Genomic DNA, 72,089 nt, shown 5'->3' with positions numbered 1-72,089 from the left:
CGCAAATGTTAAGCTAACCACATATTCCAGACAGAAAATTCCTGTGTTAGGACAGTGCAGCCTTCTTGCAACATACAAGGGACAAACGAAACTTGTGTCATTTTCCGTTCTTCGTTCTTCTACTGCAGTGAACTTGTTTGGTTTAGACTTATTTCAGTTGTTTAACACGTCTATTGTAAATCAGGTCCTATCAGTGAATCAAACTGTGCCTTCAGACAGTGTTTCTCGTCTATGTGACGAATTTGCAGACATTTTTGCACCGGGCTTAGGTTGCGCTAAAAACTATGAAGCACATTTGGAACTGAAAGTAAACGCGCAACCGAAATTTTTCAGAGCGCGCAATGTTCCCCACGCATTGCGTGATGAGGTCGCAAGAACGTTAAACGATCTCGAATCACAAGGTGTAATTGAACGTGTGCAAGCTTCTCTCTGGGCCTCACCCTTAGTAATTTTGCCAAAACCTTCCGGAAAATTGAGACTTTGCGTGGACTTCAAGGCCACGGTGAATCCACAACTAGTGACTGCTACTTATCCCTTGCCCCGCCCGGAAGATCTTTTTGCTAAACTGTGCCCGGGAAAATATTTTTCAAAGTTGCACCTGGCCGATGCGTACTTGCAAATACCGGTGGACGACGAATCCCAGCGCGTATTGGTGGTTAACACGCATCTTGGGTTGTACAGGTTCAAACGACTGCCGTTCGGGTGTGCATCCGCCCCTGCATTGTTTCAGCAATATTTACAAACTATTTGTGCGTCGGTCCCTACTGCAGCAAACTATCTGGACGATATAGTGATCTCCGGACAGACAGAAGAAGATCATCTTGCGAACCTACGAACATTATTTCAGGTCTTGCGACAAAATGGTCTTCGCTTGAGGAAGGACAAATGTGTGTTTTTTGCTCGTGACTTACCATACCTGGGACATGTGTACATAGGCAGACAACTATACAGACCATCACACAGTAATTTCAAACTACATCAGGATCCCCTGCAAGTACTATTACAGCGAGGAGGGAGGTGAGAAAACTTGGATTTCATGGTCGAGCGGCTGCTCATAAGCCACACATCACGCCGGTAAATGCCAAACGCCGCCTTGCTTGGTGTAAGGAGCGGAAACATTGGACTATTGAACAGTGAAAAAACTTTGTGTGGAATGACGAATGACGGTACACAATGTGGCGATCCGATGGCTGGGTGTGAGTATGCTGAATGCCCAGTGAACGTCATCTGCCAACATCTGTAGTGCCAACAGTAAAATTCAAAGGCGGTGGTGTTTTTCATGGAGGGGGCTTGCACCCCTTCTTGTTTTGCGTGGCACTATTACAGCACATGCCTACATTGATGTTTTAAGCTCCTTCTTGCTCGCCACTGTTGAAGAGCAATTCGAGGATGGCGATTGCATCTTTCAACACGGTCGAGCATCTGTTCATAATGCACGGCCTGTGGCGGAGTGGTTACACGACAACATCCCTGTAATGGACTAGCCTGCACAGAGTCCTGACCTGAATCAAACAGAACACCTTTGGAATGTTTAAGAACGCCGACTTCGTTCCAGGCCTCATCGACCAGGCATCGATATCTCTCCTCAGTGCAGCACTCCGCGAAGAATGGGCGGCCACTCCCGAAGAAACCTTCCAGCACCTGATTGAATGTATGCCTGCGAGAGTGGAAGCTGTCATCAAGGGTAAGGGTGGGCCAACACCATATTGAATTCCAGCATTACCGGTGTAGGGCGCCACGTACTTGTAAGTCATTTTCATCCGGGTGTCCGGACACTTTTCATCACACAACGTACCTGCGTGCGAGGAGACTTAAAGCGGAAGTGGCCTGCCGACAGACGACACAGTTCCTGCTGGTCCAGCAGTGCAGGCGAGTAAACAGTGGAAATGCTTACACGACCACGCTGTCTAGGACGAGGGTGTTTAAACGCAATAGCCGAGTCTGGCCGATTTCCTTATCAGTCTTAGAATATTTCTTGGATTATTTTGCGAAAAGTTTCAGCTTCAAAATTAATAGTCATTATATCATTGTACTCGTCTCTTCAAGCGCTTTCGAATGCTGCTAAAAAAGTATATAATCGTATTTAAAAAATCTTTCAATCACCAGAATAAGTGCCCGCAAACCACTGCCCACCGTCAGGGGAACAGAGTCCACAAATGTATGCCCCATTACACTAGATGTAAGCAAACCCGTAACCCACGTACGGTCGTGTGTTTATTATCACGGCTGTCATACAAAGTGCTCAAAACGTTGATCTCGACCATTGCTCTTAAATGATTTTCGAGAAACAGTACTGCACGTTGAGTTACATGTGGAGTTAGTGGCAGCATAGGCCCGTGTTACAAGCCATTTCGTGTCTTTGGGAGTCATCGGTGTTTCCTAATGGAACACTTGTATTAATTTTCGCCGCGTATGAAGACATGGTAGTGTTAAGTTTGGCGAGTGAGCAGACCATTTCGCGTTTCCTGAACGACCGTTCCAGTGCCCTCCAAGTGTTCTCTCCAGAGGCTCTGCCGTGACGCGTGCGGAACGAGAGTGACGTCAGCCACTGACTGCCTTACAGTCATGGAAATAAATATTCATACAGTAGGTGGTGACAAACTAGGATGGTGTGTTGCGATAGTAAATCACCCACAGCGCCGATACGAATAAGTACGATGATGTAGCGTCAGATAACCATGTTCTTGGTAATGAAGCTTCTCGTATGCCATAAATCTATTCTGGGAAAATAAACAAACGGCTGACGCAGCCCCGGAGTGCATGCCACAGTTGTGTAGTCGTGTGGCAGCCGTGAAGCAACAGCACGTCGGACTTGGGTACCGTGGAAAAGCAGAATGGCCGCAATGGGAAGGAAACGACCATTGAGGAACGAAACATCGTTGTCTCCCAATATCTTCAACACAAGTCGTATGCCGTAATTGCGAACATCATAGAACGAAGCCAGAACGACTGTGCAATCTATCATTAAGCGATATAAGGACAGACATGTAGTAATAAACAGTGAACGACACGGTCGTCCACAGAAGCTTACAACAAGAGAGACCAGAATTCTACTAAGAATTATCAAGAAAAATCCGAAAACGACAGCGTCGGCACTATCCGCATATGTACGTGACTACTTCCGAAAGGACATCATTCCAAGGGCAGTACGTACCATTCTCAATCGTTCGGGCATCAGAGCCAGGGTCCCGAGACGAAAGCCCTATATCAGCAAAAAGAACAGGAAGTGGCGAATGGAATTCGTGAAACAGCATTTATCCAAGACAGAAGACTTCTGAAATATTGTATTGCTTAGTAATGAAAGCAAATTTAATATCGTGCACAATTATGGTAGGGTCTTGGTCTGGAGAAGACCGAATACAGACCTCGACCGAAACAACATTTAACCCACAGTGAAGCACGGAGGTGGTGGAGTGATGGGCTGTATGCCAGCCTCCAGAGTCGGAAAGTTAGTGTTTGTGGAAGGTACCATGGGCAGATTTGTGTATATAAACATTCTCGAACAGAACTTACAACAGAGTGTTGACGCCTTGGGTCTTCCTAGGAATTATTACTTCCAGTAGGACAATGATCTCAAACATACGGCGCAAATTGTCCCGCTGTGGTTGCTCTACAACACTCCACACACTCTTAAAACACCAGTTCAGAGTCCGGACCTGAATCCCATCGAACACTTGTGGAGTGAGTTGGAAACACGAGTGAGAAAACACGACATCCGTAGTAAGGCCTCTTTGAAAGAGGCTCTCCTTCGAGAATGGAAAGGTATCGCGTCGGAAACTACAAGATAATTGGTCAATTCCATGCCACGGAGGTTGCGAGAAGTAATACATCGGAAAGGTATGCATACGAAGTATTAAACATGTTCTGGCTTTGTTAGAAGTCTCATTTTCTGTTGGTGTGTCAATACCTAATTTCCAGCGCAGTAGAGAACTTGGCGGACGTTTTTGTATTTTGTTTTGTAAAGGCTTGTTCATTCTCGTTCTATATACCAGCATAGCTGCATTGGCGACTGGCCATTGTGTTCAGTGATATCCAATTAGTGTTTTTGGTTTCGTATTGTCAATAAAGGCAGTTTACTTTTCCACGCTCCAGTGTGTGAATACTTATTTCCATACTGTATATTCGGACGAAGTCGATGATGTCGAGTAGACGCGGAGCCGTTGTAAGGAAGGTCTGTCACGGTTCGGAGCCTGGGAAAGTGCTTGTCGCAGTCCTTCTTTCTTTGTCAATAATATGCCAGGTTTACTAAAGCACCGTTCGCTAGGTGCGTTTGTTACTGGAACACATAAAATGTGCTTTGTAACTGCAACCATCCCTGGCAGATATTTTTCACATCTGTTCGCCGACTTCAAGATGTGATCTTCATCTCTGACGTGTATTAAACTATAGAGGTATTCTTCATCCGCAGCGTGGAATCTGTTGTCCCAGTTCTTGAAACGATCTCTCTCTCTCCCTCTCTCTCTCTCTCTCTCTCTCTCTCTCTTTCTCTACGTGTCGATGACACTGTACTTTCCGGTTGTATGTTAATAAACAACAGAGAGGAAAGTGATATAAAACTATTTAAAGATACACCCGCTACAAAGGTATTTCACTTGGATAAAGTGTTGTGCGAACTTTCGTCTGGCTATAGTACAATATGCACCAGCTGTACATGAACGATTACTGTTGATAGTAATTACAACCTTCTTACTTAGAAAACTCAAGGCTCTATTTTTAATCACTTGTTCCACTTATTAAAAAACACATTCCTGTTAGCATATATTAACTTTGCTAGTTAATCACAAATCCAACCTCTCTCATATGATGATGAAACAGTACTTGTAGCTGCACCAATGTAACTCACCTCACTTATATTGATTGACGCAGCAGGTTGTTGTCAAACTAAAGCAGAACTACTTAGATTGTAGGTTCGTTTCAGCTATCTACTTCACCTGTGTCGTCTTTAAATGGTTTCAGAAAATCCACAGCTCATTATTATGATCCTGTAACCCGTGAGATGAATTGTTTTCCGTCATTACAACAGCAACTTCCTTGTATCGAGTGTTAACGCCCTAGCATAGTGTATAAGTTGTTCCAGTGTGTACTGACCTCTTGTTCCGAATATTATTCCAAGATAAGGAGAGAGCACTTTTCTTCTTGTACCGCACAACAGATTTTGCAATATTTATTGTTGCTGCAATCTTCGGGGAGTCATTTAACAAGAAGCTTCATCGAAAGTGTTAATACAATGAACACCACGTTTTTTTTCACTTGGTAATAAAAGGGTCGCAGATGAAAAATTATGCAACATGTCCGGCGAAATGTTCCAGTCAGCCATACTCACTCTTCGTCCTTTTTTAACATTTACACTCATCTTCTTCATTTTGCAAATTAAACAATATTCACAAGGTTCCAATACGCATTTATGTTAAGTGCTGTAAACGTCAAACAACGGATCTGGTTTTGTGAATCAGTCCACATATCAATTCCTTCAGCACATGTTTTTTTTTAAAGAACTTCCTAAATTTTAGAAGGCCTTGTGCTGTTTCAACATGTATCAACCTGTTATTTGACATGTCTGTTTATGGTAGGGCGACGTAGCATGACATCTGAAACGCTTACTTCTCCATAATGTGCCTCTAATTCGTCATGTAGGCCGCGGTGGCAGAGCGGTTCTAGGCGCTACTGTCAGGAACCGCGCGACTGCTACGGTCGCAGGTTCGAATCCTGCCTCGGGCATGGATGTGTGTGATGTCCTTAGGTTTGTTAGGTAAAAGTAGTTCTAAGTTCTAGGAGACTAATGACCACAGATTTTAAGTCCCATAGTGCTCAGAGCCATTTGAGCCATAATTCGTCATGGCCTAGTTCTAGGAAACCTTCACCACAAACAGCATCAACAGTTTTCCTGTCTTTGGCACATACTGCGAGACATTTACTGTTACAATTTGTTTTATTATTTCCTGTGCTCCTGAAAGAGCTGTACCAGTATGGGCGTCCTTATAACTGGACTTAAATTTACTCCTACAGCCAGCAGAAACATATTCCATAGTTCGCTTTCTAGACCCTCCTCTTTCTACAGTGTCTATGCACTGGTCTCGGTCTTACTGTCCTTACCTAGGACTCGTTCAAGGCTTCTATGGCCGGCCAAAGTACTCGTGTACGTAGGCTACCCAGTTAGGCTCGACGCGTCTCGCATTTTGCGATCGCTTACTCGGTCACGCAGGTCTCCCTCTACTGCCGTGTATCTCTGGAAATGTGTTCGTCGAATCTGCGACACGCTGAATCGCTGTGGTATTGCGTTCAAAATATGTACCAACGTGCTGGTAATTAAGTGGCCCTAACGCACGTGCGTGGGCTTCAATGAATGTAAAAGTGCTCTGAGTACGGTGCCGCGTCACGTTTTAACATAACTGTCACTTAATAAAACCCAGGTTTCCGACACAATTGCAGTGGCTTCCTCCTGCCTTCATGAAGCGACAGCTTATAGAAAAAGCTGCATGTTAACATGCAGCGATATGGAAATTTCTGCAGCCTTGCTTTGGATACCACTGTACTATGGTCTCGAAGAAATCGAGTATGTGGATCTGCTAATGACGGAAATAACGGGTCCTTGATTTTCTCCGGTGTCAGTGCAACCAACCATGTACTTAAAAGCCACCAGTACACTAATGTACAACCTGTACAGTGCCTTGTCCTCTTTTCCAGATGGGCGTCGTTCATTGACTGGACATCATACGGCTTGGGAAATCGTAAGGGTGTATCTCTAAAACTTGCTCAGTTACCTCCATAGCAACTCAGCATCGTAAGTTGTTTTAAATCACATATACGTTCGTGTGAGTGCAATGGTGATCAGCAAGTAACTTCATGCGAGAGACATAATAACAATATTGCCAATTTCCTTCATTTGTAGTACAGAAAAACATACAAAACAGACATAGACTTATAAGAGATTGTAAACTACAGATGAAATTATCAGCAACTCCTTGTATGCTTAGAAATTTGTACGAAAAATCTGATGTACTACTGTGTAATATGGAGCTAACTCCATAATACGTACACCAAAAGCCAATAAAATTAAACTTTCTGCAAACAAAGTAATTAATGGAACTTTATTTGCTAGCTATTAGTGTACAAACTTCGTCATCAAACAACAGATAACTGTTACTCCAGCCTGTATCGCATCACTCTTACCGCAACGTCAATAATAAAAAAGAATAAAATGTCGAATGGTTCAAAAAATGGCTCTGAGCACTATGGGACTTAACATCGATGGTCATCAGTCCCCTAGAACTTAGAACTACTTAAACCTAACTAACCTAAGGACATCACACAACACCCAGTCATCGCGAGGCAGAGAAAATCCCTGACCCCGCCGGGAATCGAACCCGGGAACCCGGGCGCGGGAAGCGAGAACGCTACCGCACGACCACGAGCTGCGGACTGTCGAATGCTCTCTGCATACCAGAAAGGACCATTAGAAATGGTCACGTACTGAGACAACTCAGTTGTTTGAATGCACTTTCCTCTTGATGATGGTGATACGTTACCTTTCTTACAATTTTATTTTTGTTACTGAGGATGCCGTAATTGTGATACCATACAGGCAGCTGTAACAAGTATGTGTTGCATGATAAGGATTCTTTCGATCGAAGCTGTCTAATATCACTTGGGATGAATCTCAAAAGCTTGTGACAGTAATAATCTATGCCATAGTTACAGTAATAATCCAAAGACTTTATGCACGCGATATTTGAATCTTTGTCAGCCTTCTGTCTCCAATCGCTTCATTATGAAAGTAAAACAATCTACACAGAAATCACCACTATCTCTTTTGCGGTAAAAGATTTTGGATGTCTAATGGCTGGTATCTATGTCGAATGTTAATGTGCAGTACACCAAGGAATTACTCGGTTTGGTCGGTGATCTAGATAAATTAATCATCATAATTATCATCACATTGACCAGATTCAATGGATGCTATTATATATGTCTTCCTCTATTTCACGGTGGTTATAGCAAGTATTAGTGTGGTGTATTAGTTGTGTGCGTATCTGACGATAAAACCAATAGAGACATTGAACGCCTATTCCTTTACTGTTCATCTGCTTACAGTTACCAACCTGCATAAGGGTTACTTTTGTTGACGACTTCATGGACGTCCGCAGCTCGTGGTCATTCGGTAGCGTTCTCGCTTCCCACGCACGGGTTCCCGGGTTCGATTCCCGGCGGGGTCAGGGATTTTCTCTGCCTCGTGATGAGTCAGTGTTGTGTGCTGTCCTTAGGTTAATTAGGTTTAAGTAGTTTTAAGTTCTAGGGGACTGGTGACCTAAGATGTTAAGTCCCATAGTGCTCAGAGCCATTTGAACCATTTGAACTCCTTGGACACTGAAGTGGCTGGTAATAGTTCAGTTGGTTAGAACGCCCTGAGTAAGCCGGGCTCAGCTGTAGCCAAAAAACTACGCACGTGGACTTGGCGTTCAGAACACACTAAATGAACCACGGTTACAAAGTGGTAAATTATACATGTTCAGAACGGCCGTACTGTAGCTTCACTACAGTCACTAGAAAATACAAGTTCTTAGACATTTGTTGACCTAGTTCTGATAGCTTTGGCCTGTAGCGGAGCGAACGAGATGTATTGGCCCTGCAACGGTTTTGTGACGTCACGCTAGTCGGCTGGTCCGCCACACTTGGCGAACACTCGGCTGCGTGCAGGGCACACGGGTAATCAGTATTTAATTGGAACGATATCCACTAAAGTTCTTAATTTTGTCGTGTGCTAAACAGAGCGTACATGTATTTAAACACGCAGTCAAGAATTATTAAACTCGTGTGAAATAGTTACTCTCCCCCGGCCGTAGACGGCTGCTGGCCCTCGTACGACCTGCAGTGTCACGGGCTGCCTTTCTCGTGGACGCCGCGCGTAGGCACAGTTCTCAGGAGGCGGGAGTCCCTCCACTCCCCGACTGTTGACGAGGGTTGCGTCTCGGTGAGTGGGCAGCACGACGACTTTACTACTAAAGGAAATTCCTGGAAGTGGGCAGGATCCGACCTCTCCGCCTCTGGTGACACTATTTCAGGGTAGAAACGCGGCGGCAATTCCTTGGAACTCTCGGTCTCTTCCTACCATCTTACTGGCGCTTCGTGATATCGCTTTGCTGGGCAGTACCCCTGCGGTGGTCGATACTTCTTGCGCCGCTCTCGATACTCGACACACCGCAATTTTAATTTTAAACTACAACTTAATCATCGATATTTCATTTTTATCATTTGTCAGGTAACATGGAAAAATATTTACACTGCAACTGGTAGAAAATAAAAATTTGTTGTATGTTTCTAGCGGCAATGTTTGCGACTTCTGGTGTACCACGTGAGATATCTGTGTGTGTGTGTGTGTGTGTGTGTGTGTGTGTGTGTGCGCGTGTGTGTGTGTGTGTGTGTGTGTGCGTGTGTGTGTATGTGTGTGTCTAAGGCAGTTCAAATATCTTCTAGTGCTATGCCTCCACAACGGTTCTAAATCATGTCAGACACTAATAGAGGAAACTGGAGACTTCCACGAAAGTCGGAAGAGTGAATCAAAATTTAACATGTGATAGGGATGGCTGACTCGTGCTACAAGACTCGGGGGAAATTGTTATTCTGGTTGAGAAACTTATTGGAGCTGAAGCTTTTTGTGGTGATATTGACTATGAATATATTGCAATTTGTTATCAGACAAATCCCCCCATGAACCATGGACCTTGCCGTTGGTGCGGAGGCTTGCGGGCGTCAGCGATACAGATAGCCGTACCGCAGGAGCAACCACAACGGAGGGGTATCTGTTGAGAGGCCAGACAAACGTGTGGTTCAAGAAGAGGGGCAGCAGCCTTTTCAGTAGTTGCAGGGGCAACAGTCTGGATGATTAACTGATCTGGCCTTGCTGTGCTGGTACTGCGAACGGCTGAAAGCAAGGGGAAACTACAGCCGTAATTTTTCCCGATGGCATGCAGCTTTACTGTATGATTAAGTGATGATGGCGTCCTCTTGGGTAAAATATTCCGGAGGTAAAACAGTCCCGCGTTCGGATCTCCGGGCGGGGACTACTCGTTATCAGGAGAAAGAAAACTGGCGTTCTACGGATCGGAGCGTGGAATGTCAGATCCCTTAATCGGGCAGGTAGTTTAGAAAATTTAAAAAGGGAGACGGATATGTTAGATATAGTGGGAATTAGTGAAGTTCGGTGGGAGGAGAAACAAGACTTTTGATCAGATTAATACAGGGTTATAAATACAAAATGAAATAGGAGTAACGCAGGAGTAGGTTTAAAATACAAAAGTAGGAGCGCGGGTAAGCTACTACGAACAGCATATTGAAGGCATTATTGTAGCCAAGATAGACACCAAACCCACGCCTACCACAATAGTACAGCTTTATATACCAACTAGCTCCGCAGGTGACGAAGGGATGGAAGAAATGCATGATGAGATAAAAGAAATCATTCAGATAGTGAGGGGAGACGAAAATTTAATAGTCATGGGTGACTGGAATTCGGTAGTAGGAAAAGGGAGAGAAGGAAACGTAGTACGTGAATATGGATTGGGGGGAAGAAATGAAAGAGGAAGCCGCCCTGCTAGAATTTTGCACAGAGCACAACTTAATCATAGCTAACACTTGGTTCAAGAAACATAAAAGAAGGTTGTATAAATGGACGAAGCCTGGAGATACTGACAGGTTTCAGATAGATTATTTAATGGTATGACAGAGATTTAGGAACCAGGTTTTGAATTGTAAGGCAGATGTGGATTCTGACTACAATCTATTGGTTATGAACTACAGATTCAAACTGAAGAAACTGCAAAACGGTGGGAATTTAAGGAGATGGGACCTGGATAAACTGAAAGAACCAGGGGTTGTAGAGAGTTTCAGGGAGAGTATAAGGGAACAATTAACAGGAATGGGGGAAAGAAATACAGTAGAAGAAGAAAGGGTAGCTCTGAGGGATGAAGTAGTGAAGGCAGCAGACGATCAAGTAGGTAAAACGACGAGGGCTAATAGAAATCCTTGGGTAACAGAAGAAATATTGAACTTAATTGATGAAAGGAGAAAATATAAAAATGCAGTAAATGAAGCAGGCAAACAGGAATACAAACGTCTCAAAAATGAGATCGACAGAAGTGCAAAATGGCTAAGCATGGATGGCTAGAGGACAAATGTAAGGATGTAGAGGCTTGTCTCACCAGGGGTAAGATAGATACTGCCTACAGGAAAATTAAAGAGACCTTTGGAGAAAAGAGAACCACTTGTATGAATATCAAGAGCTCAGATGGAAAACCAGTTCTAAGCAAAGAACGGAAAGCAGAAAGGTGGAAGGAGTATATAGAGGGTCTATACAAGGGCGATGTACTTGCCGACAATAATATGGAAATGGAAGAGGATGTAAATGAAGATGAAATGGGAGATATGATATTGCGTGAAGAGTTTGACAGAGCACTGCAAGACCAGAGTCGAAACAAGGCTCCCGGAGTAGACAACATTCCATTAGAACTACTGACAGCCTTGGGAAAGGCAGTCCTGACAAAACTCTACCATCTGGTGAGCAAGATGTATGAGACAGGCGAAATACCCTCAGACTTCAAGAATAATATAATAATTCCAATCCCAAATGAAGCAGGTGTTGACAGATATGAAAATTACCGAACTATCAGTTTAAAAAGTCACGGCTGCAAAATACTAACACGAATTTTCTACAGACGAATGGAAAAACTAGTAGAAACCGACCGCGGTGAAGATCAGTTTGGATTCCGTAGAAATATTGGAACACCTGAGGCAATACTGACCCTACGTCTTATCTTAGAAGCTAGGTTAAGGAAAGGCAAACCTACGTTTCTAGCGTTTGTAGACTTAGAGAAAGCTTTTGACAATGTTGACTGGAATACTCTCTTTCAAATTCTGAAGGTGGCAGGGGTAAAATACAGGAAGCGAGAGGCTATTTACAATTTGTACAGAAAACAGATGGCAGTTATAAGAGTCGAGGGGCATGAAAGGGAAGCAGTGGTTGGGGAGGGAGTGAGACAGGTTGTAGCCTATCCCGGATGTTATTCAATCTGTATATTGAGCAAGCAGTATAGGAAACAAAAGAAAAGTTCGGAGTAGGTATTAAAATCTATGGAGAAGAAATAAAAACTTTGAGGTTCGCCGATGACATTGTAATTCTGTCAGAGACAGCAAAGGACTTGGAAGAGCAGTTGAACGGAATGGACAGTGTCTTGAAAGGAGTATATAAGATGAACATCAACAAAAGTAAAACGAGGATAATGGAATGTAGTCGAATTAAGTCGGGTGATGCTGAGGGAATTAGATTAGGAAATGAGTCACTTAAAGTAGTAGAGGAGTTTTGTATTTGGAGAGCAAAATAACTGATGATGGTAGAGAGGACGTAAAACGTAGACTGGCAATGCCAAGGAAAGCGTTTCTGAAGAAGAGACATTTGTTAACTTCGAGTATAGATTTAAGTGTCAGGAAGTCGTTTCTGAAAGTATTTGTATGGAGTGTAGCCATGTATGGAAGTGAAACATGGACGATAAATAGTTTGGACAAGAAGAGAATAGAAGCTTTCGAAATGTGGTGCTACAGAAGAATGCTGAAGATTATATGGGTAGATCACATAACTAATGAGGAGGTATTGAATAGAATTGGGGAGAAGAGGAGTTTGTGGCACAACTTGACCAGAAGAAGGGATCGGTTGGTAGGACATGTTCTGAGGCGTCAAGGGATCACCAATTTAGTACTGAAGGCGTGGAGGGTAAAAATCGTAGAGGGAGACCAAGAGATGAATGCGCTAAGCAGATTCAGAAGGATGTAGGCTGCAGTAGGTACTGGGAGATGAAGCAGCTTGCACAGGATAGAGTAGCATGGAGAGCTGCACCAAACCAGTCTCAGGACTGAAGACCACAACAACAACAAGAAAGACGATTGTAAGATTTTCTACCTGGGAACCACACCTGGGGAAATCTTTTCCATCAGAGGTCGCCAGGGAGAAGTAAAGCCTCCAAATGGCCTTATTAAGCTGCCATTTTGGCGTGCACATAGGACAATATAGCAGATGGACATGACTAGTTAACCACAAGAGTAAAAAATGAAAGAAGAAACTAGTCACTCTGTAACACACTAAAACCTTCAGCCTAAAAGTTAAGCTCAGTGTGCAGACACATGACAAAACTTTATAACCTTAGTCACACTCGTCTCCCCGTCAGCTAAAATATTGGCAGATCCCCACCAATATTTGTTTCTGCCCTCTTGCATCGCGATGTAAAATGCATTCCGTTAAAATTTGGCAGATAGAGATGTGCATACCACAAGCATCACAAAACGGGGAAATCCTCTTTGATCGAAGACCGTGGATGTCCCATTGAAGGTGAGTCATAACGAGGAAAGTGGAGGAGGAAAATGTGAAGGGGTGTCACCACAGCAACTGCCGAGTCCCGGCCTTCAAAGACACAAATCTACAGGGTGCAGAGGATGGAGGAGCCTGCTACATGACATTCACAGAGGCGTCGGCATTCTCATTCTGTCGATCTGTGGAGTCCAGAGCAGGAAAACGGTTCGTGGTGCACACCGACCGGCGACACGGAGATCGGCCGGGCGAGGGTATCACGTGGCGACACCGTTGAAGAGGATCTCCGGGTTGGCATAGGAGAAGACCGTTTGCCTTTGTTTGACTTCTTGGAGCCTTTCCGGTTGATAGAGGATGATGGCTGGCTGGAGGGACTTAGGAAGTCTTCACGAGAGTATTCCTTCTGTCCTTTCTGTCCTGCTAGTTGTGTAGCAGTGGACTTCGCCATTGGATGCGATGTTTGGTGGCTTGTTGCACAGCTGGACGTGGAGACAGCGACACTATCATGACACTGGGCGATTTCACAACCGCAGTGCTGAATTTGAAGTCGCATGTCTGCGTGGCCATGACTGTACTGTACTGTAGGTGCGAGATGGTAGAATGCAGGGTTTGCGACTAGACAACGACTTGCGAGCGGTCAGTTAAGCCACTCTTTCCTTTACCCGGATCTCCTGGATCGCCCACTCATCGAGATACACAGAGAAATCTCTAGAGGACGCTTTGGAGTTGATACAGCGTGCAGAATTAGGCGGGTAGTCGCCCTCATGTGCATCCCTACCACACGTTACACATTTGGCTCGGTGTCAAGACATTCTAGTGTGGTAGAAACGATGTCACTGGTAGCAGCGCATTGGGTTAGGAATGTATGGTCAGACTGTGATAATATCATAGCATGCTTTGATCTTGGATGGAAGTACCAGTCTATCAAAGATGAGAAAAAGATAGTGTGTGGGCACTAGGGATGCAGCTACCTTTTTCATCACCCAATGGACTGCTATGACACCCTGACCAGAGATTTGGATTGCTGCCTCGGTCAGACCATAGAGCATCCAAGCGTAAATCACACCATGGGAAGAATTCAGCGGTCTATGGGACTCATCATGAACAGGATAGCTATTAGAAGCGCACAAGGAGGAAGAAGAAAAAGAGGAGTCACAAACGCTGAAGCTGAGGAAGGACAGGAGAAAGTGGACGAAGAAAGGAGAAAAAGGAACGAAAAACAGTGGTGAGACTGTACTTATGTCAGCTACTGAAAATACGGAACAAAGTCACAAAGATAATCCAGACATGTTCAAGGGAGTAGAAAAAGAATAGCAAGAGGATAGACATGCAGAACGGAATGGAAGAGATGCCGCAAAGACTGGGGTCCCGTGGTAGCCAAGCACGAATCCGCCATGGAGCCCCCTGGGGGCTGGGCAGTCGGTACCAAATGGTAATACGCTTTCATATCTAGGTCGTTCAGTTGATGTAGCTGAACTCCATAGTCTATTGTGAGGTCATGTGTGAAGTCTTACTTATGGGGCACCTGTCGAGACTCATGGGAATCTACCCGCAAGAATATTCTGTGATTTGAAAAACACGAGGATTGTATGAATGTGTAATATGGAACTAAATTTAGCAGTGAACACATAGTGTGTTGTGGGGGATCACTCTGTTGTAGAAGTAATTCAAAAACCAAGATCGCTTAAACACTGTTTACTAGATGACCAGTTTCAACACACTGAAGGTGCCATCATCGGATCTGTGAAGATATAACATGACAGGTTTGAGTGTTTAAGCGATCTTGGCTTTTGAAATACTTCTGGAACTAAATTTTACTGCGTGATACCTACATGGAAGCTGCTGACATTAATTTGAATTATTTTCGAGAATGTAATTTCCTCATCAGAGCGTGCAGATAAATGAAATTATTGCGGAACTGTACCTAGTTGAGTTTCTGTCATCTTCTGCAGTCTGGGTAACTTATTAATCGATACATTCTGATAACCTCATTTAAGGAAATTCAATTTGTTATTAACAAATAATACACTTGATCGCAGTAAGTGACAAATTAATTAAAATAATTAATAATGTAAAGTTCATAAATGAAATTAAAATTAAAATTAAGGTAATACACTTGAGTTAGGGGATTGTAATTAAACTACATCATAAGAATCCTCTAGATTCAAAACATTTAAAAAGTAATTTTTAGGTTTCTGTATCTCTATAGGTAAAAACGAAGCCCTTACAGTATCATTTTGCTGTCTGTATTTCTGCCTGCCCGACTGTTAACACCCGCTTTCTCAGAAACGGGTAGAGGTATCAGTTCGAAGTTTATGTCATGTACTAGGTTCAACAGTCACTTGCCGGTGTGAAAAATGTAAGCCAAGTCAATGCAATCAAAAGACACGGCCATTTGTGTCACATATTTCGTATGCTTGCTCACTCACTCGTCGCTCCCCGTTGATCCAGAAACTCGAAATGTGACAAGACGCAAGGTTTCATCCGAAATTGGTTCATTTGTAATTAAGCCATATACAAATGTTTCTTGCCATTATTTGTCCGTCTGGCTGTCTTTTTCTCAGGGACAGGTAGAGGTATCTTGAAAAACCAAGTGATCGCAGGATCGAATCTCGCTAAGGCAACAGGCTTCTTCTGTCTTGATGTTTACATGGCCTTCAACTCTCGACCATGTGAAGAGTCGCCAGAAACAACAAATGGTTCTAATTATTCCACGCTAAACTGTAGGTGCCCTTTCCCCAGTTGGATAACAGGGGTAGGCTAAGAACACCGTCAGATTTTTTCTGCAATCAGTTCTAGTGAGTCTCGTAGTGCGACTCTGGTGAAGAGTGATACCACATCAAAACTAACCTTGATGTCCGAATCTGTGATGCGTAGTTGCTTGAGGCGTTGCAGGAAGTCTTCTGAGTTTTGGATGTGGTGAACACATTTCCCCACATACGGAGACAGCAGATTTTTCAGATACTTGACTGTTGCATACGTAGCTTCCCCAATATTACTGACAATAATGCGGAGAGGGACACCCTTATCGTGTATTTTAGGCAGACCATACAGTCTAGATGGCACTGGTGCTTTTGCACGAAGTTGTCTGATGATCTTCTCAGGCATCCCTGTCTCCTTCAGGAGAATCCTGGTCTTCTTGTCCACCTGGTCAGTGGGATCACACTCCAAAGTTCTATATCCTGGGTCCTCCAGAAGTTGACATAGTTTTTTAATGGGGTACCAGTTAAGTAGAGCCTGCGATCCTGCTCTGGAATTGCTGTAGAAACAATGGGGACAGCTGCAGCAGTCCACAAATAGAAGAACTGAAGACGTGGACATGGAGAACGATCCCCTTACAGAGTTCCAGGCGCGCCAGACCGAAGATGGAACGCCCAGCGTCGGGTCTGACGGGCGCCGACCACAGAGGGAACATGTAGAATCACAGCGGACCGAAAATGAAACTGCAACGCTCCAGCAGGTCACAGTGAGCAGGAGAGGACCACAGGGGAAATGCCTGGTACCACAGACGGGATTCCAAACGCACCAGGCCGAAAATGGAACACCCAGTAACGTTTCTGGCGGGCGCGAACCGCAAAGAGAACACCCACGATTGCAGCGGACGGAAAAGGGAAAGGCAATGCTCCAGAAGATCGCAACGAGCGGGCGCTGACCGCAGTGGGAGCGCCTGGTGATAGGGGAAGGGTACAGGTGTAAACACTGGACCAGGTCCACTCGAGGATTATTCTGAGGTCGCACCTGATGAAGGTAACGAGCTACGCTACCGAAATATCGTGCAAGTACGACATTGATATCTGGTAGAACACCCGACAACCGAAGATGTCATTTTCATTTATTTTTTTTAATTACCATGTTGACAGACATCCAGTGATATGATCTATGACCGAAATTGGTAGACGATATATAGGTTAGACAAAACAGCTGACAGTTAAAATGCATTTGCTAAAGCACTTAAAAGAAACTTTGAAGTAGGCCTACATGTTGTGTATTTGTTTAGACTGTATTTTCAGATTAACGATCCACACATTAGCATGTTACGCATCATGAAATTCAGTTCGTGAAGAATTTATATATTCCAAATAGTTTCAATGTATCACACATAACTTAAATTTATAGAACAGGAAATATTTACAAATGCTGCACTAAACATAACCTCGTGACTAACAAGAGAAGCAACTGTAGAAGTTGGGGCCGGCCGAAGTGGCCGTGCGGTTAAAGGCGCTGCAGTCTGGAACCGCAAGACCGCTACGGTCGCAGGTTCGAATCCTGCCTCGGGCATGGATGTTTGTGATGTCCTTAGGTTAGTTAGGTTTAACTGGTTCTAAGTTCTAGGGGACTAATGACCTCAGCAGTTGAGTCCCATAGTGCTCAGAGCCATTTGAACCATTTGTAGAAGTTGGCGAAAAGTGCTTATCGTGGTCTCTAGTGCACATTCGTTAATGTGATTCTAAGATCACTCACCTGAAAACACGGTGTTGTCCTAGGAACACTGCCCTCTGGCGACAGCACTCTCCCCTGCTGGGTGGGTCTGGGGAGGGGGACAACGGCCTGCCCTGCCGGCCGCCGCCGGCCTCTGCTAGATGTCTCCGCACAGTGGACTGCCACAGCCTGACAGTACGGCCCAATTACAGGGGGCGCGCTACCTCACTGGCACGTGTGCGCGGCCGCTAGTGGTAACCTCCACCACCGAATATCCTCCACACTCTCTCAGGCATTTATTCTCTTCACTTATACACAGCCTGCTGTCTTGTCGAAAGCAGACAGTTTGAGAACCGTGGCTGCATTATAATTGAAGATTTATGGCTTTAACACAACCAGCCCCAAGTATGGCTTAAAACAGTTTGTTTACATCAATCCATTGCCCATTTTGGATTTATCACAAACCTATCTTCGGATGCTTCTTATAATCTTCCTTACTTTCGTGCTGGAGTTTTGTACTCATCACCGGTTTGATGCATTGCAAATAAAAGCTTCGTTCACAATTCGGTAAATTTAGAAGAGATTTTTTTCTCTTTGTTCTACACTGAAACAATCATGACATGATTTTAAAGTTAATAAAACATTCAATGTGTTGAAAGCTGGCGTGGTGTATATTTCTGTGGGACGAACTTGTATTCTATTTGTGTTCTGAAATTTAAAGTTAACACATATTTGCACATGCATTATGTGAGTACTGTTTAATTCTCTGGAAGCTGATTTAACACTCATCATTCTACATATTATGGCAGCACACGTGCTCAGCATTTACAAAACGCAGCCCAGCTTCTCTAGAGTGACAAAAACAGTAGTTTCAAAGATGTTAGAGGGGTAAAGATGTTAAGTTACAGATACTGTATACATCTTTGCTAAAGTGATAAATTAATTTTAAAATTCAAAAAGAGAAGTAAAATTATGTACATTAAATTCTAATATGGTATTCTATTGAATGGGTAATATTGCGCACACATACATTTCTATAACCGACGAAGTATTTATAAATGTAGACCAGCGACGTAAAGCTAACGCGTGTAACAGATTGCGAACTGGTGAGATATCAGTGCATTGAAGAGAACCGCTGCTGGACGTGTGAATTAGATAACTGACACAGTGTACAGTGCAAAAGCACAATAAGACCTGTATTTTGCTACAGTGATTGAACTGACTTGGAACACCGAAGTTAAAGTTGCAGTCTACATTACAAATAGTATAATGTAAGAAATAAGTTATAATGTTTTAATATATTATACTATGAACGTGGTATAAAAGTGAATTTTACAGAAAAGGTATCTTAGTTAACATTATATTCATAGAAAATAGGTAAAATATTAAATGAAACACGAATGAAGATATTCTTTGTTCGTCTTGGACTAAGGTAATATGTTGGTTTAAAATTCTGGATGAATAAATAGTCATCTAGCACCGCCTTCCTGAATTATTTTCGGGAGATATGGCATACTTTTTCACCGCTTTTCATGTTTCATAAACATTAAAATATTTTATCATGATTAATTCTGTTAAGTATAAAAACAAAAAATCTGCTGTAAGTTTACCGAATTGTGAGCGATAAATGTTTTGTTATGTTGGTGCATCAGACCAGTAACAAATACAAAATAACGCCCCGACAGGAAAACAATAAAGTTTCTAAGAGCAATTTGAAGATGAATTTGTAATAAATTCGAAACCGGTATTGGTTTGATGTATATAAACTGGTGTAAAGCATAATTTTGGCTGGTTGTGATTTTAATTAACTTTATATACCGATATCTGTCCACGTTTTCTAATACCATATGAAACATACCTCTCTGCTGTCGTCTGTCTTACATCAGGTTTATGTCCGGACGCTCTCTACTACCCACTGCTTATTGCCATTTCCTTAACTCACTGCCAAGATTTTTTAATGTAATATAGATTGCGTACCCTCTTCTTTTTCTCTTTTCTTTTCATCTTTCAGTTACCTTCCTTTGCAAGTAGTTTCTTCTAAACATGTTTCGTTCCAGATGTTTCCACTAATTTCGCTAGCCTTCCATGTCCTCACATTCTCGTTTGTTACTTACTTCTCGGAGTACACCAACAAACTATCATGATCAGTCAACCGTCCATTCGTCTGACTACATGGCTTGCCGATCTCCGTCTCAGTCCCGTTGCTGTCACAATTCCGTTTTCCACTCCAGTCCGCTCCTGGAAACGTCTGCTTGTTTCCTGTTCCTACCCAACATGCGTGTAATCATCGGTAGCTCTGTTGCCATGAATTACTGCTTTTTTTTTCGACTATGGAGAAGAGAGCTTAATTTTGTTGGTGATCAGTAATCAAACAGGAGGTCGTACATTTGGGCAAACAAGTCTGCACAAATAAAACGCACAACGAATGATCTTTCCATTAGGAATCATCTACCCTTCATCCAAGACAAAAATGAGGCATAATTCAAACTTGCGTGAAATAACTATTGAAATATGCAAGCCGTCTTATCTACAAGGTGAACTCAATTACTTATTGTCAGCTTTTAAGAATAAGTAGTTTCGTTTCAAGAGGTCAGTAACTTACGGCCAGCCTTGAAGAGTAATGGTCACTCTGTCAACGCGATGCGACGAGTCCTACTCCAAGACAAGAGAATCCCAGAGACAATGAGGGACAGCTGCCTCCTATACTGCATTTTATAAAATTACGCAGCTTGAAGTCGAGCGCAGAATGGTTTTAAAACGAGAGAGCCGGTCAAACTGTCATGATGGTAGCAAGTCGTAAATGATTTTATTTCGTGCATTGCAGTTGCGCACTGTCGAGGACAATGTTTTTCCGCCAGCCTTATCCCGCACTCAGCTTAGATTTTCGACAGTAAATGAACAATATACTGAGCAATGGGATGACCGTTTAGCCTTCGCCTGTACATCAGTCAGATCATCGACCATTAAATGTCTGTCACTCACTTTTATATAGTTCTAGTACTTAAGAGGAGCTACAGTCACAAGACAACTGCCTCTTCCCGGAAAACCCAAGTCTCGATTCGCACGCTGACTATGGTAGACCAGTAAATGCGGATCTACCAAAAATTCATCAGCTACGGACTTATTTCACGAGTCGCGTCACCACAAAGGTCCCAAAGAAGCATCCGTGTGTGCCGGTGCAGGCAAGTTCGTAAGGAGTGGCAATTTTGCTCTTAATATTCGGTAAGGGCAGAAGTGTCATCTGAAATGTTTTGATGAACCATCTCGGCATCTACTCATGAGTAGAAGTAACTGCAGACTGCAACAAACTGCTAGTTACGCACATGGCGATGGCTTCACGAATGATTGCACGGTTCGTAGTCACACGTGCCAGAGCGTCGACGTACGATTAAATTAAATTAAAAAAAAACAACTAAAAAACATTCTGAAACGTCATGCCAACGTTTGCAGTGAAACAGGACTTTGAAAGCCATTGTCCGCATTCGCGGCAGTCAGTGGTAACGCAAGCTGCCAGTCGGTACATTATCCTCTGGTGGGCCAGCGTCTCCGACGTGACCGTACGGTATGCTGAACCATGCAGCGCCCCTGATCAACGTCATATACACTCATGTTCAGCAAAAACAGAACACCTCGAACGACTAGAGATAGGACGTTCATACTCACAGGGCACGTACATTCGTATGTTCTGCAGGAATAATTAGCATTTCAGTGACCTCGCTTCAGCACGGGTCCCGTTGCCTAGTTGGCCCAGCGCCCGCCACGTACCCGGTGAACCTGTCCTATGCGTGATGGTATCGACGCGTATAAGGCGCGAATGTCGTTCTGTAGTATAACCATCCGTGCTTCACTCACCTTGTTCCAAATTTCACCTGTGGCGGTCGGCACTGGGTCACAGTGGTGCTCCAGTCGTTTCACCATATCACACACGTTTCCGACTGACAAGTCTGGTGACCTGGCAGGACAGGTCAAAAGGCTGACATTCTGTAATACCAAGACGGCACGTGTCTGTGTAGAAATATGTGATAGCGCATTGTCTTCCTGAAAAATAGCTTCTGGGATTTTGTGCAGAAACTGTATGGCTGTGGGTCGCAGGACGTCATTCACGTAGGTCACACTCGTCACAGTGCCTTGGACACAGACCAACTGTGGTTTTTCGTTGTACCCAGTAGCACGCCATGTCACTAGGCTTTCGAGTTGGCGCGCTGTATTGTAATGTTATGTGTGCCTCACTGCTTTCTTTCTTTGATTAATTTGAGCCTGATTTTATTCTGAGAAGCTCAGTAATGTATGTAAATACCGAAAATGTAAATGTGGTTCAAAAAGTACTTGAAGTGAAGTGAAGCGCAGCTGGACAGCAAGAAACTCTTTAGCGCGCAATCCCCGTACCGATAGTATTAGAGAATCTTTCAGTACGGACTCTAAAAAAAGACAATTGACTTTATTAAAAAAAAAAGACTTACTCTGTATCTCGTGGAAAGAGGGCGTGTTGCTAGGCCGTCGCTCAGAACATATTGTTACATTTAATGAAAATTGATTTCTAGTGATAAAACCGAGTGAAGTAAGTGTAAGAGTTGCCAAACATTTATATAAACAAATTTTCTGGAAGTGAAGAATAGAAATATCTTTTTCTTAGAAAAGGAGGTGAACTTCATTGTCGTTGCCATCTATCAATCGACAGAATTGTAAGTGCACAAAGTTCACTAAAATACAGGAAAAGAAATGCATTTTCTATAGTTTTCATTTAATAAGTAACAACTTCTCATAATTTATTAATTACAGTAACTGGATTATGTTCTTGTACAGTAGTATGGTGCTGAACTCCACTGACCAATTTTGATACAACAGGACGTGTAGTTTGAAGGAAGTTTGTGTGTCAAGCAATCTCCTTTCTCACGAAAAGCAGATTGCTGCTTGATCTTACTTACAACAGTGGTCCCTTAGGTATGAAAAGCTACGAAAACTTGGGCTCAAAGCTATCCGCAATACGGCCAGGTAACTAACAGAGTCGTATTTTAAACCTTAAAGAACAATAGCCGGCCGGAGTGGCCGTGCGGTTCTAGGCGCTACAGTTTGGAAACGCGCGACTGCTACGGTCGCAGGTTCGAATCTTGCTTCGGGCATGGATGTGCGTGATGTTCTTAGGTTACTTAGGTTTAAGTAGTTCTAAGTTCTAGGGGACTGATGACAACAGCAGTCAAGTCCCATAGTGCCCAGAGCCATTTGAACCATTTTCTTAAAGAACAATAACTTCCTCCAAATTGCAATACGTCAACAACTGGTGCAGAAGCCGATCATTCAAGGAGGCAGCAACCAAAATTCAGGTCCCAGTTACGACTTAAAGTAAAAATCTCAATCAAAAATCAATCTCTCTCTCTACAAACACATATATAAATATTAATATTATTATCAAAAAAAGAAGTAATTTTACATTGGCGCCCGAACAGGGACGCGAAACGAAACTAAAAATATTTCATGCTGCTGTTCGAAAGACTTTGTAATTGTCTTGTATTTGTTAATACTCATTTGCTTAGCTGCTAAATAAAAATCGGAACGGATGATAAATGTTGCCGTGAAAAGAACATTTGGACTTTGAAAAATTCTTCAGCAGTTGCAGACACGCAAGAGTGACTACCTTTTTATTTCCGTTGAGAAGCTTCATTAATGCCCTCTCATGTAGCAAGCTTCTGTGTTTTTTCCATCAACCTATCCAAATCCAGTAGAAAATGCATGGAGGTATTTTGTAGGTAGACATTTAACAGCATTGTATAATTTCAGGTAGTGTTATAGTCAGTATTAGCTTAAAAGAAATAAAAATAATTTGTCTGCATCTCCATATTGCATAAACGGCGTTGGCATTCAGTTCTCTCTGATCAGTAGCATCCATCGTGTCATTTTGTGCGAGCGTAGGCAATTGTTTGGTATACGTCATCATTACGTCAGTGCATCCCAGAAGGCTTAGCAAAGCTATTGCGTAACTTTCTCGCGCAGGAATTTCATACAACCCCGTGCGCGAACCCAACAAACAATGGCAGAGAGCAGAACACATTCCGTTGTAGATGACAGTGAAAAAATGGTTGACACACAAAACCAACTTAGATCGCGAATCGTGCCGACCAGGAATGAACTACCACCTGATAAGCTAGATGAAATAAACACCACACACAGTACTGCAGTAGACGTATCGCCCAGCAACGTGCAGGAACTACATACCACTCAGATAATACAGACTTCAACATACAATGATGTTTCAAATTTAATCGAAGCCTTGTTTGCGCGCCTGGTGACACAAAGGGAACATGAGAAACAGCAGGAACGAACACAAAGGGAACAGGAAAGACGAGAATTTATCCATAGTTTAGATGATAAGTTCGAAGCGCAAACCAAAAGTTTTGACGAAATGCTTGATTCAAAGTTAGATTCTAAATTAGAAGCGCTAACGAAAAGCCTCGATGAAAAGTTAACAAACCTAGTAACAAAGACTGAACTTGATAGCATTGTAACAGCTGTGAAAGGTGACCTTGAGACTAAAGTAGTTACTACAGTTCTAGGTGCAAAACAAGAGGTAACCACTGAACTTCATCAGATGTTGATGTTAGAGACATGGAGTAATAAGAAACAGCAAGACATTGGTGATAGGATTCAGAAAAGGTATGACGAACTTGCAAAGCAGACGGAGGATAACGTAAATCATTATCAGAAGGACGTATATGAAGTAAAATTAGAACTCGAGCTAGTTGAAAAACAAGTTGTTACCTGTAAAGACACTTTACATACAATGAATGACAAAGTAAAACAGTTGACTGACAAATTCTCTCAGTTGGCTGTGAATGGAGAAAAAAAAGTGGAACAAAAGGAAAAAGACCAAATACAACACTTTAGTGAACAATGTACAGGCTGGTTAGCGGAGAAAGATGAAGTGATCGAAAACAAAATAAAAACCGAGTTACAGGGCACTGTTAAGGATGCCACTTTTAACATATTAGCGGCACCAGGTACCTCTGGAGATACTGTTTTAACAGAATAAGGTATCATCAGAAAAGTATTTACGACAGACTTGCCTGCTTGGAAAGAAGAGATTACTCAGAGTATACAAAGCTTGGAGCAACAATTTCAAAACAAAGACAGAGAAACATGTGACAGCAACCCACACTCTATGTTTTCACTCAGTGATATAAGTAGTGATGGTCCTGAGCAGCAAAACACAAAACATCAAAGCAGAGAATACTCACGACCCACAACACAAAAAATTCCAGTAAATGACTCTAATTCATTAGTGCAGTTAATGAATGACGAAAGCCTATTGAAACACAGAAAACTTTCAGTTATTTAATCCCGAAAAGAGAAACCTTCACCCGATCGTTTTTCTCCGATGATTTTCCAGAATTTTGCGCCTAGTTGGTCTGATAGGCAAAAGATACAGTTTGCACCCAAAATGGTCGACCGATGCCTTACTTACCGTGATTCTGAACAGGCATTTTTAGCCAAGTTTTGGAACGAAGGAGTTCAGAAAAGACTGAGGAAAGAGGTATATCAAGCTGAACCTTTCGATCCGAGAAATGGAGGCTTAAGGAAACATTTCGAAAAGTATTTCGGCAATACATCAATCTCAAGTAAGGATGGGATTGTGATCTTGAAGTCGAAATTGCCGGTGTCAATTCAAGAAAAATTAATGAACTTCAATGATGATGACGAAGAAACATTTATTTCCATATTAGACTCATTTGACCTTATACATGAGGAACAGAGATCAAGCAATAAGCAGAAATCGCGTAATAACAGGTGGAATTCCTCAAGTACGAGTAACCACAGTGGTACACATATTTCAGATAAAAAAGGGCATTTTAACGGGCACGATCAGTATTATGGCCAGCAGAATGGAAATGGACAATTTAAAGGTAATAAGAACTACTACAGAGCGAGATGTCACCCGAAAAAACAGGCAAACAATTTTAACTACGACAACAAGCCACCGCACACTGCGTATGCCAATGAATACGGCAACAAAAGTTGGTAGCGCGGATTCCCACAGCAAGCGCAAGAATGGAATCCTGGAGCGCGGAACGCGAACGTATACTACAAACATACAAACCTAAATAATACTCAGCGAAAATTCAAGCCGAATAAACAGCAATTTCAAACATCGGCTCCAAACAAACAACAAATGTATAAACGAGAATTTCAGACGCAATTTGAACCTCAGAACAGAGGAAATAACCAAATGCAGAGGAAACGGTACAAAACACCGGTATTTTTCACTCAAGCTCACAATCTTCCGACTTTAAATCCAGTAAATGAACCACCACAGTTTGATACCCGAGTAATTCACAACACTCAGTTTTATTCGCCGCAATCAACTGAAATGAGTGTACAGTCTGATAGGAATAACAATGGCTGTACCACCAAGTATTCAACACCGGAAAACTAATCACAGCATCTTATCACTCCCTACAAGGTGCTGTGCGGCAGGAAGAGAGTAACTACATTAATGACGAAGACCTGAATACAGCGCTAGTACTACGTTACAACGACAGTACTGACATTCGTGACGAGTTACTACACGAGAATAATGTAACCAACTTATACCGACAAGATGACCAAATTCAGGTGACAACCGAAATCACACTAGCAGGATATGTAGCTACGGCAATACTGGATACTGGTGCAAACGTAAATGCAATCTCACTATGTTTTTTCAAACCGATAACAGCCACACAAAAAATACCCACATTACCCGTACAAGGATGTTGCATTACAGGAGCTATTAGTTCACACACACAGAAAGTGCAGATGCAAGCTTTGATCCCTGTTATTACATAAACAGTAAAACGTGAATGTATTTTCCTGGTAGTAAAGAATATGTCAATACCCAGCTTGTTAGGTATTGAGTTTCTCAAACAGACGAAGGCCAAGATTGATTTCGCCGAAGGAACTTGCACTCTAAATGAACAAGTAATCACTATCAGACACACACGTGAGAAAGTACGTAATTATTACTCGGGAAACATTTTTAGAATACATAAACTTACTAGAAAAAGCGCACCAATACACAACGGCTGGAACAGTTCTGACTGCGACATACAAGGACCAGATGAAGTACATTACTTACCAGACAGAGACGAAATTACAACTAAAGCGGCAGAATCCACCAATTTGACAGATGAACAGAGACAAGAATTATTTCAAATCCTTTTTGACTTCAGATCTGTTTTATCGACGAGACCTGGAATAATTCGAGACTTTCAATTCCGAATGGAGGTTATACCCCATCTCACTTTCTGTCGCGCCTCCTATTCGATACCATTTTCGAGAAGGGAGGCTGTGAAAAGTAAAATTAGAAAAATGTTAGCGTGGAAGGTGATTGAACCATCCGATTCACCGTATAGTAGCCCTTTGCTAACTATATCCAAGACTGATAATACTGTACGATCAGTTCTTGACGCTAGGAATATAAACAAAATTATTGTACCAGTCAGAACTCGTCCTGAAGCCATAGACAAACACCTGTAGAAATTTTATGATGTGAGATATCTGACCAGCACTGACCTAAAATTGTTATATTGGCAGGTGTAACTACATAAAGAATCTAGAAAATATACTGTATTCATCTTTGCAAGACGTTCTTACCAATTCCGAGTTATGCCCTTTGGATTGAACGTTAGTTCAGGTGTATTCATATCCGCTTTGGATCATGTGTTAGGAGATGACTTAGTTGATCAAGTTACAATTTATGTTGACGGTCTCCTCAGTGCCACAAAATCTTGGGAAGAGCATCATCACCTTATACAGCGTATATTTCAGAAATTCAGAGAATTTGGAGTGACTGCAAATCTTCAAAAGTCCCGATTTACCCTACCAAAAGGCAGCTAAAAGGATTCCTTGTCATGTGCTCATTTATTCGAAAATTTTTGTCTAGACAGATTTTAAATAGTACACCTTTGTTATCATTGCTAAAGAAAAATGTCCATTGGAACTGGGACGACGATTGTTAACAAGCTTTTGATTCAATCAAGAATGCCTTGGTAAATAGTCCCATCTTACATCATCCTGATATGAACAAGGAATTTTTATCGCTTCAGATGCCTCTTGCCAGGGCATCGGTTCAGTCTTGTTTCAACTCGAGGAAAGGAATGAACAAAAAGAAATCCGAATTATCAGTTTTGCGAGCAGAGTCCTCACTGAAGCAGAACAATTTTACTCCGTGACAGAACTGGAAGCTCTTTCTATTGTTTGGGCATTCAAATGTTTTAATTATTATGTATATGGACGCAAGATAAAAGTTTTTCTGATCATCAAGCTTTAAGTTTTCTGTTGTCATGCAAACTATTTCATCCTCGATTGACACGTTGGTGTCTATTTCTTCAGAAGTACAACTTAAAATTGTACATATAAAGGGCAAAGACAATATAATAGCTGACACCTTATCGAGAATGCCAGGCGGATGTTCTAATACTAATGAATTAATTGAGCAAATGTCCAACTACAGAATTCTACCCATGAAGGATCCGATACATCGCAAGTACTTTTTGCAGCTATGCAAACAAATAGTCCCACTCCAAGATACCGATCCTAAGTGGAAGGCAGTAAAGCAGCTCATATCAGTTAATCCTCAACATTCTCTGTGCCAGTTTTACAAATTATTTAATAATGTGTTATTTCATCGCACATCACCGCAAAAGGAGAGTTGGTTAGTTTGTATTCCAATAGAATATGAAGAGCATTTATTATGGCATACCTGCATTGCATGGGGTCACTTTGGTTCTGAAAAGTGTAAGCGCAAGGTCGCACAATATTGTTATGTTCCAAGTCTTCATGCTAAAATACACAAGCTACTGCGAAACGGTGTGATTTGTCAAAAGGCCAAACCCTATAATTTATCCAATGCATTGCCTTTGAATCCAATTTTAACCATGAAACCCTTAGAGATCGTAGGAATTGATTTTGCCGGTCCGTATCCTCGTGGACGTGGAGGCTTACAGTATGTTGCGTGTATTCTTGATCTCTTCACAAAACATGTAAGACTATATGCAATGAATACAGCAAACACCAAGCAACTTATTAAGCGTATAGAAAGTGACTACTTTCCAAGATTTGGCATTCCTTAGAAAATGTTGTCAGATAATGGTCCCAACTTCGTTAGTAAACTTTGGAGATATTTTTTAAGCAACAACATACAACAGATCTTGATCTCGAAGTTTAGACTACAAAGCAACCCCTCAGAATGAGTTTTTAAAGAGCTGAATAGATTTATAAGAACATACGTACCTAACCATCATACAAAATGGGTCGATTACATTTCAGCCTTTGAAGAAATTGTAAATCACTTACCACACATTTCGACCGGATTTACTCCTTATGAGTTAATGATGCAGCGACCGGAAAGTAATGAATGGGCAACACCAATTCCCAAAATCCCTAATCAAGAAGCTGATTTTGAAGCCAAAGTAAGACAGGCATTACACAACCTCACCATCCAAGCACAACTCCGAAAGAAAGCATTTGATTCTAGGATTAAAAAAGTAGTAGAATACAAACAAGGTGAAAGAATTCTAATAAGACCGCATTTTAAGCCGTCTCTTTTACACAAGCGAAACAAGAAATGGAGAGAACTTTTTCGAGGCCCATACATTATACTCAGAAAACCGCATACGGGGTGTAATCTCATCGCCGATCCGATTACCGGCCGCGTAAAAGGCCTTTACCATCATGCCGACCTCAAAAAGTATCACTGTTCAACTTAAAATATATACAACACACATACACTGAAGATATACAGCAGAAAAAGAACATTAAGAAACTCATTGTGATAACGTGTTTACAAGAGACAAGTCATGACAAGTACAGTAAGTACACCTGAAATACTGATCTTCACAGTAACCTAAGGTGGAAATCGGAAGCATACGTATTGTTAATAGAAAAACGCCAAGCACGTCAGAAAATTTAAGGGAAGCTTCGTATCTGAATGACATTTAGATTTAGGTCATAGTTATAAGTTAATTTCAGATTACGCTGAGCTGAAGAGCCAGGTAGGTCTACAAAAGAAGAGGACGAGCCGACGCGCCGACTTCTTGTTAGTTATAAGGTGCCCAATGTTTGAGGAACGAAGTATCTCTAAGAATAACAATGGATAAATGCGCAGCGTAAAATTTTTCTTAGTTGTCTGAACAACAGAGACACGAATTCATCACAACAGATTAATACATACTTCACAGGAAATATTCGGGCTAACGTCAATTGAAAGAGTAAACATGAGTTTGACGATTCACTTTGGAGCAAGCGCTTAAAATGAGAATAAGTTAATGTGTTCAACTAAAAGTGATGTATACAATTCCATGAGATGCGCTTTAGAATAACAGTACAAGATGGTAAAACTTAGATCTATATAAGAATAGTGCGGTGATTCTGAAAAGCAACGCCCTTGAGATATGTGTGTAAGTTAGATGTTTTTGTGGGAGAATAAATCTAGGTAACACCCTCGCATTCGAGTTTTGACAGATGTTATCGCTGACTAGTACACGACTGAATGAGACACACTCGCATCGCTGAGAAAGCTTGCGAGGTGCAATTTTGGAGAGCAACATTTGAATGCAATGACTATATTCTTTTATTAAAATACCAGAAAGTATTCTTATGTGATTTGAATTTCTTGTGTTTAAATGCAATCTAATGTTTAAATTTTAAAAGAGAGATACTATTTCTGTAATGTCGTAAGCTTATCAGAAGTTAAATATGCAGTTTTGTTAATGAGTAACAGTATTGCTGAGTAACGGTAATTTTGCAAGGTTAATGAGAGGACAAGTTAGTAAGAGAGAACTGCAAATGAGACAGCATTATTTTGAGCTCAGAGAAAGTCATTCACGAACTGATATTAGTTAAAGAACAATCCATGACACAATGGTAGACTGATATGGAAAGAAAGCCAGGAACATTACGTTTATAAAGACGACATTAAAATGACAATGGTATCCGATAGTTGCACGGTAGTGTTGTTTCAATAAATGCATACGTGCAACGGATAAATTTAGTATTCACTGTTTAATACCGCAGTACCACGAATAATCGGCGAATTCTGCACATAACATTGCCTGTGACAAGTTTTAACCCCCGTGTGCTCAATCAGCTAAGTGGTGACAAGCGAATCGTTCAGTAGCATGATTTTGCGACAACTTGGGCTTACCTTTTGGAGCTCACTGTTTCTGCAGATATGACTCGATGTGTTTACAGTGTAGTGGATCCAATCGAGTTTTTACTTCACTAAGTCTTTATGAGCAACACATCACAGCGAAAGAAATTACGACCGTCACATGTAAGTAACCGCCAGTCGTCGAAGGCAAGGTCCGTAAAAAAAAAATGGTCTAAGGTGCGCGCGCAACTGGTCACGTGCACTCATCAGCAGCACGCCACTAGCCATGCGCAGCTACCTCCGCGCATCTGCCCTCGTGCTTAGCTCACGGGGTAGACGTCAACAAAATTTCCGAATGTCAAAAGATTGCCAGAGTATAAACAGTTCTACGAACGCTCAGGAGGAGCGCAAATGTAGACCAAATGACATTTTATTTCCCATGATGATACGAAAGAGACAGTTACTGTAGTCAAAACGGTAACTACAATATATGAAAGACTAGAAGCTGATCTCGATGCTTTCAAAAGTTCGGTGTAAGTAATAGCACAGCTCCAGAAATCCCATCCTTTGACCATAAAACCTTAGACAATTTTTTTAGCACTTAATTAATCCTGTGTATTTTCTGTTCCATGTACTATGTATTACGAGTATTATTGCGGGAGTTGAAGAAGATGACATCTTAGTCATGAACGCTTGATACACTGATGCATCATGACAGAAGAAACAGACTATGATATTACAGTCAGTGACAGTGCAGTGTATCGCCTCGCTGATTCATTTTTCTAAAGTACGATATGTACCAGACTTCTGCGTACAAACTCGAGTGAATAACACCTCGTTCAATATTGTAAATATTTTCTTGTTATTTCATGATTCTTAGCATACAACCAACAATAAGAACTCTGAACTATGAAATGAACTACTAATGAAAATGTCTTTGCCCGTGAGACGATAATTGCCATGTAAATAAGTTCTTTGTTTATCGATGTCTGCTTGACGAAAAGTTTTTCTGATTATTTTGATATATTATTTTCATTATGGTATATTACCTGTCAAATGTATTCATTCTCTTAGCTGTATTGTAAACAGCAGAAGTTAAGCACATGATATTGCTTAGGAAATTGAAACCTGACAGTTCATAAAAGAAACTGTCATGCTTCAATTGGAGGCAATGTAATGTGTTAAGTGCCTCACTGCTTTTTTTCTTTAACTAATTTGTGCCTGATTTTATTCTGAGAAGCTCAGTAATGAATGTAAATACCGAAAATGTAAATGTGATTCAAAAAGTACTTGAAGTGAAGTGAAGCGCAGCTGGACAGCAAGAAACTCTTTAACGCGCAATCCTCGCAACGATACTATTAGAGAATCTTTGAGTATGGAATCTAAACAAAAGAGAATTGATTTTATTAAAAAAAAGACTGTTACTCTGTATATTGTGGAAAGAGGTCGTGTTACTAGGCCGTCGCTCAGAACACATTGTTGCATTTAATGAAAATTGATATTCTAGTGATAAAACCGAGTGAGGTATGTGTGAGAATTGCCAAACAATTATATGTACAAATTTTCTGGAAGTGAAGAATAGAAATATCTTGTTTTTGGAAAAGGAGGTGACATTCATTGTCGTTGCCGTCTATGAATCGACAGAATTGTAAGTGTACAAAATTCACTAAAATATAGGAAAAGAAACGCATTCTCTATAGTTTTCATTCAATAAGTAACAACGTCTCACAATTTCTTAATTACAGTAATTGGATTATGTTCTTGTACAGTAGTATGGTGCTGAAATCCACTGACCAATTTTGATATAGCAGGACGTGTAGTTTGAAGGAAGTTTGTGTGTCAAGCAATCTCCTTTTCTCACGAAAATCAGATTGCTGTTTGATCTTACTTACTTACAGCAGTGGTTCCTTAGGTATGAAAAGCTATGAAAACTTGGGCTCGAAGCTATCCACAATACGGCCAAGAAACTAACACCGTCGTATTTTAAACTTTAAAGAACAATAACTTCCTCCAAATTGCAATACGTCAACAACTGGTGCAGAAGCTGATCATTCAAGGAGGCAGCAACCAAAATTCAGGTACCAGTTACGACTTAAAGTAAAAATCTCAATCAAAAATCAATCTCTCTCTCAACAAACACATATATAAATATTATTATAAAAAAGGAGTCATTTTACAGTATGTCTTGTCCGAATGCTGTCACTGTAACGCCGTTCCTGTCTGCTGCGAAATAAAATGCGGCTATCATTTTCAAACAAGCAGAATTTGATTCGTCAGCAAACACTAACTGATGCCATTCGTGTTCCCTGTGACGTCGTTCCACGCACCATCGCCTTCGAGCTTATTTTTGCACATTCGTCAGTGGTAGGCGGAGAAGTGGACGACACGCACGTAACACATGTCGTAATAAACGGTGACACTGTCTCCCATGACAGTGCACGATGTGCTACACTGTTCTACTGCCGTGCCAGAGCCGTGGAGGACGCAGGTCTGTCCTGCAGTGCCATTCGGATGAGGTGTAGATCTTCTCGGAGGTTGGTCTGGGTGGTGTGACCTGACGCATCTCACCGTGCTCCATGGCATTCCGTGAACCATTCTGTACGTACCCGTTGCACGGCCGAAACACTTCGTCCCACATGAGCAGCAGTTTGCCACATGGATGCATTACATTCTCTCATGCCAATAACGCTCCCTCTTTCAAACTCACTGATTGGACGTTACCGTTCGCTCATAAGAATGTGAGGCGTCCTGAACGTCTGCTCAAGTAAAACTAATCCGTTACCTTTGGTTTATAACGACAATGAGACCCGCAAGCACATTTTACCGGTAGTGGTGTTCGCTGTGATATCGATGTTGACCTCGAATTTAATGGGCCACACGGTTCAAATGCTACTAGGACATACTAATGTACATGTCCTGTGAATATGAATGACCTATCTCTAATTGTTCAATGTGTTTTACTGTTTGTGAGCATGAGTGTATTATGCGACATGTTGCCACGGCTTCCAGCAGATTGTCTTCCCGCACGTTAGTCCAGGTATATTGAACGTGCTGAAGAGCACCTACAGGAAGCCGTGACAACAGATAGAATAATATGTTACTGAATATTTACGCTGTGCAGATTGATATACCGTGAGGTAATGGTGTAGACCTGCCAAAGGATGCACAAAAATACAACTTAGTCCTGGTTTTCTTGTTATTAATGGACCGATGTGAAGCTCTCGTTGGTTGACTAAGTCAGAGTTTCGTATTGGTGTCATTCTGCATATCAAACCTTATTCTTCCAAAGTACGTCTGTTTTTACGTGCTTACATTTTGAGGTAATTAACGTTGTAAACGTGACTGAGCCAAAATATTCGACTAAATTGTTAAATTAGAAGACGTTTGTCCAGAAATTTGTATGGGAAAAACAACATTCGGTCGAAGTGAATCAGTTATTGACATATTGTCAAATTATATTTATCTGAGACGCACTCAAATTCTACAACATATTCAACAGGTGTTTCTGTCCGAAAATCACTGTGTTCATACGCTAAAAATGGAAATAAGGGAAAAACGTGTTTTTTTTTTTTTTTTTAAATTCCCGATTCTACTTGTGAGTTACCTAAAGTAGGCCTACAAGTAAAATACATGTGGTTCATATCCGCTGGTCATGGGATGCATTTAGTGAAGAATACGATCATTGCACGTGTTGTCGAACTAAACATAATCAGAAAGATCAAGGAAATATATTGGTGAGCTTTGATATCCTTGCTCTTTACGCTAGATGCTCACGTCCCAGATGTGGCAAATCCTGTAGTGTCTGTCCTTCTTGGCAACGGCAGTGGCAGTGGCAGAGCGTGGCCAGGTGCCCTCCTGCCGTAACCCGCTCTCCGGAGACGGAAACTGCCCACCCCATCGATCTACGTCGCGTCAGAGTGTGTGGACGCTTTCTGAATGCTTCCAAATCGTGTGACGGGCGATTCAAGGGCGCCGCCCCGTTGGTCAAGCAGTCGGGTGTGGGAAACCGAGTAGAAGCTACATGCAGGCTGGCTGGCACACGAGATTGCAGATGATGCTGTGGTGTATCGAGAGGTTGTAACAATGGAAAATTGTATTGAAATGCAGGAGGATCTGCAGTGAATTGACGCATGGTACAGGGAGTGCCAATTGAGTCTCAATGTAGACAGGTGTAATGTGCTGCGAATACATAGAAAGATAGTTCCCTTATCATTTAACTACAAAATAGCAAGTCACAACTGGAAGCAGTTAATTCCATAAATTATCTGGGAGTACGCATTAGGAGTGATTTAAAATGGAATGATCATATAAAGTTGATCGTCGGTAAAGCTGATGCCAGACTGAGATTCATTGGAAGAATCCTAAGGGAATGCAATCCGAAAACAAAGGAAGTAGGTTACAGTACTCTTGTTCGCCCACTGCTTGAATACTGCTCAACAGTGTGGGATCCGTACCAGATAGGATTAATAGAAGAGATAGAGAAGATCCAACGGAGAGCAGCGCGCTTCGTTACAGGATATAATGAATTATATAATGTTATTGGGAATGCAGCTTGCCGCTAACTTGGTGTAATGTCTCTCACACATAAACCTGTACAGTAAAATAGGGGCCTCCTGTTTTATCTTTAGGCTGATCCGCAATAAGACAGGCAAACAATTATACTAATGGAGGATTCTGAGTATTTTCTCTAATTTCATTCACTCTCTCTCTCTCTCTCTCTCTCTCTCTCTCTCTCTCTCTTTCCTCTGTACGATTTTAAATATAATATTTCATTACGTGAAATCAGCCCAATAGAATCTCTGGTGGAGCCCTTAGTCTTAACATTCAGCTGCTGGCTAGCTGTAAAAGATCTTTATATCTATTATTATTATTAAGCGCTGCATTCAGTTGGGAAAATCGATCGTTTGAACAATTCGTTCCTTTTACGACAGATTTCGAATTTCAGATGTGTACGAAGCCTTTTTGGACGATTTTATAAAGACTTGTCGATTGCAGGCTCTCTTCGTCACAACTGAAACTTCCCCACTAATTACAGGGCCAAGACAATCATCAATGATTCAGACAAAGAACTCATTCGTCATTCACTCTAGAATAAAAGGGTCACAAACTTTATTTCTGAGGAAAATTGTATATTCAATCCATCTCCATTACATGTTCCGTTTTCTGTTGATTCCAAGTCTTACTTAATTTGCATTTACAGTTTTTCCCTCTCTCTTCAAATAACCCGCTAGTGGCACAAACGTTAATAGCTCGCTTTAGCAAGAAGAAGAGCAAATATGTCTCTTTTAGAAACCCGACAATCTTCCAACAGATACTTCCGAAGCTGTCCTCGTTACCCGTCTATAATAACCATGGAGAATACATATATGTCTCTCATATGTCTCTCTGTTATTCCAAAGAATAAACGTGCTGGAAAATACCTTGGCGTCGACGAGCTGTCGGCGCATATATTACTAGAAAATCCGATCAGATGCTTTTCAAAAGCGAATAAATGTGGATGATTTGATTGACCATTATTAATTATTGCGGGTAGAGGGTAATTTTCCGTGGGGAGATTACAATGCCCCTCGCAGCGAGCGAAGTTTGTGAGCTCAATTTTGATTTACCGAACACACTTCGCGAGCTGTTTATTAGTGTGGATAACCCGGAAGTGATGATTGTCAATCCTCCGACTGAAAAAGAATATTATGTTTAAGACAGACGAAGAATAGAAATGTTGAAAACAGAAGAAATGAAGAGACAGGTACCGCGGCTGTATTGCTTTTACGTGCATCTAGGTGTTATGTTTGCTGTGCACAACCAAGGAAGATGATCTTTCATGAAACTGTTATCAGGGTCTACCCATTCGGGAACTTTCTTATGCAGGGAGACCTTGGAAAACCTCTTAAGCCCAGACCCCCAGCCTACGGTACATAGAAGACAGGAAAGCCTATAGAAGAAAAAAAATAATTTTGAAATAGATCTCTAAAGGAAAGACAGGGATCAATTTATATCACGATTTGGAGAAGAGTGATTTGTGCCTCTCGCAAAAAAAAAAAAAAACAAAAAAAAAAAAAAAAAAAAACAAAAAAAAAAAAAAACATTTTACAATAAATAACGTAAGTTTTCGTTTTACAATCTTGTTCCTAGGACAATATCTTGCGGTGCTAAAACTCCCCCGGGTCTTGCATGTCCCCGACGTCCACATTTGTAGTCGGTCTTCTACGCGGCCCACTTTGTAGTCGGTCTTCTACGCGGCCCACAATGGGAAGAGTAGAAGGGACAGGGATACTCGAATTCACATGCAACATTCATTCCAAAAGAATTAGTAATGACCAAAAGGGAAACTCTTCCTGTAAAAAAACTGGTTAGGTTGCACCGTCCAAGATTCTCCTTTTTGAAAGCAAAATCTTTATGGCTTCATGCATCCTTTTTCTTACGACGTACTTCAAGGAATTTAGGCATTAACTAATGATGTTGCCAAAAACATCATCATATTTACTCTCATTTGAATATTCTTTTTGACTTTGCATCCCTACTTGTGCTTATAAGTCCAAAAGTTCTGACACATTTTCTATCACTAATTTGTTCTTCGTAATTTAAAGGATTCATGCAACTTACAATAGATTTTGGATTCAAATCATCGAATAATGGAAAGTGTGGTTCATTTTATACAAAGGCATAATCCATCATTTCCTTGAAAAGTCATATAATTTATCTATACTCAAAAACTTTTTATCCTAAATACATATATATCTCCGCTTGATTGCTGTAATGTAAAAGTTATTAGCATTGAGGAATGCGGATTCACTTCTTTCATTTATTCTCTGATTCATACGGCGTTCATACATGCACATATATGGAAATGGATTTTCAAACACAATTCCAAAACGAACACGAACCATTGAATAACTACTAATTCTATGAGTATTACTTTCTTTAAACATTCATCAATAAATTAAAAACTCTTAACTTCTAATTATAACACCTTTTCTTTTTAAAGTTCAACATGAATCAGTTTACCCTCGCGTTTGATGCTGTCTCTTACAAAGCATATCTGTGTCGTCTATATCGATTCTAACTCTCGCGCCGACGTCAACTGTTTTGCGCGGGAAATTATCTTTGCGGCGTTAACCGTCACTCACGATTCACTGCCACAACACATCCCTTCACACGTTTACACACCTAAGCATGCACTTGAAACTATATATGAACATTCACTCGGAACCTCTTTTGATTATTCAGCGTCATTTGCGGGAAACATTTCATTCTTCTTGAAGGTTAGTTAGATCCTTTATAAATCTTGATGACATTAGCAATGCTAAAGTTCCATGTTCACCCAAACCACGGGTGAAGCCTATCTCCACTATCTTCTTTGTAGCACTCGATAGTAATTGTAAGTCACTATTTCTATAATCTATGTCACTGATTAATGATTTCAGTTTAAAGTTTTCTAACACTGCACACACAGTTTATTGTTATGATTTTACGAGCGTTCATCTCTGTCACTCGCAACACCATTCTTCCCTATCTCCTAATCTTCATCAAATTTTTTCAAGTCGTTATGGGAAAATAATCCTTTTATTTTGTTCGATCCCGGATATGCTAACAGATAAGCCCCAGGATTCGGAATTTGTAGGATAATGTATGGGCCAGTATATAGTAACTCCCATTTCTTTATACTCTTCTTTATTAAGGATGATTTGGTATGTCTTTTGACTAGTACCTTTTCTCCTACACGGCATGTCTGTACCCTCTTGATTAATTTGTCATATTGTTGTTTTCTCTGATCAGCCTTTTTCGTCATATTTTTTCTTCCCAAGGCATCTCAGTTTCCTGAGTTTTGGGCATATGGTCAGTCCAGAAGTTTTCCTCTTTTGCTTCGAACATCAATTCACGAGGTGTAATCCAGTTGAGGAGTGGGGCATGTTATTGTATATCTGCTCAAACTCTTCCACATAATTTGCCCATGCAGTCTGCTTATTATGGCAATACGTCCTCATAAATCGATTGAATTCTCTAAAAATTCTCTCAACCAAATTGCCTTGTTGGTGGTAAAATGATGTTAGTATGTGTTTCACACCGACTTGAGACAAAGCATGTTTCCATCGGAGTCCCGTGAATATCTTAGCATTGTCTGTTAGGATCGCTTTAGGTGTACCAACATGTGGAAGATTATCTCTTATCAATCTTAGTACAATTACTCTAGCTGTAGCCGCCTTTATCGGGTATAGCTTTACGTATTTCGTACACACATCGAGAAATGCCAACACATATCTAACACCACCTCTTGAAGTAGGTAACGGTCCACACAGATCGCACGAAATTAATTCTTTTGGTTCTTGGACTAATATAGAGCATAATGGGTGCTTAGTCCCTTTTGAATCCGGCTTTGTTTTTTGACAGATTATGCATCTCTTTAAGACCTCATGCACTCTGCGCTTTATGTTGGGAAAATAACAGTACCCACTTATCTTGTCTGCACGTTTTGTCGCACCGAAATGTCCCCAGGTTAAATGAGTGAACCATACAAGTTTCTCTATTTGCGCCTCAGGTATACAAACACACCAACGGACTTTGTTTGTCCTTCCATAGCGGAAAAATAATACGCCATTTACCAGCTTGTAATAATTTGCCATCTGATCCGAAGGTTGCTGTTGTAACCTTTGAATGACACTTCCCCATTGAGCATCTCTTTTCTGTAACTGGGCCGTATGCGCACACAAATTGACGTAGTACGTCTTAAATGGATTTTCCTGCAGCAGCAATACAGGGAATTCTGAGTTATTATTTACTTCAATCTCTTTGGTTAAACCCTGCGGTGACCTTGATAGAGCGTCAGCAATAATGTTTTGCTGCCCTGAGACATGTACGATCTTAAATTGGTATTGTTGCAGAGCGAGAGTCCATCTAGCCAGTCTGGGGTGTAACAGTTTACACGTTTGTAAAAACGTTAATGATTGATGATTGCAATATACGATAGTCTTTGACCCATATAGATAATAATGAAATTTTTTAAAACCCCAGACTACCGCAAGAGCCTCTAATTCTGTCGTCGTGTAAGTTCGTTCACAGTTGGACAAAACACGACTGGCAAACGCAATAGGACAGAAGGTGAGTTGTCCATTTATCTTGCGTACTTGGAAAAGGCACGCTCCAAGACCCACATTCGACGAATATGTTGACAAGTAAAATTCTTCTTGCATGTCCGGATGGTACAAAAGCGGTGCATTTACTAATTGCTTCTTTATCTCCTCGAATGCTTCTTGACACTCTAATGTCCAGAGCCAGGGCACATCCTTCTTCAGCAAACTATTTAGAGCTGCTGCATTCATGGCCTGATTTGTTATAAATCTTCTAAAAAATGAGGCAAGACCCATAAACCCTTTTAATTGCCTCCTATTTCTGGGTGTTGGAAATTTACTAATCGCAATTAGCTTCTCCTTGGTTGGTAAAATTCCCTTTGCGTCAATTATATGCCCCAGGAACTTGATTCTGTTTAGTGCAAAATGGGATTTCTGCAGGTTAGCAGTTATTCCCATGGTTTTGAACACGTCCAACACCCGACTCAGTAAGGTAATATGCTCCTCCCAAGTCTTCGATGCTATAAGCAAATCATCAACAAACACTGTTATCGTGCTTCTTAGTTCTGGGCCTAGTGCATAATCTAGAGCTGCTATAAAGATTCCAGCACTAATGTTGAGTCCGAAAGGAACTACAGCAAATTGGTAACTTCTTCCGGAATAAATAAAAGCCGTATATTTCCTTGATGACTCATCCAGCTTGACTTGCCAATAAGAACTCCGCAAATCAATGCTCGTCAAATATTGGACATCCTGGAATCGTTGTTTAAGTTCGTCTATGTTTTCCGGATGTGTTCTCACTGGAATTATGATTTTATTTATTTCTCTGGCGTCGAGTACCAGTCTCACAGTCCCATTTGCTTTTGGCACGACCAACAATGGGGAGCAGTATGGGCTTGTAGAGGGTTCGATTAAACCCCATTTCAACATGCGATCTATTTCTTTTTGAACTTGAGCCTTTAACCTCCAGGGAACAGGATAGAAAGTTCTACAATACGTTTCGTGCGGCTTAACGTAGAGATGGCATATGTATCCTTTAATCACTCCTGGCCTTTCATCAAACACGTTTTTATACGCTAATAATAATTCTTTAAGCTGCTTCTTCTGATCTTCAATAATGCAGTCGGATTCATTTAACTTCTCATACACTAATTGACCGAAATCTCATTTGTCTTGGAACTCATTAATTACGTGCCGTTTCGAATTTTGTGCCGTCCTGATTACTTGCACACTGATCCCACAATTATATTTTCTGGTAAGGCTTTCTTTTTTCAACAAGTCCAACTCAATTTCTTGTTTATTTACATTTAACCAAATTTTTCCTGTTTTAAAATCTATTCTGCATCCGTATTGACGTAGGCTGTCGACTCCGATAATGCAATCTACCACCAAATTTTTCACAACAAGGAATGTGCTTAATATTGCTACATTTCCGACTTCTACACTAAGTAGCGACTGCACTTTTACATTAGCCGATCTAGCCCCAACGGCGCCTATTATTCTGCAATTTTGAACAGGAAAAATTGGTACCCGTCTTATATTTCTGATCTTGTTGAATAGAGCCTCCGAAATAACATTTGTGGTTGCAGCTGTGTCTAAAACCGCCACTATAGGTACAGTCTCCAAAATGACTTGCACTTCGGCTACTGCCACCTGTTTCTTATCCTCATCTTGTGGTTCTAAGTCCTCGGTCAATTCATCTGCCAGTAATCGTCCATCATTATACGTTAGCATGGGTACACATATCCTGTTGCCCCTCAACCAATTGTTGACCGCTCCTCCGGGGCAAAAGTGGGTCCTTACAAGTTTGTTGGATTTTGATTTGCCTGCTGGTTGACATCGTCCGTCACTTCGGTAATAACCGGTTGATTCGTAGATGTCCGTCCCCACTGATGTTGATTATTTGAATTCATTCCCCCCGGTTGATTCCACTTTCTATTACTGTTATTATTCCAGGCTTGGGGTCTGAAATTCCTTTCGTTCCCCCACACGGGATTGTATCTTTTCCCATTCCTGTTGTTCCTTGGATAGCCCCTCGCAAGACTATAGCCGGTATTACTATTGAGATTTTGAGGGGTTTCTCCACTACTTAACGATCTCTGTGCATTCCCTTGCCTATCGTTTGGCGGAGGTTCTATCTCCCGATATTGGAATCTGTTATTACGGGCTTTCTGGTTGTTCTCTTCGATAATATCTATATGGTCTAACGTCGTGAGGAACGGCTCCAAGTCTTTATCGTTGCCGTAAATTAATTGATTCCGGATGCTAGTTGGTAGTCTTGCCTTAAGTATGTTTATTATGTCTGGCAAGGGCATAGGTCTGTCCCAGTATCTAGTTTTATTTATATATTTTTCAAAATACTTCCTAAGGCTTCCTTTTGAAAAGGAGAAAGGCTCTGGGTAGAGCACCTCCTGCCTCAGGCGTTCCTGTACCCCTTCTGACCAGAACTTATGCTAAAAACGCCTTCTCAAAATCGTCATATGTCAAGCAAACAGAAGTCATGTCCGAAGCCCAGATCGCCCCCGAACCTTGTATATCTCCTGTAACGAAACTGATCTTCTGCCACTCCGACCAATTTCTGGGTAGCACTCCTCTGAAACTTCGAATAAAAACAATTGGATGGACCCCCCTTTTGTCAGTGTTAAAAATCTGGAATTGCCGATGCTTTATCATTTTTTCTTCGGCATGGCAAAGGCTTTCGTAATCTCCGTTAGATAAAAATTCACGCGAACAACTAGCTCGTGGCAATTTAATGTTTGAGTTACTTACACCAGTCGGTATCGTGTGCGAATGTGCAGTAACTGGCTCTATAGTCGCTGCCAACTTCTGCTGCTGGCCTGTATTCATTTGTTCTGAGCCTTGTTGTGAAACGCGCATCGACTCTTCTATCGTTTGTTTACAATGCTCTAAATCAGCACCTAACTGCCGTCGCACTTCCTCAAGTCCTTTCGCAAACAAATTCTCTTCCTGTTTGCGAGATAGACTCTGGAATGCTGCCTTAACATTTTGCTCAACGTTTTCACACATTAGCCTTTTATTTTCTAATGTGATTTCGGATAATTTACCCGTTAATACATTAATTTGGTGGTCTATAACGTCTTGACGCTCTGTCAGATGTTCAACACTTTCTTTTAGGTTAGTCTGCGTACGTGCCAATTCAGGAAGTTGCGCAATTGCACATGACATGGCATCTTGCTTTTGTACTAATTGCGGAACCATTTACACCTGTTCCCGTACAGTATCTATCTTAATAGCCACATACTCCTTCATTTCTACACGTACGCGGTGAGTAGATTCCTCACATTGAGCTTTCACCAATTCTATTTGTGCAGTTAATTTTCGTTCCGTCTCTTCGGCCTGATCTTTAAGTTCCTTGGTCTACGCCTCTATCCGCTGCTCTAATTCGGAAAAACTGTCTTGTAACTGCTGCTTAATCTCAGTTTTCAAATTTTCCTGTCCTTCCGTAACTGAGGCTAATTTCGCGTTCAAATCATTTTGTCCTTCAGCAACTGAGGCTAATTTTGTATTCAAATCATTTTGCCCTTCAGTAACTGAGGCTAATTTCGCGTTCAAATCATTTTGCCCCTCAGTAACTGAGGCTAATTTCGCGTTCATGACGGTTTTCAAATTTTCCTGCCCTTCAGTAACTGAGGCTAATTTTGTATTCATATTATTCATGCTCTCGGTTATCATCTGCATCTGTCTCATGATAATGACTAATGGATCTAATCCATGTTGCGTACTTGCCGTTACATGTCCCTCCGTATCTACAGGGCGTTCTATTTCGCTATCTGTAGCCATCGGTTCTACAACACTTCTTACTGCATCATTATTATCAGTGCTAACAGCTGAAGGCTGTTGCGTGCTGCTCTGCTCTGCTTGACTCATCTTAAACATTGCCCTAGTTAAAACCATATAAATGTTCTACCGTCAATATATACATCTTCCTTCTACTGTCACTATATGTAACTCCGTTCACACAAGAGTACTTCTGTGGCTAGTTTCTTACTGTACTTATACAGATAAATGCAGCTTGGGCCGGTCAATCAAACTACATCTAGTATGAACACAATCAATGTTCAAATATCCAATGATACTAAATAGAAAAGCGTATACTTCATCTATACTAGCAAGCTTTAATTATAAAATTATAGATCTGGCCTTTTCTCTGCGCCCAGCGTGTTGTTTTATGTTCTTATTTGTAGACCCACTTAATTGGACTGCGAGTATTTCTTCTCTTTTCCAAGCGTCAGTTAAGTTGGCTCGTCGTAGTTCACATGAAACAGAGAACAAAATTATTTTAGCAACGTCCAAAAACGTGTCCTGTCACGGATTGGCCATTATAATGAATTATATAATGTTATTGGGAATGCAGCTTGCCGCTAACTTGGTGTAATGTCTCTCACACATAAACCTGTACAGGAAAGTAAGGGCCTCCTGTTTTATCTTTAGGCTGATCCGTGATAAGACAGGCAAACAATTATACTAATGGAGGATTCTGAGTATTTTCTCTAATTTCATTCACTCTCTCTCTCTCTCTCTCTCTTTTCTCTGTACGATTTTAAATATAATATTTCATTACGTGATATCAGCCCAATAGAATCTCTGGTGGAGCCCTTCGTCTTAACATTCAGCGGCTGGCTAGCTGTAAAAGATCTTTATATCTATTATTATTATTAAGCGCTGCATTCAGTTGGGAAAATCGATCGTTTGAAGAATTCGTTCCTTTTACGACAGATTTCGAACTTCAGATGTGTCCGAAGCCTTTTTGGACGATTTTATAAAGACTTGTCGATTGCAGGCTCTCTTCGTCACAACTGAAACTTCCCCACTAATTACAGGGCCAAGACAATCATCAATGATTCAGACAAAGAACTCATTCGTCATTCATTCTAGAATAAAAGGGTCACAAACTTTATTTCTGAGGAAAATTGTATATTCAATCCATCTCCATTACATGTTCCGTTTTCTGTTGATTCCAAGTCTTACTTAATTTGCATTTACAGTTTTTCTCTCTCTCTTCAAATAACCCGCTAGTGGCACAAACGTTAGTAGCTAGCTTTAGCAAGAAGAAGAGCAAATATGTCTCTTTTAGAAACCCGACAATCTTCCAACAGATACTTCCGAAGCTGTCCTCGTTACCCGTCTATAATAACCATGGAGAATACATGTATGTCTCTCATATGTCTCTCTGTTATTCCAAAGAATAAACGTGCTGGAAAATACCTTGGCGTCGACGAGCTGTCGGCGCATATATTACTAGAAAATCCGATCAGATGCTTTTCAAAAGCGAATAAATGTGGATGATTTGATTGACCATTATTAATTATTGCGTGGTAGAGGGTAATTTTCCGTGGGGAGATTACAAGGATCTTTTAATAATTGCGAAAGCGTTACGGAGATGATAGATAAACTCCAGTGGAAGACTGCAGGAGAGACGCTCAGTAGCTCGGTACGGGCTTTTGTTAAAGTTTCGAGAACATACCTTCACCGAAGAGTCAAGCAGTATATTGCTCCCTCCTACGTATATCTCGCGAAGAGACCATGAGGATAAAATCAGAGAGATTAGAGTCCACACAGAAGCATACCGACAATCCTTCTTTCCACGAACAATACGAGACTGGAATAGAAGGGAGAACCGATAGAGGTACTCAGGGTACCCTCCGCCACTCACCGTCAGATGGCTGGCGGAGTATGGAGGTAGATGTAGATGTAGAGACCTCACCGTTAACCTGCAGGGCGGATTCGATACAATAATCGTAAAATATAGCAAATTTAGAATGAGTCTTAGAGTTCTGCGTTATTTTGGCAATTAGAAGACGAGTGCTTCTAGCGTAAGAACGTACACGGTACGGAAAGAGCGTTTCGACCTCAATAGGAAGACCTGGAAGACACGTCTGGAGGATAAGGAAGCTGGCAGGCAAGAGAGCGACCCGCTGCTGCAGCCGCTACCTCGCCGACCCTCACGTGGCGGAACCCGGTCCTCCCGCTGGCGTGTTTGAGGCACAAAGTTGGCAACACCGTGGTGGCGCCCCTAGCTCAGGGTAAAAGCGTGCGATCCGGCCACAAGTACTGCGGATAGTTCGCGTAACAGCTAACGCCACTGTCTTGGGCTAAGTTAAAATGATGGAAGTAGAATACAATAAAAAGTCTTTACCATTTTTACCCGTTACCATGTACAGTACGACATACGTTTTGATTTACGTGTCATTGATAGAAATGACAAAAAACAAATAAAAAAATGTTAGTACAGACTGTCATCTTCTTTTATGCAGTACAATTTAAACCAGTTATGATGGTTACTGGTTGTGATCGTGCCAAAAATATAAGGACATACACAGTGTATACCATGTGGCACCTCTTTTGTAGGTTTTCACGCAAGAACTCTTGTTTAAATACCAGAAAATATCTTGACCCCTTCATATACAGGGTGGTCCACTGATAGTGACTGGGCCAAATATCTCACGAAATAAGCATCAAACGAAAAAACTACAAAGAACGGAATTCCTCTAGCCTGAAGGAGGAAACCAAATGTCGCTATGGTTGGCCCACTAGATGGCGCTGCCATAGGTCAAACAGATATCAACTGTGTTTTTAAAAATAGAAACCCCCATTTTTATTACATATACGTGAAGTACGTAAAGAAATATGAATGTTTTAGTTGTACCACTTTTTTCGCTTTGTGACAGATGGCGCTGTAATAGACACAAGCGTGTAAGTACGTGGTGTCACGTAACATTCCGTCAGTAAGGACGGTATTTGCTTCGTGATACATTACCCGTGTTAAAATGGACCGTTTACCAATGGCGGAAAAGGTCGATATCGTGTTGATGTGTAGCTATTGTGATCAAAATGCCAAACGGGCGTGTGCTATGTATGCTGCTCGGTATCCTGGACAACATCATCCAATTGTCCGGACCGTTGGCCGGATGGCTATGTTATTTAAGGAAACAGGAAGTGTTCAGCCACATGTGAAACGTCAGCCACGACCTGCAGCAAATGATGATGCCCAAGTAGGAGTTTTAGCTGCTGTCGCGGCTAATCCGCACATCAGTAGGAGACAAATTGCGCGAGAATCTGGAATCTCAAAAACGTCGGTGTTGAGAATGCTACATCAGCAGCGATTGCACCTGCACCATATTTTTACGCACCAGGAATTGCATGGCGACGACTTTGAACGTCGTGTACAGTTCTACCACTGGGCACAAGTGAAATTACGGGACGATGACAGATTGTTTGCACGCGTTCTATTTAGCGACGAAGCGTCATTCGCCAACAGCGGTAACGCAAACCGGCATAATATGCACTATTGGGCAACGGAAAATCCACGATGGCTGCGACAAGTGGAGCATCAGCGTCCTTGGCAGGTTGATGTATGGTGCGGCATTATGGGAGGAACGATAATTGGTCCCCATGTTATCGATGGCAATCTAAATGGTGCAATGTATGCTGATTTCCTACGTAATGTTCCACCGATGTTACTACAAGATGTTTCACTGCATGACAGAATGGCGATGTGCTTCCAACATGATGGATGTCCGGCACATAGCTCGCGTGCGGTTGAAGCGGTATTGAATAGCATATTTCATGACAGGTGGATTGGTCGTCGAAGCACGTTCACCGGATCTGACGTCCCCGGATTTCTTTCTGTGGGGAAAGTTGAAGGATATTTGCTATCGTGATCCACTGACAACGCCTGACAACATGCACCAGCGCATTGTCAGTGCATGTGCGAACGTTACGGAAGGCGAACTACTCGCTGTTGAGAGGAATGTCATTACACGTATTGCCAAATGCATTGAGGTTGACGGACATCATTTTGATGTATGGTGCGGCATACAGGTAATATCACGCTGTAACAGCATGCGTTCTCAGAAATGATAAGTTCACAAAGGTACAGTCGTGCTCAAAAGTATCCGAATGACCTGAATTGCATTTCGCTTGTATCGCATGCAACCCGCATAACGCAGCTGTCTAGCAGGTCCTCTAATCACTCCTCGGTATAGTCGTTGGACTATTGAAAATGGTTCCAACAAGTCACCACTAGAATACACTTCTCTGTATCGCAATAACTCAAGACGTAAAGTAATACCAGGATACTACAAATATCAGGGAACACCTTATCACAGATAAGACTGTCGTTAAGGCTTGTAACGTCACATTTATTACAATAAATGACATACCTGAAATGTTACCACTCTCATTATTACATCAGATAGGTAATGCACGTAGTAAGATCGTCGTAGTCATGATTTCTTCTTCGAAGTAACATACCGTACTTATTATGTAACACAAAATGACATTAAAAATGTAAGTTATTTACAAGCAGCTAACTGAAAATATGTATGAACTTCAAATGACACGACGAAACGCCTCGTTCTGCATATGGATTCAAACCCAGGTCATGCAGCCTAAGCAAAGATTTCGTGACAGACGGAAACTAAGTCATTCCTGACTGGGCACACAGAGAGTGATATACCTCGATTTTACACAGTATCAGTTAGGAAATATCAACTTTAAATTACATAACGTAAACATTTTTAACGTACGCGAATTCCTACTCAGAATCTATTGTCACTGTTAACGAACTACGAGAGATGTTAAATATTGCTGTTTACAGCGGCCTCAGTTCTCAGTTTATGTGATCGCTCTAAGCTTGTTGACACCAGTGCCTACCAATTTAAATTATATATTACAGCACTGAGGATGGTCACTAAGTGGCCGAAAATCGTTTTTGTGGTTAATAAAACAAAAAAAAAAAAGAGACGTCAGCTACCGAAATTTTCTCCACAACGAATGAAAATACATTAAAAATCAAAATTATTATCCACCAGCAGATAGGTGTTCTCATGCTAGAGCTTATTAGTACATAATGGAAACTTTATTGCCGGGCCAGGATTCTAACCCATTCACGCGCAATATTTGGAGATGTTGAGGAATCTGCAGTTTTGAACAAACAACTAATTGTAGTCGAGCTGTATTGTCACGAAGGGATCAAATTCCATATTAAGGGCAGTCTGAGTTGCATTACCAGTTCAGAACCAATTTTATCAACATACAGAAGCTCAAATAAAAGATGGAATAAGTGTCCTGTGATCCTACATAGCGTTTGTATCGTCACTAGAACAAAATAACTAGTATAAGAAAGGGTACTGGTGATAGAGTTTCTACATGTCGCCACTCCTGACTTTATTGTGGTTCAACCTAACGTCTACTTGGTAGAGAAGGAATATCATGTTTAATGTGAATTTCAGACCACAATGCCATTATACCTTCTTCACTTGGCGTAGCCAGAAGAGAAAAGAATCTGTCTCTCCCTATCAAAAATCATCGGCAGAAGTTGGAATCAAATCCACACCATAAGTATATGAACCTATCATCAATCCAACAGACCACCAAATCCTCTTCTCGGTGACTCATTTTTCTACCATAACAACGTAGCGCCACACTGGATTAGAATTCTGACACACAGACTCCCTGTAGTGGTTTGCAGCATGTTCAGTACATTCATTTACTTGGTTGACCCAATCGCCATGAATTAGCTGCCTCGGCTATCCAGTGCATACATTCGACTCTATCTTGTAATCGCCGAAGTAAAATCATGTAACTGCCACTTACGCAGAACTGCCAACACCGTAGGATGCAGAAATTTCAATGGGAAGTGTTCCTTTCCACTTGAGCTACTCTATTACGCTATCTGTTTGTTGAAAACGTCGTGCAGTGCCAATGAAAAAGTGTAACTGTCTGACTCTTAGAAGTCTAGATCCGTCCATATGCATTATCTCACAGCACTGTGGAATGCAGAAGTTATGGAGGAATTGTTGTGGACTTCTGGTGCTGCTGTAGCGATGTGTCAGCTGGTAGCGTTACGGTAAGTGTCACGAGTTCGAATACGTTCACTGCTGCATTTTTTTAAACGTAATTCTGCTCTCTGCAGAAGTTATCAATCTAATGGAACTTTGAACATAATTCCTTTCGTTTCTAAATCCAAAATAGCCGCTAATAATAAAGGGCTAACATCTGCGACATTTTGTTCTTTTCAGGTTTAATAGACGGCCAGGCAGCTGATGCATCTCCAAACATTTCTATTAAGTATGGGGAGAGCGCATCGTGCCAAAATACGTCAGAAAAGTATTTCCCGCATTAGCTATCGTGTGGTAGTGGCATTTTATTCTTCTTCAAATCTTGTTTGACAGCTTTAACTTAGAACAAGTTTTCTACATGCATGTAATCAATAAACTGCATGTGTATTGTCAGACTGTTATAGATAACATCAGAGAAATCGCATATATCGTTGATGATTAATTTGTCTCTCATGTTTACTATTGTTTTAACAACACTAAAGGAACCTTATGGACACTGCGCACTGTGGCATTTCATAAAGAAAGTTATGTAATCCTGGAAACCCAAAATTTGCTTGTCAGCAGCGGAAAGAGGCGTTACCTGTTGTGCAGCATTGTATGTTTTTCACCATTGCACTATGAGCCGAAAGTATTTTCTTACGATTTCCTTGTCTGTGTTTGATCTGACTGCTTGTAGATCTTTCACAGAAGGGATAAAAACTTCACGGTCAGTGCGACTGGAACCAGGAACCATAACAGATAGTTTTTCACTGATCAGTACATTACCACAGAGCTAGCAAAGATGTATGTGTCTTAATTTCCTCTTACGAGGCCAATACTGGCTAGAACTCGTAAACCGCTATTTCAAAGACGAGATTAGTGGCGATTTCAGAGTGCAACGACTTTCGTGGAGTGAAAACCGTAAATTTACAATCTTTTGTTACACCTCAAGCAATAATAACTCAAATTATTCAATGGATATGACAGGAAAAATCAAGTGAAATTTGAGACTTAATTCCATGCACACCAGGAAGTAACTCGTCGATCACAGAGTCGCCAAACATACCTTGCCTTGTTGCCAAGTCTCAGTTACAGTACCAGCAGGAAGAGGACGAACAGATGTGTTCCTACAGCGAGCTGGAAAGTGACCATAGCTGGCGTCTCAAAGATACGGCTGCCACGGGCTGGAAAACGTAATGCGTCTGATTTGCATGCCTGTAGCTAGTTTTAGGGACTGGAGTAGAGTTACTAACAACACTCACAACTGACTGCAAACTAAGCATCATAATCAGTAACTCTCAGAGATATTTTTATATTTCTTTCGTAAGTGTACTCAAAACTAGGAGATTCATTCATTGTCGTTTTCGTACCTGGCCCATAGTCGAGCACAACAAACAAATAAAAATAAAAAAAAGAGTGTGTGTGTGTGCGTGTGTGTGTGTGTGCGTGTGTCAAGAGAGAGAGAGAGAGAGAGAGAGAGAGAGAGAGAGAGAGAGAGAGTAAAAAATAGTTGTAAAGAAATTGAATCATGGTCTGCAAAGAAACCTTTCATTAAAATGACACGTTCCACATCATTACGTCATATTCATGATCTGTGGAACAAGTATTAATCTAATGAGATCTAATCTAATTTAATCATATCATATTGCTGACTAGCCATGAAGAGTCAGGAATTACCGAAATTTTCGCCAATATCAGTACCCAAATCTAAGCTTGAAAATAAAAGACGACAGTTTTTGTAATAAAACGGGACTCCTATCAAGGTTCTTTCGTCCCTGTTAAATAAGCATGAAAGATGTCTGACATACTTCCATCCAGAAGTAACAAAGTGTTCATGCTTTTTAAGATGAAGCGCATGATGAGAAGTTCTGTGATGGAGATACGAATCCAAGTCATAATTGTTAATTAAGTAAAATGAAATGTTACGTATCGGTTTTTCTTACAACCTGCTAGGCGTTTGAATCTAAAATAAGGATACAAATTTTTGTGCCTGCGCGACAATCGAACCGCACACCTACCGTCCTTCTTTATCATCCACGAATTTGTTGTTGTTGTTGTGGTCTTCAGTCCTGAGACGGGTTTGATGCAGTTCTCCATGCTGCTGTATCCTGTGCAAGCTTCTTCATCTCCCAGTACCTACTGCAGCCTACATCCTTCTGAACCTGCTTAGTGTATTCATCTCTTGGTCTCCCTCTACGATATTGACCATCCACGCTGCCCTCCAGTACTAAATTGGTGATCCCTCGATATCTCAGAACATGTCCTACCAACCGATCCCTTCTTCTAGTCAAGTTGTGCCTCAAGCTCCTCTTCTCCCCAATTCTATTCAATACCTCCTCATTAGTTATGTGATCTACCCATCTAATTTTCAGCATTCCTCTGTAGCACCACATTTCGAAAGCTTCTATTCTCTTTATGTCTAAACTATTTATCGTCCACGTTTCACTTCCATACATGGCTACACTCCATTCAAATACTTTCAGAAACGACTTCCTGACATTTATAACTATACGCTTTATTAACAAATTTTTCTTTTTCAGAAACACTTTCCATGCCATTGCCAGTCTACATTTTATATCCTCTCTACTTCGACCATCATCAGTTATTTTTCTCCCCAAATAGCAAAACTCCTGTACTTCTTTAAGTGTCTCATTTCCTAATCTAATTCCCTCAGCATCACCCCATGTATTCGGCTACGTTCCATTATCCTCGTTTTGCTTTTGTTGATGTTCATCTTACACCCTCCTTTCAAGACACTGTCCATTCCGTTCAACTGCTCTTCCAAGTCCTTTGCTGTCTCTGACAGAATTACAACGTCATCGGCGAACCTCAAAGTTTTTATTTCTTCTCCACAAATATAGCTTAAGTATCAATTGCTTAGTCACCAAGAGTAAGATGTGTGCGTGTTTGACCAGAAATAGCGACGCCTATTGCGATTGTTGACAACACATGAACAGACATAAAAAATGCACTTTAATTTTCACTAGCAGGCTGGTGTGCACGTGAAAATGAAATTATGAATATTTTTGTACTGGATCAGGATTCGGACCCACATACTTACCTTTGGGGGAGACCTAGAGAAAACTGCAGTCTTGGGAAAAGGAACGAAATTATTCAACTACACTGTTCCGAGAGAGTCAGATCGTCAAAAGAGGAGATACGAATTCGAATCACAGTCCAGCACTAAATTTTTCAACGTCTCTAGTTCAATCAAGTACAAATAAAATAAGAGCCCTGTTCCTTTAAATGGTTATCGGTTCATCAAATAAAATAAAATTTTCTAATGTAAGTAAGTTTACTGGCGACAGTATTTCTGTTTACCATGATCTCCGCCAATGTCATCTCCCAACATAAACGGGTTCTGCCCAGTTGGTAATGAAGGAACATGATGTTTAATGCGGATTCTGGATTATAACGTCTTTCTCGTGAGGTTGCCAGGGGTAAAGTAAATCTGTTTGTGCGTCTCAAAAGTAAAAGCCTGAACTCACGCGTTGCACCTGTGATAGTTCGGTCCACCAGACCATTGTGGCCATATTTCCCAGCCCCAGGAGTGTGCTGTAACGGATGATGTGCTTAGCTTACAAAATTAGTCACGGTGGAAAAAATGCGAGTCTATGGAATAGTTAAGTAGAAGCAAGCTTCTGACGCGGAGATTATGCTATTCTCATGTCAGCAGGATGTAAAGACTATTCTAGGCATCGTAGCTTCGATGTGAAGTCAGTTTGAAGTTTTCACTAATTTAGTAAATTTCTTAGTTCGAGAAAATCCACTGTGAAGTATGAAATTACCGGATAATTCGATTATTACTGTCATTATTAGTAACATTTTCTTCATACCGCTGCTGGAACTTGAAGATCATTTAATGCATTTTGGTGATTATAGAAGGAGTTGCCCAAGAACAAGTTCTTTCCCTGTCTACCGAATCCTTTTCATGTTAATATGAAACTTCAGCAATTACTCGTAAATTACATTAAAACTAAAGTAATTGATGAAGACGTCACTTGATAACAAAACGAGCTGCCTTTATTCATTTACTTGGGTCTAGAAATGGCTGTCGAATACTGCCAAACCAAAAGCTAAGGGATCTTACTGCCTTCCGATATATGTCGCTGTCAGTTCTTCCATAGATTTGGTCGACGTGACCTCTTTCAAGTTGTGTATGACAGAGAGTGTTTTAGAAAATCAGTTTTTTTCCTTTGCAATAAACAGGAAGACTTTCATTTTAAGCTATGCAAGTTCAAAATATTCGCAATATTAGTTCAAATTTAATATTCGCTTTTATAATGTAGTGAAGTAGTTCACAGTTGCAAAACCAGTATCCGACTCATTGAACTTACACTTAGTCGCTGACCATAAATTCTAGCTCAGAGTGACACCAGTTTAAGTAACATAATGTAGCAAAGACTGTTTGCCAGTGCCCTTTCTCACCGGAAAATAGGCTGGTCACTCATTGGGCTCCACAAGTACACTGTAACAGTAATTTCTGTGTGTACGCAATGCATGCAGATTGTAAAATTTAGTGGTGCTCTCTCTTCTACTTCTGTATACAATATGCCTGACCTAAACGGACCGTTTCTCATTACAGGCCCTGGGCAGTGCATCATCATACTGACAACAGTAATGTGCTTACACTGACAACCTCACTGTTCGGTTTACCTGATTTTGTAATCATTTAAATAAACCAACATGACCTTCCAGTGGGAGACGTTTCGTCCCCCTTTTCCTTCTGTGAAATTTGTCAGTAAGCTTTTTTCCTTCCATCCAGCGAAATGCCGCAGAGTACGGCCGGCAAAGGATTCACAAACCACGATTTAGTGCCGTTAAGACGATTTCATTAAACATTGTCGTAGCTGAAGGAATTTAGTTTCTTCTTAAATCGCCTTATGCAGCAACGTTCACAGATATCTCAAATAGGAAAAGCTCTTTATCCAGGTACGAAGGTTGTAAAACAAACTTCCCACAGCTTGTGTCAGGTTGATCTTTTCGTCTGATAGCACTGCATTAGTATTTTGTCTAAGAGGTATCACAAGTAGTGTTCCTGTAGCTGTAGGAATCATTGGTTGAATAAGAGTTTAACGCCAATGGGTACAGTACAGCTAAATATTCAAAATGATTAGTAATCTAAGTCTGAGTTCATCCACAAACTGAGGCGTATCTATAATATTGAGGCTAGACTGTGTATCCTTGGCTTCTTTGAGTGGTCATTGGAAGGCGTTTACACACACATATACAATACTATGAATACTTCAAACGCTATAGTTAATATGGATCTCATAAACTGATTTTTTGTAAATTCTTCTGGGTCTTCAGCTTGCAATATGTGTTGTAGATACAGTCTTAGACAATAACATTGAGCGCCGAGTCGTTCACGTAAGGTGGACAATACAGTCGTGCTCCCCTCAGAACTCTATATCCAACAATATGCTCCATCTGGCAACATTGTAGACTGAGGCACTTCCCGGAGGAAATCTTGACTGCAGTCTGAGTAGATAACCCTTAACTACGACCATAGTCTTGAGGTAAAACGCAGGAATCGCTAAGACGACGTCTGGCAACTGAAAGCACACATCGACAAAATTTTTATTGCCCCTTTCCTCTCGGTGATGAAGCTATGAGTGTAATTCAAGTATATTTCGCTTTCTCTCACCTTGGTAATAACAGTTTGGCTCAACAATATTTTGGCGAGAGATTTGTTGGCCGACCATCTGCCTCTAAACACCGCAAGCGTCTCAGTTCTCTGGGACCCATTTGCTGCCTACCGGCGGGGGCTGAGGCACTGCGCAGTCTCGCTTTCCGCCGCCAATGTCTGCTCCACTCCTCACTCTGCATGGTGTAAAATTCTTTAGTGTTGTTGAGTGGTGACCCATAAAATCTGTCTACAATTTGTGTTTCACACTCGATAGCAACGGAGGCAGAAAACAATTTTTATTTGATGAGTATTTTACTACACTAGTATGCAATACATCAATGTGGCACAGAATTAATTTCGTTGTTCCTGATCCAGTGCACTATAAGTAAAGCTTCACATCTGTATCTTTTTCCTTTCACAGGAGATTCTTCAAATAATTTTTTGTCATAAATTCATATGTGTTAGTCAATGCACACAGAGTATATGCAATGTAATTTGTTTGGTTTCTTTCTTTGATTTCCTATGGTAAATGGATGCAAAACATTGTCTCAATACCTTTCAGAGCCTGCTCTATAGCTACTCAGGCTAATTGCTTGTTTTGAGGTCCATACATTGCATACATACGGTTTACAATTAGCAAGCGCGTGTGTAGAGCCTTATACATGAGTTATGTAGGAGTAGTTTGTAGGTCTGTATGCTGTAGGACATGTCAGAGCGTGTATTGTGTGATAAATATAATTAATCGGTAAATAAAGTGCTGGCAAATAAACTAAAGTCCTTCTTCTCTCGATCAGTCTAGTGCAAGCTGAGTCCTTTTACCACCAGTCCCTAGGAGGAGGTGGGGTCAGGTGACAGGTTAGTGGAGGTGAGCTCTGTTTGCCACAATTTTCTTATGTTGGTAGCAAAACACAAAGTGACCGCCAAAATTCAAAGTTCACATATTTCTATAGAGAAAATCTCATGTAAGTTAGTGTACATTAGTAAACGTTAATACAGCTCAGTGCATGAACATGGCTTGGTAAGGGGATGTGGCGGTCGGTTGAGGATCGTGGTAGAGACTTTAACTATTTGATTCGAAGTCCAGGTGGGTGTGGCACTCGCGAAAATTCATTCCAATTCCTGGTGGACGTGGTGCTTTCCGCAGCAAATGGTTCAAATGGCTCTGAGCACTATGGGACTCAACTGCTGAGGTCATAAGTCCCCTAGAGCGCGGAAGTACTGAAACCTAACTAACCTAAGAACATCACACACATCCATGCCCGAGGCAGGATTCTAACCTGCGACCTTAGCGGTCGCGCGGTTCCACACTGAAGCACCTAGAACCGCTCGGCCACTCCGGCCGGCCTTTCCGCAGCAGCGAGGTTAATTAATTGATCAATTTAATTAAGTAGTGATGTGAACTTTGTGTTAGGTTAAATTGCGGAGGCATTTAGGTTTGGGCAAGCGATGGTTCACGCATACGCGCGTGTTTTTTGGGTCGAATTTGGATTAGGTAATAGCACTATGTCGATTGAATAATGAGACTAGCGTGATCTGTTATCTTATAGACGGACTTCGTGGCGAACACACGTGCTGGACCGCCTGTTGCGACGTAGGCATCGACTGGTTCCAGCGAAAACACGTTTACAGGGTCCAGCGGCTAGCGTGGGCCAGCGCCTGCGGGCCGGGGAGCTGTGACGTGGACCAGGGGAGTGTGCGTCAGCCGGCACACGAACAACTCACCCCAGCCGGCTAGGGGCAGCCTCCTCTGCTGGCGACGATTTCAACTAAGTCTGTTGGAGTCTGGACCTCGTGGCGAGTGCAGTGGGTGTTGCTGTGATCTCGAGGATGTGTACTAAGTCTGTTGGAGAACACGTGATGACTGTACTGCTTGAATTAAAAACTTCAGTCCTTTTTCCTTTTTCATTGCAAAATCAGAGGATGTGACTTACATTAGTACATGTGCAGTTTATTATTTGACGCGATTTTGAGAGGTTAGCAGTGAAAAAAGATAAGTGACAGTCAAAGTCCGTAGGATGTGGACTATTTCGTATGTGTGATCGATTATTGTGTTGGAATTTGAACTTGTTACAGATTTTTTCATGGATGTAAAGGAAATGGCTTTCTTCCCGCCGACATCGGACATCTTGATAAATAATAAATGACATTAATAATAATAATAAATAGAAATACAGTTTTCGGGAGATTATCGTGTTGGAATTCGAACTTGGCGCAATTTTCTAGTGGAGGTAGGCCAATAATAATAATAAATAATAATAATGTAAATAATAATAAATGATAAATATATGATAATAAATGATAGTGAATAATAATATATAACAACAAAGACAAGTACCGCGTTTGCAGCCATTATCGTGTTGGAATTTGAATTTGGAGCAATTTTCTAGTGGGGGTAGGCGAATAGTAACAAATAATAATAAATGATAATCAATGATAATGAATAATAATGAATAATAGTAAAGACAAGTACGGTTTTTGCAGACATTATCGTGTTGGAATTTGAATTTGGGGTCAATTTTTTCTGGAGGATTAGGTTAGTGGACATAGCACAATTGACGTATTTTCCCACCAAAATTAAAATTTGGCGCCAATTTTCTTGGGGGTTAGGTTAGTGTAGGTAGCCCAATTGACTTTCTTCCTGCCACAAGCCGCCATCTTGAATGACATCACAGCAGCACTCTCAGGAGGCAGGGGTATGAACTAACAAACAGTTGGACTCCGGACCTTGAAGCGAACACACGTGCATCATATTAATAATAATAATAAATGATAATAATTGATAAAGAATTATAATAAATGATAATGCATAATAATGAATAATAATAAAGAGAAGTACGATTTTGCATGCATTATCATGTTGGAATTCAAATTTGCCGCCATTTTTCTGGAGGGTTAGGTTAGTGGACATAGCACAATTGACCTATTTTCCTGCCACAATTCAAATTTCCTGCCATTTTTTAATGGGGGTTAGGTTAGTGGACCTAGCGTAATTGGCCTATTTTCCAGCCAAAATCCGCCATCTTTGATGATGTTATGTAATGTTGCCAAGTCTACACACCACCATCTTGGATGACATCATCTTGAATAAATTTGGCAACAATGGAAAGTGGGGTGGCACAGGTCTTGCCCCACTACTCACGAAGACTGCACCACACTACAGGCAGTTTATCTACACAGCGCATGTTGCATATGCTATGGGCCCTACGACTTCAAGGGCCCATAAGGTGCACTGCCATAGATTTCAGCAGAAATTAACCATAAGCGCTTTGAATTGAAAATGTATGTATGTAATGAACAGGGGACCTAGAAACGACGGAAAGGCTTCTTCCCATCGTAGCCCTGAGAGGTTCACAACCCCACAACAGGCCACAGCAGTCCACCCATCCCACCGCCGCCCCACACCGAACCCAGCGTTATTGTGTGGTTCGGCCCCCAGTGGACGCCTCTCCCCCCTCCCCCCCTCCCGGTAACGTCTCATACCAGACAAGTGTAACCCCAAATGTTTGTGTGGTAGAGTATTTACAGTGTACACGTACATGCAAATGGTATTTGATCAGCAACTGCTGACACAGTGTAACTTGAAACGTCCCCTTTGAACAATTATACATGACTGTGCTTAAACTGACACACAATATTTTGTTAGCGCAACGCAATCTGACTTTCAAAATTCCCTACAAAAGAATGGCCCTGACTAACATTAAACTATACCTTTCACAAATCACTTACCTCACAAAAATCTTCGCTGCTCAAGCTACTGCAATACAGCGAGCGCCACTACTGCCAGCTGAATAAAAGATTCAAACTACTGAAGGCACTAACTACTGATGGGGATAGTTAGCAAATGAAAGATATTAATAGAGAACAAACAATGTATTTACCTTGATATCATCATATATAAATGTAGCAGTTCATGACAAATTTCAAAACTCCGCCACCTCTCTCCCCACATCCACCACTGCTGGCGGCTCACCTCCAACTGCCTAACACTACAATGGCGAGTATTACAACAATGCAAAGCAGCCACAGACTGCACACAGCACAGCCAGTGATTTTCATACAGAGGTGGCGTTACCAATAAAAAAACCTAAACAGCCTACTTACATAGAGAAAACATAAACAGCCTACTTACAAACTGACGCGGAATAAGGGGAACCAGCCCGCATTCGCCGAGGAAGACGGAAAACCGCCTTAAAAACCATCCACAGGCTGGCCGGCACAGCGGGCCTCGACACTAATCCGCAGGGCGGATCCGTGCCGGGGACCGGCACGCCTTCCCGCTCGGGAAGCAGCGCGTTAGACCGAGCGGCTAGCCGGGCGGGCTGAATTGAAAATAGTAATAATGTGTGCTATTACGTGCACATGATTACGCAGCAGTGGAAATTATAGACCACTGACATAAAATTTTACGTACTGTCCGACCTTTCAGTGACACATTTGATCTGATTCTGCGGAATATTGTTTGCTTCATATCGTTTACAGAATTTGCTTAAAAATCATTTGATCGTATGCCTTACTACCGAACGCTGCAGGCGGGAAAGCTGAATAGTTTGATAACCAGGTTCACGATAATGCAGTGCATGATCTCCTTTTATTTCATGTGTAAAGTGTCAGTAAGTGCAGATGACGCTGTAATGAGGTGTGAAGTCAGCGCCAAGCAATTGATTTCGAGTTCTAGTCCAACGCACGCCTGAACAACTGAATGCAAAATGTGTACCTGCATGCGTCAGGACGATGTAATTAGGCAGACTCCGCTCTTAGCAAAACTGTCGGTGACTTCTTCATTATTATTAGTTTTTATATAATTGCTAAGTATAATAAGACTTAGAAGGAGCAACTGTGGCTTTACTCGTGCATGAAGGTAGAGATTTTCGACACTGGAGTGTTTCTTCTTAATTGTAGTGAGCCATCTTAAGCACATAAGAGAAATTTCATGTTTGAAGTTAAACGGAAATGAAAGTATGATGTCAAACGTATGGAGAGTGCAGTAAGAAAATTACTCAATACACGAATGAAATTTCGTCTTCAAAACTAATTACTGAGAGCAGTTGTCATTGAGTAACTGTTAACCAACAGGCTTGGATTGTATGTAAGTCGGTTGCGTGGGAGAACCGGCGAATTTTACACGCTCATAAAATTCCTCTTGTCATCTATGGGCAGTTTAACTTGCAAATCGCATCCGCTCCGCTCCAAAAACTCCGAATTTATATGTAGCAATCCATCATCGCCCCCAGGTGAGCCCGTGATCTGTCTGCACGGTATGGAAAGTACACTCCTGGAAATTGAAATAAGAACACCGTGAATTCATTGTCCCAGGAAGGGGAAACTTTATTGACACATTCCTGGGGTCAGATACATCACATGATCACACTGACAGAACCACAGGCACATAGACACAGGCAACAGAGCATGCACGTCGGCACTAGTACAGTGTATATCCACCTTTCGCAGCAATGCAGGCTGCTATTCTCCCATGGAGACGATCGTAGAGATGCTGGATGTAGTCCTGTGGAATGGCTTGCCATGCCATTTCCACCTGGCGCCTCAGTTGGACCAGCGTTCGTGCTGGACGTGCAGACCGCGTGAGACGACGCTTCATCCAGTCCCAAACATGCTCAATGGGGGACAGATCCGGAAATCTTGCTGGCCAGGGTAGTTGGCTTACACCTTCTAGAGCACGTTGGGTGGCACGGGATACATGCGGACGTGCATTGTCCTGTTGGAACAGCAAGTTCCCTTGCCGGTCTAGGAATGGTAGAACGATGGGTTCGATGACGGTTTGGATGTACCGTGCACTATTCAGTGTCCCCTCGACGATCACCAGTGGTGTACGGCCAGTGTAGGAGATCGCTCCCCACACCATGATGCCGGGTGTTGGCCCTGTGTGCCTCGGTCGTATGCAGTCCTGATTGTGGCGCTCACCTGCACGGCGCCAAACACGCATACGACCATCATTGACACCAAGGCAGAACCGACTCTCATCGCTGAAGACGACACGTCTCCATTCGTCCCTCCATTCACGCCTGTCGCGACACCACTGGAGGCGGGCTGCACGATGTTGGGGCGTGAGCGGAAGACGGCCTAACGGTGTGCGGGACCGTAGCCCAGCTTCATGGAGACGGTTGCGAATGGTCCTCGCCGATACCCCAGGAGCAACAGTGTCCCTAATTTGCTGGGAAGTGGCGGTGCGGTCCCCTACGGCACTGCGTAGGATCCTACGGTCTTGGCGTGCATCCGTGCGTCGCTGCGGTCCGGTCCCAGGTCGACGGGCACGTGCACCTTCCGCCGACCACTGGCGACAACATCGATGTACTGTGGAGACCTCACGCCCCACGTGTTGAACAATTCGGCGGTACGTCCACCCGGCCTCCCGCATGCCCACTATACGCCCTCGCTCAAAGTCCGTCAACTGCACATACGGTTCACGTCCACGCTGTCGCGGCATGCTACCAGTGTTAAAGACTGCAATGGAGCTCCGTATGCCACGGCAAACTGGCTGACACTGACGGCGGCGGTGCACAAATGCTGCGCAGCTAGCGCCATTCGACGGCCAACACCGCGGTTACTGGTGTGTCCGCTGTGCCGTGCGTGTGATCATTGCTTGTACAGCCCTCTCGCAGTGTCCGGAGCAAGTATGGTGGGTCTGACACACCGGTGTCAATGTGTTCTTTTTTCCATTTCCAGGAGTGTATTTCTGTATGTGTCGTACTAAAGAATTTCAGGGAGCGCAGCGGCTTAATGAAATCCGTTTAGAAGGTGACCAGACTTCATCAGGTAAGTGAAAACAGTGTGTGCGTTGTGACTGATCGAGAGTTAAAGCTATATCTGCAGATTATGCAGTAAAAATAATTCTAGGATCGATAATTGCATCTATATATATATCAGTTCAGAATTTTATCTTTGGACATTCAATGTAATTAATTGTGATACATGACAATGATTGCTATCACGTAAAAGTCAGGTTCATACTCAAGAGCTGCTTTAAAGATCAAACCTGCTAACTGGCACTGCTAGTTAGTGAACTATTCATTCAAGAGTTGAAATATCCAGGTAGTTAGAACTTTATAATTTTCTCAACATTAAACGGCGCGTCTGTGTGAGTGCGATCTGTATAGTCCGAAGTCATTACAATAAATCACTTGCTAATCCAAACCACTTGGCATTACGCGTCACATGTACTTTGGTATACTCATAGTCATATGCAGTTCAGCTCCCCAACAACAAACTAACAAATAGACAGATCCGTCCACATGTACTTCAGTGCAGAGGTAGATAACGTACGTGCCGACTAGTGACAGGACGAATGTGATGAGTGAACATGTATAATAGACTAGGGCTCTTTTTAGCGAACTGTTGTTATTCTATTCGTTCTTGTACACTGTAAAAAATACTTTGTGCACGAAGCTACTCTTGATGTTTGTTGCATGCTCTTGAAAGTGATTTTGAGAACGACAACTGTTTAACTGTGTGTGAAATCTTATGGGACTTAACTACTAAGGTCATCAATCCCTAAGCGGACACACTACTTAACCTACATTATCCTAAGGACGAACACACACACCCATGCCCGAGGGAGGACTCGAACCTCCGCCGGCACCAGCCGCACAGTCCATGACTGCAGTGAGAACCGACAACTGAATCTGCCAGGAGACCAGCATTTGTGTCACAGCCTACTTCTCGCAGCCATGAAGTTAATTAAAGAAAAGGGTTTTAATTTACTATTAACGCTTTTAACTGTGTCAGTGTGTGAATGCATCATCAACATTACTTCTAGACTGTGGCTACGTTCGCTGGTACACATGCGACTGAATAATTTATGCTAGAGTGCAAGCTTCCTACCTTCCATTGTAATCAAGACTTTTAATGAAAAGTGGAATAGGTAATGTTAATCAAAACATTGGGAGGAGTTGTGGTCTAAATAACAATAAATTTATTCATTCTTAACATCACAAGAAAAAAATGGCTACAGAAACGTCACATTAATATTTTTATTTGACAGACGATTTCACTCTTATGTGGTCTATGGTGAACAAAGTGATAAGCTGGGGGTCATCACACGACACTAACCACAACTAATCGCTTTACCTGTCTTCATACATGAGAATCCGTGGTATGGCCCTAAAACTACGCTCTGTCAAGCATCTTTATTCTACTATTCCATAAAGAAAAATATGGTTCCAAAGAACAGGGTGCTGAGAAGCATATATTGGATCCCTACGCCGTTGCAGCGAATACTTTACACTCCTGCTGGTCAGGGCGACACACAACGATGCACTCGGCGACTTGAGTCAAGGACGGCAGCAGTCTGTTATTAATGGTGCGCGCCCGAAAAATGTCTCATGTTCAGCTAATTCGGAATGCAGTTACTTCCCTATGAGCCTGTTAAACCCCGGTGGATTCCATTGTGCAGGTGGACCCGTTTGCTGGTCTGCCAAACCAATTTGACCCCTTGCTACGACTATGCGTGACAGAATATGTCAAATGTTTAGATGGGCGACTCAAAACAAATAAGTACACCCACGCATCACTAGTTGTGTGCGTGATTCTAGAAGCAGTACCTCGGACTGTTCAGATGGTGACTGGTATAGGCTCTAAGAGGCACACTAGCAAAGGACACAAGTCTCACGGTTTAGATAAAGGCCGGCAGTTCTTTACTAGCGAAGTGCCAGTACTGTAGTGTCTTCTCTTTCTCTCAGCTTTCCTCGCCACCTTGGTAGCATAGCACATTTACATCTTAGACCACTCCCACTTCAGCACAAACCAATCACGAGCCGGAGCGCGGCATTCGAAGTTGGAAGAGGGCCCCTTGCTCAGCAAACACAGATATGACCAACCAGCGAGAAAAGGAAAAAAGATTCAGCTTCGTATTTACGCATTTACGCAGTGTCGTTGCTAAAGCATGACCTGGATTGAACCACAGTCCAACCATAAAAAGATCGTTATCTCCCCTGTTGCGTCCATTTCGAACATTCCAAAGAACAGCCATAAACTCGCTAAAAGCCTCGTGCCTTGGCAAGTATGTTTTGTAACAGAGTATGGACGTCTGGGCGCCAGTGACCTGTCCTACGGAAATTCGCAAAAACACACAGTCGTCTCATCGGCTTCCTCCTTAACCAGGGCCCATCCTCTGCTTTATTGCCGGTATTCAATGCTCTGCCCATTGCAGCGGCGACTCCTTGGCGCTACTCAACCTACCTGGTCGCGGCCACCGACCGACCGGCGCCATCCAACATGTCTGCACAATGAGACCGAGGAAGTCGGCAGTCCGCAAATATTTTCACCCAGGTCCCGCAGAAAAAACGCTTCCCTCACCCCTTTTACTTGAGTCGTTTAAATAGGCACCCTCTTCCTTTGAACGCAGGTAAAGCTCACCGCTATTGCTTCACTAGAGCACACAAGCAAGAGTGTTAACTACTGCCAACCATTTCATCATATGAATGAAGTCAGATCGTATCCAGGTATACCAACCAAGTAATAAAGATCATCTTCCCTAACACCATTGGGTGGCATGACCCCAAATCAGAAGAGAGAGTGCCCTACAATCTCTCATGTGTAATTAGAAGCTGCGCAGTCTGAGGCGAATTGGCACGGTTCGTGTGGCTCCCCCCGTCGGAGGCTCGGGTCTTCCCTCAGGCATGGGTGTGTGTGTTTTGTCCTTAGTGTAAGTTAGTTTAAGTTAGAGTAACTACTGTGTAAGCCTAGGGACCGATGACCTCAGCAGTTTGGTCCCATAGGAACTTACACAAATTTCAAAATTTTGTAAGTAGATCTATCCTATCATCAGTAATCTCTTCCTGATTTGTAGGTAGACATACACTCATCATCAGTGCTAGAACATATTGTGCGTGCACTATCGTGTTATTTAATATTTTTTTGTTTTAGTGTAGTGAGATAGTTGCTTAATGCGAGGCAAACTTTTGCAAATCAAAATTAATATCTAAGAAATGTTAAATGTACAATCGTTATATAATATGGAGGTCAGTCCTGCATCTTACAGTTAACTGACAATCATGTAGAAAACACTGAGTCCTTAACGACGCCACCGAGTGGTGATATGCAGAAAATTCCAGGTATAAGCAATGTTGAATTAGATCCCAATTGATGGGTACAATGGCAAATGAAGTTACAAAACATAGCTGCTCAAGAACCCTTCTGCCGCCGAGCAGTGTGTCAGCAGTGCGCAAGTAGCAGCATGACTGCATATACTAGGCAGTCTTGTATTTTAATAACCATTTAAATTTTGTTTCGAATTGTTTGTGCTCCCTGTAGATTAGTTCATACGTTCTTCGCACAGCAGTATTTAGCATGGATAGGGACTGCGACTGCTATGTTCGGATGCGGGCTGACTTGGCATCCCTTCGCTCCCTGCTTCAGGCAGTGTTGGCTTCGGTCACACAGCTTGAGGCTGTTGCCAATGTGAATCACTGTGGGGGTTCGGACAGGGGTTTGTCGGGGACTGCCATTTCGTCCCACGCATCCCCCCGGTCGGACTACGGCTGTGGCTGCCCGTGATACTGCCCACATTGAGGCTGACTCCTCACCTGTGGTAGAGTGGGAGGTCGTCTCTAGGTGTGGCAGGGGGCGAAAGACATTCCGTAGAACAGAATGGAAGGCTTCTCCAGTGTGTCTGACGAACCAGTTTCGGGCTCTGTCTCCGGCTGATACTGATCTTCGGTTAGACATGGCTGCTTGTCCTGTTCCAGATATTGCCCCTCAGTCTGTGGGCGGTTGCAGAGGGTGGGCTTACTGGTAGTTGGGAGCTCCAACGTCAGGCGCGTAATGGGGCCTCTTAGGGATATGGCAAGAAGAGAGGGGAAGAAAACCAATGTGCACTCCGTGTGCATACCGGGAGGAGTCATTCTAGATGAGGAAAGGGTCCTTCCAGATGCCCTGAAGGGTACAGGGTGGACCCATCTGCAGGTGGTCGCTCATATCGGCACCAATGTTGTGTGTCGCTATGGATCGAAGGAAATCCTCTCTGGCTTCCCGCGGCTATCTGATTTGGTGAAGACTGCCAGTCTCTTTAGCGGGATGAAAGCAGAGCTCACCATCTGCAGCATCGTCGACAGGACTGACTGCGGACCTTTAGTACAGAGCCAAGTGGAGGGTCTGAATCAGAGGCTGAGACGGTTCTGCGACCGTGTGGGTTGCAGATTCCTCGACTTCGTTCCATGAAAGGTTTCTAACCAAATTGGTTGTTTCCGGAGTATCGTATCAGTTTTGCGCCTGGATTTGCGATTTCCTGTCACAGAGAGCACAGTTCGTAATAACTGATATGAAGTCATCTAGTGAAAACGAAGTGACATCTGGGGATCCCTAAGGGAGCGTTATAGGCTCTCTGCTGATCTTAATTTATGTACCGGTAAATGATTTAGGACACAATCTGTGCAGCCCTCTTAGAATGTTTGGAGATCGTAATGTAGTTTACCAGCTAGGAAAGTGATCAGAGCACGAGAACGAATTGCAGACTGATTTAGACAAATGTCTGCATGGTGCGAAAAGTGGATGTTCGTTCTAAATAATAAAATGTGTAAGGTCTTTCACATACACAATAAATCACACAAATTTTTATATTAGTAAATAAAATATTTAGATGCAAAAATCATTTTGTACTTAGACGGTAATTTTTTTATAGAATTAAAGCCTGATGACTATAGTGCGTTTAATAATAGTTGCAACTTTTAACGTTTGGCTCACCGGTGGGGACATGACGCTGTTGCCCAGGTAACACGAATGGTGAGCCGGCTTCCCCTACCACGCCAGCAGCAGTTCGCTTGGTACAGCGCTTCTGTTGCCACGCCATGGATAAACAGTGCCACGTGGTGTCGCGTCTGTTTGCTCTTGTAGTAAAGTGATGTTTTCTGGCGTTAAAGTGTACTACAGTCGTCAGGTGTTGTGAAGGAGTATTTCGTGTTGGCGCTTCATTAATAACAACAGTAGAGCACGTGTGAACACGAGATTCGCAGTAAAGGCGCTCGTCCTAGAATACGATCATCGGCTGTGAAAATAATGTACTGCTGCAAACTATTTCTCCGAATTCCACGAAGCAATGGACAATGCCCAATATCACTCTGTTGTGTTGGATAAAGCTCCAGCAATGCAGCGAAGGAAAGCGGCTATTTTTGTCTAGGTGCAAAGGAATATTCGACTGGATAAATTGAACCTAGCTTGTGTAAGGCGAAGTTAATGGAACTTGTAGTACTGTACAAACCAAAAACTCCTCGCTACCAGGCCAACGAACAGGCTAACGCTAAAGGGCATAGTTTAATCAGGCTTTCCCTGTATCGTCCACATTTAAATCCGACTGAGAATATGTAGGCCTAGATGAAAAGTAAGGTGGCAGGAATAAGAAATTTACGCTCATTGGGGTTGAAATGCTAACAAAAGAAGTCATTGCAAATGTTACATAACAGGGCTGGTGTCAAGTTGGCACCCATACCAAAAAATGTATTTAAGGAGACACGGATTCATGAAGGACTGTGTCGAAGTTTGAGTAATACTTCCCTTCTCTTGTTGTGTTAGCAACTACCTCTTTTGCCTAGACTCAGCGGAATTTACAGATATACATCTCACTAAGATTCTACTGCAGTTGAAATAGTGGCAGAGTCATAAAACAGCGTATTATTAAACTAGCAACAGAGGGCGAGACGTATCATTAGTTATGAGAAAGCCCATTGTCAGTATAAAAATAAATGTGCAGCTTCTTCATTTACATTGTTCCAAAACCCACAGCAATTTTCGTTCGCAGGCTACTGATGTTCCTTGAACATTGCATTACTTCTTTTAAAAACTTCTGTAGTTGCTTGAATACCGTGGTAGACATGGAAGTTGCGCATATTAATCATATGGAAAAATGCTCTGCTCTTTGCGTTCTATCATTTGCCAAAATCTTGTTTGGATATCTCAGACCGTTTATGACTTACGAGGGCTTTATGAATATTTCATTCTGCCTTTTTCAGTGGCTTGTGCGTTCATGACGGAAACGTTTACACACATTCCATTTTCTGGACGTTGGAGATAAATAACGATATCCTTCGAGGTTTAATAAATAATTCAATATGTTACCTAAATTCTATATGCAGCAACATATTGAAACACGTATGTATTCAGTAGCAGCGATGGCGAGGCATGACAGAATCTGTGACCAGAGAGTTGTTTATCGTTGCTTGTCTGCGCTTGACTGCGCGAGAGTTCAGTTGCGAGTTGGACGCAGTTGCGAATCGGAGTTGTGTGTGAGGAGTCGGCGGGCGTCGACATGGGTCTCCGGTCAAGGTTCGGGATGAGGTATATTGTTAAACAAGGTAATGAAGCAGCATTGCCCACATCTGATAATGTAATGTATGTTAATTGTAATTAATTTGTTCAAGAAATGCCCCAATAATAATTTTGTTTTCAAAGCAATCGTTTTAAGAAAATAATCATTCCAATTGAAACAATATTTCCTATGCTTTTCCTCCCTGAATCAATTTATCAGATTAATTATTGCACAGGGCCTAGGGTCAGTGGTGCTGCCCTTATAAAATTTATCAGGTTCATTTTAGCGTTAATTTTGTAGGGACTTAACATTTTGACATTTTTATTATCATAGACTTTTCTTTTATTTTTGCTGAGATGTCACACTTGGATCTATTCACAGTAACATTTATATTGTCTTGTAAAAATTTGCGGGGAGGTTACACTTGGCGACATCCGGTCCAGGATCGTATTTCGTTGAGAATCTTCTAAGAAGTAGTTATATATCTGCTCTTATTTCATAAAATATAATTAGCATTTGGCGCAACGCTTTTACTAATCTTGTGACTTTCTTTCCTCAGATCATCGGCAATTCGTTGCTCTTTGTTGTATTTGTATTTGTTGGATTTTGCATTGTCTTGTCTCATTTGTGAATAATTGTGATTTGTGTTAAAATGCCGCGAAAAACAATTAATAGTACATCGCGAGGTGTAATGAATGAAATTACCGATTTAAACAACTTCACCGATAGGACTTGAGACACGCAGTGTAATGATGACAATTCTGCGTTCACTGACAATCAGTGCGTTCTAACCACTAATGATGATTTTTGTCTTAATGATGAACAAACGAACTCATTTGTGTTCTCTGTTAATTTGACGACAATTGATGACGCGGGGCGCTCTATTGTAATGAGCTCTGCCCAGCTTCACACACCCGGTTTGGAAAGTTCACGTAACGGACAGACGAATTTTTCTAATGAAAATGAACAGGATACTCAAAGTAGGAGAGATTTATTTAATTCCGAAATAGTGACTGACAGCGTACATCCGACTGACAAACCTTTTTGTAAATTACAGAATGACCAAATGGTCACACAAAACACGACAATTGCAGATACACCATCAAACAGTACAGAGAATAGAGTAGGTAATGTTACCTTGGAACAAATTATGGCAATATTGCTACAACAGGGTAAACAACAGAGTGAAAAATTAGACAACAATTCCAAACAACTTAAAGAAGATCTCAAACAAGAGCTTAATGAAAAATTAGACAACAATTCCAAACAATTTAAAGAAGATCTCAAACAACTTAGTGAACAGGTCAGACAACAGAGTGAAGATAACAAACAAGATAACGAAAAAATCAAACAATACTTTAATGAAAAATTAGACAACAGTTCCAGACAGTTAAATGAAAAATCAGACAACAATTCCAGACAGCTTAGTCAACAGATTAGAGCTGTTGCCGAGCAGTGTCATGATACTAAGGAACAGTTACGCGAGGAAATTGATGCTTGTTCGAGGAAAAGTAGCGAAGAAATTAAATCTGTTGCTCAGGAATTAAGGGGTATGCAAACAGCCACAACAGAAACACTTAGAGTCGAAATAAGTGCAGTCGGTAAACAATGCTCTGAAAAAGCTACACAATTACGCGACGAGTTTAAATTAATGACAGCAGAACTTTCGCGCACAATGTATGCAAAGATAGACGCGAAATTCGACCAACAGAACACTCAGATTGACGAACGTTTTAATCACCACATACAAAACAGTGATACGCGTTTCCGCAAATTTATACAGGATCAAAATAAAGCAAAACGTCAAGTCATGGAAACAATCACTGCACAGAGACAGGAAGACAAACGTAAATTGCTCGCGAAGGCAAAAACATACGTAGACAACAATATTGCTTCAGTGTCCGATGAAATTAATACCATCAAACAGTCGAACACAGAATTACGTGGCGAAATTTCCGATCTTAAATCGAAAACAGACACATACACAACAGATTTTCAAACAGTGACCGACAAACTCGAACAATTAGAACTAACACAGGATTCCGATGTCGTCAAAGCTGACGTTAAAAAACTGAACGAAACCACACGTAAAATGCAAAAACAGATTAATGCCTGTGACACTAAAACCGATGATCAGGTAAAAATACTGGTTGAAAAATGTGATGAATTGGCCATTCGTATTGATATTATTGAAAGTAATAATGACAACAAATCAGACGATACTGCACCGATTTCGTTTAACCTAACACCTGAATTCCAAAATTTACAGCAGACAATCAATGAGATCGATTCGTCTAATAACACATTACGTAGAAAATTGTCAAGTTTACAGCAAGAGGTAACAGAGATAAAAAATATTTCAGTTAATAACACATCACAGCAGACGCCACTTTGCGAACATTTGTCAGACTCACGCAGCGCGTATAATTTAGGTAATCTACAGAGAGTACGTGAGTTAGATTCAGAACAGTCACAGTCAAACAGATTCTCTTACAATCCTGAACCTGTTCCATCATACAGAGACGATAATTTTGATTACAAACATTTTCTGTCAGTGAGAAAATTTAAAGTGTTTACAAATGACAGAAAACAGATTCACCCACTGGATTGGGTACAACAATTTAGCTTTGCTTTTTCACCGACTAGGCCCATAACGCATAAACTTGAATTTATTTGCAGTTTTTTGGAAGGCGAACCGGCAACTCGTATGAGACCGATCGCGAGACATTGCTATTCGGTAGAAGAGTTTCAGAATGCTTTTCTATCAGCGTATTGGTCGAAGATGACACAGCGCGGAATTAAAGATCAGTTAATTAGTTTACCGAATTATGAGAACTCAAATTTTCCCAGTGTGACGCAATTTTTTGAGCACATGGTGCAACAAAACCAGTACCTAAGTGAACCGTACAGTGAATCTGCACTTATTAAATTATGTGTCTCTAAATTACCACGGTCATTAAGAGTATCACTTTTAACGTGTCAGCAAAAAGAAAACATTTCGGCATTCAGAGATTTGTTACAGCTTTTGGAAGTACAGCAATCGGATTATTCCTTTGTAAACAAAAATTTTTCATGTAATAACCAAGGTCGACATACATACAGCTATTACGATCAGGCACGTAATTTCAATAGTAAAGGTAATAGACGCTTTAGGAATGACAACCAACAGAACTTTAAGAACAGACAAAATTCTAATTATCAATATCGTCAAAATTTTCAGCAACAGGAACCACATTTTAGTAACAATAGACGTTTTCCACCACAACAGCATGAAAACCAGCCGGTTAACATACCTAATCAACAATGTAATGCACAAGGTCAACCAAACTTTAATGTTTAGCCGCGTGGACGTATAGTCCCTGGTACAACAAATAGTAGCGCACGGCAGCAAGGAAATAACTACGTGCAGAAAAC

This window comes from Schistocerca americana, chromosome 3 (genome assembly GCF_021461395.2).
Source record: "Schistocerca americana isolate TAMUIC-IGC-003095 chromosome 3, iqSchAmer2.1, whole genome shotgun sequence".
Classification (NCBI taxonomy): Eukaryota; Metazoa; Arthropoda; class Insecta; order Orthoptera; family Acrididae; genus Schistocerca; species Schistocerca americana.
The sequence above is the reverse complement of the archived record's forward strand: the minus strand, read 5'-3'. Positions refer to the sequence as shown.